Below are 61,372 nucleotides of genomic sequence, written 5' to 3' on the forward strand. Positions count from 1 at the left end.
GAACTGAAAAGCAAAAAATAACTGATTACACTTACATTCTATTTCCTACCCAAACATAGAAATGAAATTTATTTTACAATTCCAGTACAAAAATCAACTAAACTAAACACCGAATTATAAAATAAACACTGATTTAAATGACTATACGATGGATTATTTTAAATACCTAACTAATTATATACGATCTCTTAATTTTTAATAACCTTTTGAAGTCGGGGCCGCCTATAAACTACTACCTAACGTAACTGAGTAGGTTTAGTTTTAAAGACTGACTTCGCGTATAGTTAAATTAGTGTTTAATTCAGGATTCGGTGGGTTGTCAGTTACGTTATGTAATTCTTTATAGGAGGCCCCGCCTTCAAAAGGTTATCAAAAATTAAGAGATCGTATATAATTAGTCAGGTATTTAAAATAATCCATCGTATAGTAATTTAAATCAGTGTTTATTTTATAATTCGGTGTTTAGTTTAGTTGATTTTTGTACTGGAATTGTAAAATAAATTTAATTTCTATGTTTGGGTAGGAAATAGAATGTAAGTGTAATCAGTTATTTTTTGCTTTTCAGTTCCTGGGTATTTTTTGAAAGGGGTTTTTTTTTATTTAAGGGGTCTAAGGACCTTTAAACTTCAAAATTTTCGATTTTCCGGAAAAAATATATGTTATGCACAGTTTAATTCTGAACAATTTGATACCTTATTTATTTCTATACGCCAAAAACTTTTCGAGTTATTGTAAAAATGCCTAAACTTTCCCCATAGAGATTTATGTTAACAGTAGCTGTTTAAGCCTCTTTTTCTCAGGCGCCGGTTTCTTCGGTTTTCTCGTTTTGCGCGCATGATATCTCAGAAAGTTTGTTATATATGTCCGTACAACTTTTAATGTATGTTTATCTGGTTTATATTTATGACCTGAACCTAAATTTATTTATTTTTTAAAAATTATTTATTTATTTTTTTCAAATTTGGTAAGTTTATATCGAAAATTTCCAAAACGTTGGGTAAAAATATGTTTATTTTTAAATATAACCTTAAATTTTTTAGTTGAAATTTAGGTTCAGATCGTTAAGATATATCAGACAAACATGCATGAAAAGTTTTACGGAGATATATTAAAAACTTCCTGAAATATCATGCGCGCAAAACGAGAAAACCGAAGAAATCGGCACCTGAGAAAAAGAGGCTTAAACAGCTGCTGTTAACATAAATCTCTACGGGGAAAGTTTACGCATTTTTACAATAACTCGAAAAGTTTTTGGCGTATGGTAATAAATAAGGTATCAAATTGTTCAGAATAAAATTATGCATAACATATATTTTTTCCAGAAAATCGAAAATTCTGAAGATTAAAGGTCCTTAGACCCCTTAAAAGTAATTTATTAGGAGAGATTTCTTGAAAATCTGCCGAACGGTCTAGGCGAGATCGCCATCATGCGCATCACAGAGATCCAGACAGAGAAACTTTCCGCTTTATTATTAGTAGAGATTCTATAAGATATAATTGCTGAAACTCTCTGAAACAAGAAAGAGATTTTGTTCAGTATTTTTAAAAGTTTAATAATGCTTGATTTGAGGATTCATCATTCTTGCAAGAGTATCGATCATTCACACAGGCAGATTACATACAAACATACAGGGGTGCCACCTCCACAAGAGAAATGGCGCACCCTAAAAAAAACAAAAGAAAAACAAAGACTCCTAGAGCAAGAGCCCCATTTCCAAAAAAAAAAAGAAAGAAAGAAATACTCCTGAAACCGACCCCAAAAATTTCAATGGTGCAGTCCGTGCCATAACCCCTTCCCCCGCCCCACCCAACACCTCTAGGTTGGCACTCCTGCAAACGTATACAGTCTGGCTCTGATAAGTTGACTTCCTATCCGTGTAGGCACAAACGATTCCATTTGTTACTTAGAGCAGAGGTGAGAAAAGCCTGTTTCATTGCGAAAACGGTTTTTGGCGTTGTGCCATTATAAGAATTTTTCACCTTTCAACCCAAATACCTAAATGAGCTCGTCCAAGGTCAAGCATCCTATTACCAGAGCCACACAATAACATGTGCAGCAAAGCCTTTAAAATCCATCGAAAACACAGTTTACAGGCTGTTGACAAGCGATATACAGATGCAGATTTCATACATAATGTTCAGAAATCCTTCTTCTTCTTTTTTTAATGCTGACAAAATAAACCAAACTTTTGCTGAAGTATATTTTTATTTTTCAAAGTCATTGATTTTGCGATGAAAATGATTTGTGCATGATTTACCATTTAAATGATGACATCGATAATTCGTAATAGCACGAGTTACCATAATGCACCCTCTGACAACAAAGATCAGAAGAGATTGAATAAAGTCAGAACTACCGATCTGGCAACACTGGCGAAACGAAACTCTGCAGCTACGTAGGCGGCAGGTATTGACCATCTGCCCCCCGTCGTTTGTGTTGCCGTGTAAGACTTGATCTGTTGATATTACTTGGCAAAAAAAGCTTGACATGGCAAAAAAAGAAGCTGAAGCAAATTGAACACCCACCATACTCACCAGACTCAAATCCTCCGGACTTCTTCCTATTCTCACGACTCAAAATCGCTTTGAAAGGAAAAAGCTTTGACGATATTCGTGGCATTCGACGAAACGGTAGGAAGCTTTTGAAATCCATCCCAAAAGTCGACACCTTGCAAAGTTTCCAGGACATGTACAGCAGATCTTAGCAGTGAATAGTTATGGGAGGTGACTATTTCGAAGGACAGTAAGGTAACTTTCGTTAATGTTTTTATTTCATCTAAGTTAATATTGCAGGACTATTCACTTAACTTTATTGTCAGAGGTTGCATCAGTAATATACAGTAGAAGACCATTATAACGCATACCTTGGGACCAGAGTTTTTGCGTTATACAGATTTTGGCTTTATATAGGTCATTTCACAAGTTTTTAAACTAATATTCAAAATATATCTATATATTAGCACTTCAGAATAAGTTTTATCTGTAGTGAGTATTAAAGCACTAATTATTCAATGAGTCATTCACAAATAGACATGTTTCTTTATTACAAGAAAGTGAAATATCCTGCACTTCTGCTAGCTTCATGGTTTGCTTAACAGCTGCATTTTCAAGAACCATCTGGTATTTTCATTTTACTGTGAAAGCTAATTTTCATTTAAAAGCTTTGAATTAAGATGAAAAGATGAAAAACTGATTCAAAATTTAATTTTCCTAACAATTTTTATGTTTGCAAGGCAAAACAGAGTGATTTTTTAAACTTCAAAACTTATTGTTTACTTCTAAAAAGTTGTGCGGTTTATAGAGAATTGCGTTATACAGGTCGGCGTAATTAAGGTATTCTACTGTATTATAAAATGAAACAGCACGAAGCGTGCTTAGATCTGCAATTTACAAAACCTCATACTCGCACCACGGTAGTGCATGATGTGACTTTGATTACGTACGAATTTTCGTTGCACTATCAAAAGTCAGGACGCCACAACAAATCTGTGCAATAAATTCATCGTTCTGAAGTTCCCGCGGAATCGACGACAACCACACAGAGGGGCGCCCCGAACTTTAATTTCAGGGAGGAATTCTCAATTTCCCGAATAGAACTCCAAATTTTGCCGAATGGAACTCACAATTTTGCCGAATGGAACACACAATTTCGCGGAATGGAACTTACAATTTCACCGAATGGAACTCCACATTTTGCTAAATTTAATATGGAATTTCGCATGAGTGATGACAGATTTGCCGAAAGTATCTCCGAATTCGGCTGAATGATGATGATTTTGCCGAATCGTCCGACAAAGTTTGACGAAAAAGGAAATTTTTGGGAGGTCATAATGACCTCAGTTCAATCTGTTCTCTAATCAGAGTCGGACAGGCAATTGACGTTCTCTTTGCTGTCACCCAGGGGATCACTCTTGAGGACTTCTTGAAGGTTGTGTATGTAGCGGATGGCCATGCGTAGGATTTCTACTTTGGAAAGTCGTTTGTCTTTGTCCTTTGTGCCAATCGGAAGGTGACTTTTCAGTCTTTCGAAACCATCGTTCACGTTCCGAACCCGCTGACGCTCTCTCTCATTTCTGAAAGAAGTAAAAAAGTAAAAGTATATTTTTGAATAATTATACATAAATATATACAGGGTACATGAAATACACCGCCAGCTCAGTCAATTCTAGCCGAGGACTGCAGTTTCGAGCTTATTAGCACTCATCAGCCCGGCATAGGATTAACTGAGCTGGAGGTGGAAAACCTCTTAAAGAAGCCAAAAGTGCCAAACTGGTAGCTAATATAGAATTAGCACTGACTAGACAAGTGACCGAAACAATAGTTCGGTTCAACTCGAATATTGCAGGCAAGGCAGGTATATTCAGTAAGTAACCAAACTGGTAGCTAATATGGAATTAGCTACCAGTGCTAATTCTATATTAGCTACCAGTTTGTTTGGCACTTTTGGCTTCCTTAAGAGGTTTTCCACCTCCAGCTCAGTTAAGCCTATGCCGGGCTGATGAGTGCTAATAAGCACGAAACTGCAGTCCTCGGCTGGAATTGACTGAGCTGGCGGTGTATTTCATGTATTTCTGCCTTAGCCCTGGCTATAGGGCGGTAAATTACTGAATATACAGGGTGTTCCGTTTTAACCTGCAAGACCTCTATCTTCGCAACCGTTAGTCGTAGTGTGGGGCCGATTTTGACCTTCTGCCCCACATGCCTGGAAAGGGATATCTATCCCCTGAACCTTCATTCCGCTACAAACAGCCTCCCTCGCTTTTTTAAACGTCTTTTAGGTTAAGAAGAGTTGACCTTTTTGTCGCGGCGCGGCGGTACATTTTTCCCGTGCAGGAAATAAGTTCAGACCCCCGAGCAGTTGCATCTCATAAAATAGAGAGTTAGAAATAAACACATTTTGGCGGGAAAGTTTCCCTCCGCTTGTTTTGAGTAAGCGACACTTGGAATTTTCTGTGACACCCGCAGTGGGTCAAAAGGGGTTAGCTTTTCTTTCGGACATTTCAAACATTTTCCCCCTTTCCGAGTCATAGCTGTAGGATATAACTTCTGAAGTTCTGACATTTTCGAGCCCATAAAATAGAAGACTTGGGAATAACAAAATTCCATTCTGACACTTTGCGACACTCCGTACCCCATAAAGCATAGGGTTTTCCTGGAAGCTGGATCTCCAGATGTTGAACTATGATCCCCAGAGAATGTGCCCCAATCAGGGAACTTTATCCCCCAGTATAAAACAAGGAGTTAAGATTTTTCGAGAGGAGAAGAGATAGTTTTGGGAGAGAGAGGATAGAGTTTGGAGGATAGAAGAGCTTTCCCGAGCTCTGGGTGTTTCTCCGAGACGTCTTGTCCGGAGTCATGATAGAAACGAGTGCCTTTGGATTACTTCATTGATATGGGACTGAAATCTTGGTACGTACCATACTAGCTCCCACTTCCCACTACTTAATTTAAACCAGTAGATTAAAGTTTAATTCCTTTGGAGAGCAGAATCATGATGTATTTAATTATTGAAATCTTTAATGTTTTGAATATAAATATTTAACTCCTAACTAAATATCTAAGCTTAGTTTAGAACTGTATATGTACTATTTTATTTAATAAACTTTCAAAGTGCAAAAATGAATCCAACTATTATTCCTACAGTCCAAAAGTCCACCAAATCATAACACAACGCATTGTACGAAGTTCCACTAGGGCCTTTCGGCCCAGCAGTAAATGTTGTACGAAATCCACTATGGGGTTTCGGCCCAGCAGTAAATGATGCCGTGACCATTCCGAACGGTTATTGACGACGCGAAATTTATGTTAGTGAACGGCAACAGTAAATGATGTGCAAATTTGAATGTTTATTGATTACGCGATTTTTAATTTAGTCAAAGGCAACATTAAATGATACCGTGACTTTTTCTATTTTGCTAGAGAAATTACTTTGTTTGCATTCATTATAGTTGGATTCATCTTATCACTTTATACTTGTAATATTATATCACTTTTAAATAAGACTCAATTATTTTCTCGGATTTTAAATGGTGTCTATTTCTTTACGTAGTCATGTCTAAAAACAATTTAAGGCTCTTGAAATTTTTTTTGTTTGAATTTATACTTGCTGATTTTTTCGTGAAATGAAATTATTATTTATCGCTTTAATTTTTCTCTATTATGACGGATCGATGTTGAAAATGTATTTTATTTTTGTTCTTTTGAGAAAATTTATTGCGTTATTATTTGTTTATTGAAATATTTTGCCAAAGAAAAAAAATTGTAATCATGCAAAATACAAACTCCGAAAATCCTCCCGCTGGTGCTAATTCCCTCCCCATTATTTCAAAACTAGCCACCTTTCAGTCCCTTATCCCACAATTCGATAACTCTTCTGCTGTCACACCCCGATATTTTGTACAATTAGTTGATAGTCTTACCACCGCATCCAATTGTTCCGATGAAGAGAAATTGTTTGTTATAAAATCACGAATCCGAGGTGACGCATTAAACCACTTGATAAACTGCCCGGATCTATCTTCTGAGCTTAATTATGATAATTTCAAAACTAAATTCTTAGATTTTTTTGATATTAAATCCAGTTTAACATCACGACAACAGCTATTTTCATCGTGTAAAATGTACGAAAAGGAGCCAGCTAAGCACTTTGCTGCTAGGGTAGCAACCGCCACATTGAAATTTTTTGGCGACATCGCGTTAGAAAACGATGACGTTAAGAAAATTTATAATAACACAAAATTGTCCAAATTCATTGATGGCTTACGCCCAGAATTCAAACAATCAGTCTTAATGAAAAATCCCACGGAATTCCAGGAAGCGGTCGACTTCGTGGAATTACTACAGTTGAACAGAATTGAAAATGAACACGCAGTAAATAACACAAAAACTCAGACAACAACCTCGCCGACTAACAGCGATTTTGCTACCATCCTGTCCGAACATGCGCGTGCCACGCACGAAATGATCTCATCCTTAACTAAAGATATCCAGGATTTAAAAATCTCTTCAAACTTTCGTGAATATCGAAATCAATATCAACCCAGAACAAATAACTTTAGAACTCCACCTAATTATAGGCAAAATTTTTCAGGCAATTACAGATCAGAAAATACACACGGGCAAAATAATTCCCGAAACTTCAGACCTCCACCCACATACGAACAAAACTATGCGCGACATTGCGAAATTTGCAATAGGACGAATCATTACACAAGCGAATGTTATTTCCGAAATCGCACAAGAAATGACATCCCCGTCCTCCCCCCGCAGAATCAGTTCTCCAGCAGATCCCCTTACAACAACTCTTATCTCCCGCGCCAAAGTTTCCATCCTCACTTTCAGTCCCAGACCGAGAATAACAGAGATCAGCAGTGCGCTTTTCCTCCATTTCACCCCTCTACAAATCATCGTCCTTTAAACTAGAAGTGGGGCTCGCAGGAACAAGAGAAAAAAATGAAACGGTTAGCGATCCCCAAACCGAGAAATATAAGCCGTTTCCATGCGTCTTGAATACCCAGAAAATTGACCCAAGTATTTCAAATTTTTATTTACCCGTATTACTAATGAAATTTGCAGGCCTCGACACTGTTTGTCTTGCTGATAGTGGGGCTAGTGTCAGCCTCCTTGATGATTTCGTGTACAAGAAAATTAAAAATGATCCTTTAATTAAACCTGTTAGTAAGGACATTTTGATAAAAACCATTTCAGGCGAATCTTTAAAATTTGAGTGTTGTGTTTCCGTACCAATAACAATAGGTGATAAGCATTTTCGACACAATTTTTTTGTTACAAAAAATTTTCCGTCCCAATACAGGGCTATTTTGGGCTATGATTTTCTAAAATTACACAAATTTCACCTTAATTTTCACAATGACACGCTTGCATCCAATACTGTTTCAACGAGACTTTATGATGCTAATTCCACTTCATTTAATAATTTGCCTTCGTCCACAGCCACTCTCAGGAAAAAGCACACGCTGCAACCACATGAAACCAAAATTATTGATTTATCTGTCGATATCCCCGCTAAAGTAGGAGACGACATTTTGTTAACTCCAATTTTACGTAATCCGTTTTTAGAGTTACATTCAGCGGTTGCGAAAATTTCAAAGGATAAAACTGTTTCGGTTGTTATTTCAAACCTTTCTTCGGAGGAAATATCCCTCAACAAAAATACAAAAATGGCAAACATTAATTCGGACATTGAAATACGGGATATGAAAAAAATTAAACAACTAAGGAAGGATGAGTTTAAGGAATCGGATTTTAATCTATCGCATTTAGATAACGAAACAAAAACCAAACTTCTCCAACTGCTGTACAAATATGCAGATATTTTTAGTACCAGAATCTACACTATGGGCAGATCAAATATAGAAACTCCAAATCTACACGTAGACCCATGCAAATTACCTTCCACACGCCCTTATTCCGTACCTGAATCTCTTCGATCGGAATTAAAACGGCAATTGAATGAATTAGAAGAATGTGGGGTAATTGAACGTTCATCTTCTCATATAAGTTTCCCACTGATAATGATAAAGAAAAAAAATGAGAGTAATGACCCTGCAAAACAAAAATGGCGATTGGTTGTAGATTTTAGGGAACTGAACAAAAATTTGCGATACCAAAAACATAATTTACCTCTTATTCACACACTTTTGGAAAATTTGAAAGGTTCACAACTATACACATCACTCGATCTCTCAAACAGTTTTTGGCAAATACCTTTAAAACCCGAAGATAGGGACATGACTTCTTTTAGCACAATTTATGGCACATATCGTCATCGCTCTCTACCGCAAGGTATTAATGCCGCACCAGAAATTTTCCAAAGCTATTCCGACAAATTACTATCTCCAATTTCTGACCTCAATATTGCTAATTACATTGATGATTTTTGCTTAGGCGCCGATTCTGTTGATCAAATGCTTTTCAAATTAGATAAATTGTTCTCCCGACTTCGAGAATTCGGATTGACCCTTAATCCTCAAAAATGTCAGTGGATTTTACCTTCCATCAAATTTTTGGGACATCAACTGGACCAATATAGCATTTCCCCAACCGATGAAAATCTACGGAAAATACAAGATTTTCCTGTTCCAAACACTGTTCGCAAAGTACGCAGATGGATTGGATTAGTAAATTATTATCGGAAATTCATTCCACATTTTAGTGCTCTTACAGCTCCTTTAACTAATTTAATTCGAAAAGGATCCAAACTGAAATGGACTGAAGAAGCACAATCCGCCTTTGACAAATTAAAATTAAAATTGTCACAACCACCAATTTTGATTCACCCTGACTACAGCAAAACTTTCGTGCTTTCTACTGATGCGTCGGATAACTGCATATCTGCCATGCTAGGTCAGAGAGATAATAGTAACATCATCCACCCGATAGCATATTTTTCTCGTAAACTTACGCCTGCTCAACAGAAGTATCCCATTTTTGAAAAAGAATTCTTCGCTGTCAAAGAATCAGTTAAATCATTCAAGTACTACCTTTTCGGCCGTCCATTTATAATACGCTGCGACAATGAATCAGTTACAAAAGTCTCTAAATTAGAATCACCTGGTAACCGCGTTACACGTTGGCTTCTATATCTGTCAGAATTTATCTACCGCTTTGAACCCATTAAAGGAATAGACAATCAAGTAGCAGATATATTCTCCCGAGACTTTCATGTTAATAGTGTCTCCGTTGATTTCCCTACTAAAGAGCAAATTTCAATTGCTCAACGAGCTGATCAAGACCTTGCCCCCATTTTTGAAAAGCTAGAAAAAGGAGAGCTAGTAGATAAATATTTCATTCAAGACAAGACACTAATGCACATTAGACACATTCCACGGTCAGGTAATCAAACCCAAACCAACCAAATAGTAATTCCAGCAATATATAAGCCGCACGTTTTGTCCGTCGCCCATGGCCCCCATTTCGCACATAAAAAGACTTATGCTCGTCTACAGGATAAATTTTTTTGGAAAGGCATGAATACAGACTGCGAACATTTTGTACAAACTTGTAAAGAGTGTTTTCCATTTAAATCCCCAGCTCGCTACCCTCCCGTCCCTTTAGAAAGAGGTAAAACTTGTTCTCGCGTAATGGAATATGTCTCTTGTGATTTTTTAGGCCCGTTTGCAAGGACAAGGAAAGGCAATATTTATATTGTAACATTCTTAGACCACTTCACTAAATTTGTTAAATTATATGCCGTACCCGACCAACTTGCAACAACAACAGCGGAGAAATTTTTAGATTTCGCCTGTTTGTTCGGTTTTCCCCAATTTTTTCTCACCGATAAGGGCCCTAATTTCACCAGTGATCTTTTCAAAAATATCTGCTCCCGATTAGGAGTAACTAAACTGTTCACAACCGCGCAACACCCTGCCAGTAACGGAATGACAGAAGTCCTGAATAAAAATCTCAAAAAAACACTAAGCATTCTTTCCAGGGAAAATTCCCAATGGGACGACTATATAAACTATTATGAGCTTGCATACAATTCTAGCTATCACAGTGTCACAAAGGAGAAACCCAGTTTCCTGTTGTTAGGATACGATCTAGATTTTCCCAGCTTTGTCTTTGATACCCCAGGGAGACCCTCCTATGCATCTTACGAAGATTTTGTCGCTAATAAGACCCGAAACCTCCAACTAGCATTCTCTAAAGTTTCCCAAAATCTTACTTCCGCCGCTGAGACGCAGGAAAATTACAGACTGAAATTTGCAAAATCACGCGAATTTTATCCAGGGCAATTGGTGTACCTTTATTCAAAAGACCTTGATCGAAAACAAAGCACGCCTAAACGCCGAAACTACTCAGGGCCTTTTCGCATACAAATAAAACATAACGCCGTCAATTACACCATACTCGACCCGAACAACGTCAGATCAAAGCCCCAAAAAGTACATGTCGATAGACTTATACCTTACGTAGACCGAAGACCAGAATTGGAATATCTAAAACAGGTCATGCCGGAAGACCAACAAACAATGCCTAATGCAAATACAAATTTTGAAAAATCGCGTGCAATTTTTGAAGACGAAGAAAATAATGATGAAAATGTTCCGCTAGCTATTTTACTTCAACTTTGGAATCAAACGTCTTCAAAAGAAATTCCTTTACGATCCGAAAGTTCAGAAAGCGGCTCCTTTTCCGACAGCACAGAAATTTCTGACCTCCCCCACCCCCAAGCGAGAGTCGAATCGGAACCCCTCCAGCAAACGCATAGGTACTATCTGCGATCAGCTGTTCGGGAGAGCACTGACCCCGCGTAGCTAAGAAACGAAAGCTCCTATTACGCATCTTTTCTCTCGAAAAAAAAGGAATGAAAAAAAATCTAATTCAAATGAGAACGAAAAAAAAAAAGAAAAGAAAATTTGAGAGAAAAAAAATTCTGGGATTTTTTTTATAAAAGAGGTTAATAAGAGAATAAAACAAATTATGGGTAAATGAATGTATAGAAAAAAAAAAGGAAAATGAATGAAAAAAAAAAGAGAATAAAGAGTAGGAAAGTATGCAAATAAGGTGGAAAAAAGAGGTTCGAAAGGAATTTGAACAAAAAAAGTTAATAATGTGTAGGAAAAGTATAGGAATACAGAAAATCTGAGTGTAATAGGAACGAAAAGAAAAGGAATAAGAAACGATCTGAAAGTGTTAGGAATAAGATGAAGGAATGCTATAGGAATAAAGAATAGATAAAAGAGGTAATGAATTGAAGGAAAAAAAAGTTTATACAGTATGAGAAATGTAGGAATAAGGAAAGAATCAGAAAAATTATAGAAGTTAAGTGTAGGAAAAGTATTGAGATAAAGGAAGGAAGAGAAAGGGTTTATAAATAAATAAACTTTCAAAAAAAATAAAGAGAGAAAGAATCTTTAAAGAAAAAAAGAAAAGATTGACATGAAGGAGAGAATAAAAAAGAAAAGGAATAGGACAGTTAAAAAGTACAGGAAACTGTGAAGATAAATAATGAATAGGATTGTGAAAGGAGTAAAACGTAGAAAAAAATTAACGAGAAAAAAGGACAGAGGAATGCAGGCAAATAAGGGAACCTTAAAAAGAAAGGTATAGCCACAAAGAAAATGGGAAAATATGACGATCATTCTAGATGTCGTCCAATTTATTTTTCCCTTTGTGTTTTCCCCACCCTTCATTCTTTCCTTCCCCCCCGTTAAGTTTCTGAATTATTCGGCTGTGTTGTTAACCAAAAACTGATCACTTTTGGTATGTTGTTAATTGCCTCATATTTTCGGTAACGTTCTTTCATTGAAGTTTTGTTTACTTTTTTTTAAATATATTTATTCTGCGTATCACAAAGTTTTGTGGGGCTTAGCAGGAAAAATTTAAGGAAAGGAGAAAAAAAAATGAAATTTTTTTTTCTTTCCCTTATTAGTTAATTTTATGTTACTCCGACATTTCCCTTCCCTCCTATCACTTTGTAGTTTTCCTCTGAACTTGAACAGTCATAACTGTGCTATGAAAAAAAAAGGAAAAAAAAAAAAGATAAGGCTCTTAGAGGTATAGACACCACGTACAATTTTTTTTCCTACATTTGTTTCTTTACGTTTAAAATTTCTGTTCTCCAAATCTAGATATTATGCAGAATGATAAAAGAACCAAAAATATTATAGTCTAATATTTTGATATTTTATGAATTTATATGGAATTATAATTTAAAATTTTCTAGAAACTAGAAATTTTATTTAATTACTTTTATGTGTTTTGGGAGCTATTAGTATTTGTATGTATCAATGTTTTCTGTGTCCCTGAAGTATTTTATTTGGTTTTCCGTCGACGACGCCAAGCATTTCAGTCATTATGCTGTTTATAAGCTGGTGGCTATAGAAAGCCACTTATGAGACACAAATTGCGTACATGATTTGACGTCACTAAACCGCTACAGAGACTTTCCAACAAATTTTAATGGCTCCAACTTTCAAAGAAATCGTTGCAAGATTCCATTTGATATCTGTGCATCTACAAAGTCAGCGCCTCTACAACGAGCAACGCATTTCTCGTGAAACTGGAAAGAAAATCATGACAGCGAATCGCCATTCCCGCATCATGACGTCCATTTTACCAGCCTCAACTCATATGCGGGAGTAAACAGCAAAGCGGCAATCATATCAAGTCAAAGACCCCCCGGCTGCTGAGGACCCCTCGTTCTTCTAGGAATCCCGAGTTCTCCTCATCGCTGCCATCCCTCCAGGGTCCCTTCACTGGAGAAAGGGAAACCGAAACTAACTCGCTGAGTTCTTCGCGCTCGTGTGTTCTGCGTTTTATGACATCTACATGAGCCTGAACTGCTCAAACCCAATATCTTGTTTGGTGGTTTCTAAACGTGAACCAGGGCATATCAAGATGCGCGAATTTCGAGTCTCCAATATTTCCGTTTATGACTCTGTGCCGTTTACTACAATCCTCCGCGTGTGCCATTCCATAAAATATTATGCTCTTGTAAGTTCACTTATCAAGATGAAGGATATCAGAATCTACAACATATAGTGTTATTTAATTGTTCGTCAACATGGAGGAGAAACTGCGATTTTTCCACAATGCAAAAGAAAAAAAATGTTTTCCACGTATGCAACGTAACGTTGTGTGTGTTTCACAATACAAAGGAAAACAGTGCTGTTTACATAAACATAAAGAGAAAAGTGCTTTACGTGTCGGATATTCGAAGCAAAGTGCGTATTGTGTGTATACGTGAGAAATACGTTTTCTCACTTCACGAGATACAAAGTTCTCTCACGAACTAGTTCCTACAAATACGGTGTTATGTGTGCGTGCCTTTAATTAATATGGGAAAAAAACTATAACCTTTTACTAACCTTCAGAGACTATGTTCACTCCATACACTTTACAGGAAGTGTAAAACAAACTCTGTGGTGTGTGTGCCTATCAACATGAAAAAAAAAACTATTACATCTTTTTCTTCACTTACAAATTTTTTTCTGTACATGTACTCTTTCTGCAAAAAAAAAAAAAAAAAAAACTTTAAATTTTTTTTCTTGTGATATGTGAATATCAGTCGATTACGGACATCCAGAAGAAACCAACGTGATTAAGATCCCAAATGTATTCTATACATGTATTAATGCATATTTCAGATTACATGCAAGATTTTTTTTTAATTATGGCTAAATTTGATGAAAATTTGAATGTATGATACGTCGCTCTTGTTATGATTATTATTCCATTACAATTCACTGTATATTTTATTTTATTTTTTTTTACATTACTGTAGTTTGTGTATATATGTTACCAAAGAGAGAAAAAATACTTCACTCATTCTAACATTTTTTTTTCTTTTCTCTGGTTTACACTTTGAACTTGAAATTTTTTTGAAAAATTATATTTTATGCATATTTATTCAATTAATAAGTTTACCTTTACATCTGCTCTCCAGTTTTTCTTTTCCCGGAGGAGGGGCAGGATTGTGGGGCCGATTTTGACCTTCTGCCCCACATGCCTGGAAAGGGATATCTATCCCCTGAACCTTCATTCCGCTACAAACAGCCTCCCTCGCTTTTTTAAACGTCTTTTAGGTTAAGAAGAGTTGACCTTTTTGTCGCGGCGCGGCGGTACATTTTTCCCGTGCAGGAAATAAGTTCAGACCCCCGAGCAGTTGCATCTCATAAAATAGAGAGTTAGAAATAAACACATTTTGGCGGGAAAGTTTCCCTCCGCTTGTTTTGAGTAAGCGACACTTGGAATTTTCTGTGACACCCGCAGTGGGTCAAAAGGGGTTAGCTTTTCTTTCGGACATTTCAAACATTTTCCCCCTTTCCGAGTCATAGCTGTAGGATATAACTTCTGAAGTTCTGACATTTTCGAGCCCATAAAATAGAAGACTTGGGAATAACAAAATTCCATTCTGACACTTTGCGACACTCCGTACCCCATAAAGCATAGGGTTTTCCTGGAAGCTGGATCTCCAGATGTTGAACTATGATCCCCAGAGAATGTGCCCCAATCAGGGAACTTTATCCCCCAGTATAAAACAAGGAGTTAAGATTTTTCGAGAGGAGAAGAGATAGTTTTGGGAGAGAGAGGATAGAGTTTGGAGGATAGAAGAGCTTTCCCGAGCTCTGGGTGTTTCTCCGAGACGTCTTGTCCGGAGTCATGATAGAAACGAGTGCCTTTGGATTACTTCATTGATATGGGACTGAAATCTTGGTACGTACCATACTAGCTCCCACTTCCCACTACTTAATTTAAACCAGTAGATTAAAGTTTAATTCCTTTGGAGAGCAGAATCATGATGTATTTAATTATTGAAATCTTTAATGTTTTGAATATAAATATTTAACTCCTAACTAAATATCTAAGCTTAGTTTAGAACTGTATATGTACTATTTTATTTAATAAACTTTCAAAGTGCAAAAATGAATCCAACTATTATTCCTACAGTCCAAAAGTCCACCAAATCATAACACAACGCATTGTACGAACTCCACTACGGCCTTTCGGCCCAGCAGTAGATGCATACTTCCGATTGAAAAATTATTCAAAATCAGATGCCGAGTTAAAGTACTGAAAAGTTTGAAGCGAAAATAAAAATGAGTAAAAAAAAACAAAACAAAATTTAAATTTTTATACGGGCCCCAGGTCCCCTAACCTATGTTTAGGGAAATAATCTCCATTGAAAGATATTACTAACACAAAAAACTTGATATCTGTGCTACCAAAACTCAAGGATATATTCGAGTTCAAAGTTTTAAGGGACCATATGGAAGATGAGATAAGAACTTATCATCGTTTTAGAAGAAAATTCGGGTTGTCTAAGTAACGAAACAAAGTATTTACATTTTTCATTGCTATTCAAATAGATGCAAATGTTATGCCATGATACGCAAAAACATACTGCAAAACCTCAATCAATTGAGCCATTCCATTTCAGATCAGGCAGGGCCTGTACATGACCATCACCGATTTTTTTGAAAAAATTACAATAGTTACAACTAAGGGACATATGAAGTATCCCAAAAGGATTTTGCAAGAAAAATTTTTTTTTTCTTCAGTTACAGCCTACTAAAAATCTGCACAAAATTCGCCATTTTGGCAAAAAACCAGCAAACCACTCCATTTGATTTATTTCCCCCCAAAAAGCGTTACTGATGGGGAGTGTAAATTGGTGTAACTCACAAAACGCTGCGTTTCATATCTCTGTGATCATTGGCCGTACTAACGTCAAACCTTTTGTGTTGGAAATAATTTTCAATGGAGATTATTTTCCCAAATATAAGTTAGGGGACCTGGGGCCTGTATAAAAAGTTAAATTTTGAATTTTTTACCCATTTTTATTTTTGCTTCAAGCCAGAGTTGCCAGATTGGGGGAAATTTCCCCATTTTGGGGAAATGGGTTTTGAGGGGAATTCTTTGGGGGAAAATTTTTTTCTTGGGGAAAACCTGGGGGAGAAAACCTCGGGGAAAAAAAAATTCGTATTTAAATTCGCGTCTTGACATCTGGTAGTTACAATGTTTGTATCAAACAGCGTTGGTTGCAGCTTTGCTCAACTTTATGGAATTCGCATTCCGCATTATGTGGAATATTATGCTATAGATGCATTAATAGTTCTGCGTGAGTAACTAGTTGATACGTGAAACAGGCAAAAATAAGTGTGATGAAGAATGTTCTTGGATAAATATATACAAAAATCATGATTTAAATGTACATACAGAAGCAGAGTAGTAAATGCGAGTAGAAAAAAAAATTTGGTCATTTCTTACCTCTCGGTCAAGTGCTTGTATTTATGACTAGTGGCACCCCCACTGCTTTGCTCGTAGTAGAAAATTAAAAGGTATTTTGGTTCCCCTGTATATTTACAAATAATACACGATGAATTTCTCGCCAATTGGCTTGCTACGTTACGGTTCCATATTATGAAAACTTGGTAATTTAGTCGTCCATTTCATGATAATTTTGCTCGGGAAAATGTTCTTAAAATTGGAATAGAAAAAGAACAAAATCGAATTTTCGAAAAATCGCTTAAAGGTGCACACCCGAATGCTACAAACTGATTCTTTGCCAAATTTCATAAAAATCGGCCAAACGGTCTAGGTGCTATGCACGTCACAGAGATCCTGACAGAGAGAGAGAGATCCGGACAGAGAGACTTTCAGCTTTATTATTAGTAAAGATGAAAAAAGATAAAGTAAATAAGACAAAAAAAAAAAAAAGTGAAAATGGGAAGAAAAAAAAGTTGGTTGAATTTTATAAGAAAATTTGGCTATTTGGGGGGGGGGGGGAATTTTTTTAAGAGACAAAATTATCAGAGGATGTCGATTCATTTTATGAAAATATTAGTGGAAAAATAATTTTTGAATTTGGGGAATTTTGATAGAAAATATCGCTTTTTGGGGAAAAGTTGGAAGGGAATTGGGGAAATCTGGATTTGTCCATCTGGCAACACTGCTTCAAGCTTCCAATATCTTAACTCTGCATCTGATTTTGAACATTTTTGCAATTGGAAGTATACATCTAGGACTAACGGTTGCGAAAGTAGAGGTCTTTGCAGGTTAAAACGAAACATCCTGTATATACAGTTGACCCTCATTTTACGCGGATTTAATTATACGTGGTTTAAGATTTCTGTACTTCAGAGCCAGGTTAACGTAAGTCACACTGTTGCTACTTTACAGGAGACCGAAAAAACTTTCGTCTGGTGCACACAAAGGATGGGGCTCGCGTTCTTTTATGCTGGTAAATAATTATGAAATAATTTATTTTATAGAATTATGTTGTGATGATTCGATGCAGAAAAAGACTCTAAATATAAAGCCGTAATAACCTGAAAGTTGTCATTTTTGGACTTAACGTCAGTTTGGCTGTGAGGTACAGATTTGATATCTTTATTTTATTTTAAGCGGATGAGTTTTAATTTTACTCGGATGCGGCATTGTGGACGGTTAAAATTTCCCCCTTTTTCAAAACTCCAAATTTCTGACGTTGCAAATAGTACCCAATAAACTGCATTTTGGCTTGCTAACAAGCGAGCTTGGGTCACTGGAGCCATTTTCTGCGATCGATTCCAGAGCTCTTTCCAGAAGTAAAGTTATTAAACCCACATCACTCATAACTCACTGGAAAAGAGTTTTCAGAAGTGATAAAGGAAAACGAAACCAACGAGTATACCGACACCGATGACACACAATCATCCGACATTCAGCATGGTTGCGGTAAATATCTAAGTTTCAAAATATTTTATTAAAATATATTATAGTGTGGCTCTGATAAATTAAGCTGTGCTCTTGGCAACTTTTTGCCTCTTTTTAGGGTAGTAGGGAAGGCGAATTTGCGCTCATTTGAAGTTGGGTTAACTTACCAGAACCGCACTATACAAGTAAGGGGAGGGGATACCAACTTAAGTTCTTGTTCGTGCCCAGTTTCTGAAAAGTCTTATTCGAGCCCTGAATGTAGCTGCTAATTTATGACGGAAATTTTGTACTTGATTGAACTGGAATATATTCAGTAAATTACCGCCCATTAGCCAGGGCTACAGCAAAAATACACCGCCAGCTCTGTCATTTCCAGCCGAGGACTGCAGTTTCGTGCTTATTAGCACTCATCAGCCCGGCATAGGAAAGTGATTGAGCTGGAGATGGAAAACCTCTTAAGGAAGCCAAGAGTGCGAAACAAACTGGTAGCTAATATAGAATTAGCAGACCGGACGAGTGACCGAAGCAGTGGTTCGGTTCAACTCGAGTTCATCCAATGTTCGAGTTGAACCGAACCACTGCTTCGGTCACTCGTCTGGTCAGTTAATTCTATATTAGCTACCAGTTTGTTTCGCACTCTTGGCTTAAGAGGTTTTCCATCTCCAGCTCAATCACTTTCCTATGCCGGGCTGATGAGTGCTAATAAGCACGAAACTGCAGTCCTCGGCTGGAAATGACTGAGCTGGCGGTGTATTTCACGTATGAACTGGAATAATTTATAATATGGAATTTTTTTCACTTAGAGACTTACCTCCGACGGATGAACGAAGGTTCTAACCAGTATTCGTATGGGGAGAAGGGTGTCGGGAGGGGAATCTTGCACTGTGGTGCGAAGGGATCTTTGCCAGGCTTCATCCCCTCTGCCCCACTTTCTGAGTCTGCCTCTCCGCTGAGACCCGAAGTGGCTCCGGCCCTATCTTCATCGTCGTCGTCCTCTTCCTCGTCGTGGTCCTCCGCTTCAGGGCTCGTCAAGTTTCTAGAGCCAAAAGAAGATTAGTTCTGTTAGGTTTTTTGTCGGGGTCTCAGTGGCCGAGCGTTCTAAGTGACTGCTTGACATTGGCACACTTGAGGCGCTGGGTTCGACTCCCATCTTCGCTCCGGTTGTACTTTCCCCTCTTTGTGATGTAAATTCTTTCATGTGTTGTTTATATGTCCAATAAAAAAAATATTTCCAAACAGCTTGTGCTATTTGGGCGTTCAAAAAACAAAATGTTCTTATGCTGAGCTAAAACTGGCACATAAACGCCAAAATTAAAGAATCGAGAGTCCCCATACCCTGAGCGGCGCTAAAAGGTATATATCGAACCTATTTTGGTTATTATTCACATTCCATTTCCAGACATAATGCCCCAAAATCAATTAATTTCTATCGACGCAGAATGGACAGTATTCACCCGACGTCACTGCGGGTAAAAACCCCTCACTGCAGTGCATTGTGGGAACTGTAGCAGACGAAAATCCAGCACTACAGCGTATAATAACACTCGCTTTTGTGTGGCTTATAAACTCTTCTTTCTATTTAAAAATGGGAGGTTTTTTACGTTTTTAACTAAGAAACGTTGTAAAAGAATGATGAACGATTCATTTGATACGAAATACTCTCTTTATTATCGTATTTTCATGGGTTTAAGCAGGGCCCGATCAAGCCAAACTGGTGCCCAGGTCCTGAGTAGATGTTGGTGCCCCCCCCCTTCCCCACATGAGAAAATCCGCACAATTTTAAAGTCAATGTTTCTTACTAGAAACCTAAATACTGGAAACTACATTTGAAAGGAAATCTGGGATTTGAATACCAAACACTTGATAGTCACCAAACTAATCACAGTTAAAATTGCCTCTTATGGCGAAAAAGAGTTAAAAAACAATTTAAAACTGCAAAAAAAAAATCTTACTAATTCTGACATCAAGCTTTAAAAAAGCTTCTTTCTGGCTTTAACAGAGGCAAATGTGTCGATCAAATAATTGAAATCTATGTTTGATGTCACAGAATTTTCAATGGTCAATAAGGAAAACGCCTGTAAATTATTCTGAGAACGCAGCTTCTCAAATGATTTTTTATTCTTTTCAAAAATGAAAAGGAACGTTCACTGGAACAGCTGCTGATAGGCAAGGTAAGAAGAAGCTGCAGGGGTGAATCCACATTCGGAAATGTAATGTGTAATGTTTAGTGATCTTATCCTTTTAAAACATTCTCCAGGAGAAGGGTTACCTTTTGCAAAAATTTGAAAGTGTGTTAATTCTTCTGGAAAATGTTCATCTATGTCATTCGAGTAATTATTTTGAAATTCCATAGCTAAGGGACAACGACTTCTTTATGCAAAATGTTTTTAACTGGGTCATTCCGTGTCAAATCAACACAGTGATCAGACCTCACCCTCTCAGATTTTGATGAAATTTGGTACAGAGTTTGTCTTTATGTAGACATAATAAAATATAAAATTTTTTTTGAAAAATATGAAACGGTTTTGAAAATACAGCGCTGTAAAACAACCAAAAAGGGGTTGAAAAACGTGAAAGAACCAATTTTCAAAATGACCTAGAATCTTTTCTAATTAAGATAGAGAGTTGAAACAAGTTTCATTTGAAAGCATTTTTAATGACATTTTCAATGATATGCAACATGATTAGGTCTAAGAAAAAATATTTTAGTTAAATTTGAATTAAATTTTAAAATTTAAATTTCTCAAAATGCGCGTCTTCAATTTTTTTCAAAATTTTTTTAAAAAATGCTTATACACTACTCAAATGGCTGTAGAAGTTTCAAGATGGGCTTATAATGGGTTCATGTTTAAAAAAATCATTGAATAAACAACTGTTGGATCTACAACACAATTATAACATATAATATAATATGGTTTTAGTGTTAATAAAATATTTATGCATAAAAAATAAATAAATTATTATAAATGTTTATTCAGTGCTGACTAAAATGTCTAAATGAATTTGAAAGTGGGCTTATAAGTGGTTCATATTAAAATAAATCATTGAATAAAGCAGTGATAGCACAAAATAGGTATTAGATAACATGCTTTAAGCTCTAAGAAATAGAAGGAACAAATTAATAAAGCCTATTGTAATTATTTTTGTAGCAAATAATTTATTTTGTATTAATTTTAAATATAATTATTACCAGAGCATACCTTTACTTTAAAGTTTTTAATATTTCAATAACTTGTAGAGTTTCAATTTCTGGCAGTGTGTATGCTCTACCTGTTGGAGTCATTGAGTTTACTTTACATAATATTTGAGTGACTGATACCCATAGTGTATCTGGCTGTGTTGGAAAAGAAAAAGAAGATGAAGGTCCTGCTGGATGAAGGAAAGTTACTTTGACTTCATCAGTATCTTCATTTTTCTCAAGCACATATGCAAGCCACCAGTTATGTTCATATATTACACATACATAACCTTGTATTTCTGAAAGTTTGAGCCTATCTTCTGAAGAACTTACTCTCTCAATAACAAATTCTGCTGAATGAGAAAATGTTTTGACTTTGACTTTTGATGTACTAGACGCTACGGGAATAAATCCATGTAACTTCTGTGTTCCTTTAATGGTTATTGACTTATTGAAACAATTTACAAGGAATTTTTCAGTGTTCATGTATTCATTTGGAGTGACATAAACGAAATTGACGGATGGAACATTTTGTACAGCCCATTCATACAATTGTACTGGTGTTGTAATTTGATTATCATAAGGTCTCTGTAGGCTTGCCTTTGCTGCTAACCTCTTTACTGTACCACCAATACCATCACATGGTCCCTTACCATGTGCAGTGGCTGAAAAGTGTCACTCAGCTTCTATATTAAAATCCTCTTTGTGGAAACACAGGTTGGTAAAGTTCTTCTTGTTTTTGTACTGAGCTACTGAACCGTCTGAAAAGTAAAAAATCTTCCTAATCTTGTCATCAAATTTTCCTTTTAGAAAATCAATCAGCTTTTTCTGAAAGCAATACACTGCCACTGTATTATGTTCTAAACATTCAGTTATAACAACTAAACTAATGTGTTCAAGTTTTCCTGCACTAATATAATAAATTATGAATGGGTGAATTGTGGTTTGTTCACTTGCCCAGTGGTAACTTTGAGCTTCATCTTGTAGGACAAATTTATAGTTTTCAGAAAAGTCGCACTTTACTATAAATTCTGCATTTACTAATTTACTCTTAATTTCATTCAAAAATGAACTTTGCTGCTTTGCAATAAAATCATGCCGAGCAAGAGCAAAAAGCTTTTCACAAAATAAATCTGTGAAGTCTGTTCATGGGCGGATTTATGGGGGGGGCAGAGGGGGGCAATGCCCCCCCAGTTTTGGGAGGACTTTATGTAGTAACAACACATCTTCCAAAAACTAAAAATTATTTTTTTTTTCTTTTTTGAATATTTCAGAAGGGTATGGCTGGATTTACAAGGGGGGGCATAGGGGGCAATGCCCCCCAGTTTTGGGAGGACTTTATATAGTAACAACATATCTTCCAAAATCTTAAAACAAAAAAATCATGACTTTTTCTTTTTTGAATAGTTTAATGAAAATGAAGAGAAAAGCAAATGTCCTTTTCTGATGGGAGAAAAGAAAAGGAAAAAAAAAAAAAACGAACATAAAATACAAATAAAACAGCTGTCACTGGGGTGCTAAAAACGTGTCTAAATTCACTATTTTGGACTGAAAACCATTTGGGCAAGTATATGGTATATGAATGAAAATATAGGCTAAGCGAGCTTTACATTAAGCTGCAACACTTATAATAATTGACGATTATTTTGACAAATTAGAACCTAAAGCAAAGGAGGGAAAACTCCCCCCGCCCCCATTCTCGCTAACAGAACAATCTACTGGTTATGATTTGTGTCCACATTTCAAGTATATTTGTGCATAATATTTATGTTCTTGGTAGATTAATTGACCCTTTAAGAAATTCTAAAAAGCATAGTTTTTTTTCCTTCTTTCTCTCTTTTTTAAGAGAAAGAGAGAGAGAGAATAAATATTATCGCAAACTGAATACATTTCAGTTATCTGAGTGTTCTGATTAAATGAATCTTTTTACTTAGAGGGAGAGTACAATTTTACTTACTTTATAAATACTGTTTAAATAGTAAGGTTAGTCATAATCATCTAAGTCTAAGTGAGTCAGTCCTTGTCATTATTGAAATCTAATAATTGAGTCATCAAAAGTTTTGGAGAATTTTGCTGAAATTTTATAAAAGTTTACAAAAACCTAACAAAGATTGGTAAAATCGTAAAAATCCTTTAACCGTAAAAACTGACGAATTTTCGTAAAAATTACAAAAAATCAAGCAAAAATTTGCAGGTAAGAGTGAATTACAAACAGGGCCAAATTTGCCTATAAGATAAACAAGCTATTGCTTAGGGCCCCTGCTTTGAAGTGGACCCCTAACTCCCCAAAAAAAAATTCATGATTCGTTCCTTAAAAAATAGAAATTGCTTGAAAAAACTAATTTCATTTTTAAGTGCTTGAAAACCTTGAATGTTTCAAAACGTATGACTACAAACCTTAAATTTTAAAATGTCTAACAAATGGTAGAGGGGGAGAAATGCCAAAATATGTCAAAATCAGCTCCTTGCCACATCCTGTATTAAAAATGTAAATATCATGGTTCTCACGTTTGTAACATTATTTGAAATAAATTTTTGTGACTCATATGTTTCATATTTTGCTAGTTATTCAATCCCGAATGCAGTAATTTGGAAATTCTTTTGTATTGATTGCTTTTATCTTACTTCTTCTGCATATTGTCTATCTGTTTAGCACGAAAAAAAATACACAATACACTACTTCTATTTCTTTTCGTTTTCTGCCCCACTTGCAACTGAAGAAAAATGCTGTCATGAGAAATCTATGGTTACTTTTTCTCTTTTAAATTTAAAATAGCTATTTCTCAAAGTTAGAACAGGACTGTAAAAATTTACAATCAAGTACTAAAATATCAGAGACTGGAAAGTACAAATGAAGTGCATTAAATACTTTTATTTATTTTATTTATTCTAGAGTCCTTGAAAATAATTAGATAAGACTTTGAAAATCCTAAGCAAAATGGGCTCCAATTACTTCTACTGCATATTGTTAATCTTTTTAGCCAGGAAAAAAAAAATGATACACTACCTCTATTCCTTTTCGTTTTCTGCACTCTACTTATAATTAAAAAAAGGTTGTTATAGTGAGAAATCTATAGTTTATTTTTTCTTTAAAACTTAAAATGGCTGTTTCTTACAAAGTTTGAACTTAACTGTACAACTGCATAATCTACTTATCAATTTCTATGTCTATTAACCTCTATAAGGCTTCAAAATGCAGAATTTTATATCCATTTTACAAAATTTCCTGCGGAGGAAAAACCCCCGGCCCCCTAAATTTTAGATATTCTATTTTCCACTTAAAAGGGAGCGCTGTATCACTCTCTTGATACCGGCTCCCTCTCTTAAGGTCAATTCAAAAAGGATAGCATGAAAACACACATTAATCAAAACGACACACAAAAAAGTAAAGCATAGACTTATGCATCACAGGAAAAAGACAAAAACATGGGAGTGGGGGGGGGGGCAATAAAAATGTTGCTAAAAAAAAAAACTCCTGCCCCCCCAGGACCTCAGTGCTAAATCCGCCTATGAGTCTGTTGCAGATTTCTCTATAGTTTCCAGGTTGCAACGATCAACTGATATCCATTGACGAAAAGTTATTTTTTCTTTCATGTTTTCATCAAACGAATATTCCAGCATGTCTTTGATTTCTTTAGTTCCTGGACAAAAAGAGCATTTTCCCAAATAACATTCTATCGATGCAGGATTACTTATAATTTTAGCTATGCAATGTTTATAAGTCTTCAGCTTACCATCAGTTAACAAATCAAGTTTTGCATTCTCAATCATCAGCTTTACGTTTTGATGGGTAGTGCATACACAAACCGTGTGAGTTCCACTCTGGCCAGCAAGTACACAATTTTTCGGCCTTAGTTCAGCAAATTTGGAGAAACTTATCTTAAAGTTGGGATATTTATCTTCATAAGATCTATACGCCTCCATCAAATTACAGAGAATCAACCGTTTGGATATTTTTACTTTATCCCCATTTTCGGTGCGAATAGATATACAATCTTTCATTCCTGGTAATATTCTACTAATTTCATCACTTTCATAGAAAGCTCTTATATTATCTGCAATTTCAGGAGGAAGTCTTTTCCCTGGTTTTTGATTCGGGCTGGCCAGAATACCTTTATCTTGTAAGAATTTTTTTGATTTTCTTACCATGTAATTAGGAGCATTGAATTCCTGCATAATTTTTCGTATACTCCATGACTCAGGCAGGCAGGTAAGTATCATCAATTTGTTAACATTAGAAGAAGAATTTGTGAATTTAGTTTTCAAATTATTTAAAAGTGTTTCTTCAGCTGTTTCAGGCTCACTCTCAGAAGATGTTTCAACATTAGTAAACAGTTTGCATTTTAATGCAGTACTAATCTTTTTCATCTTATTTGCTGAATAACCATTGTTTTCTGATTTCCTTTTATCAATCGGAGACTCTCCCAATTCTTGTAAAGACACATTTAAGGTTTCAACAATTTCTGACTTAGGGGCAAAATTTGGATCACAACTTTCAGAACATCCACTGTCTTCAATATGCGGGTCTGAGTCTTCATTTTTCCTTAGAAGAGACAATTCTTTTCTGCAAGTATGGCAAATTTTAGCATTTTCTGGAACTCCACTCAAGTATTCTGTCATCCAGCCTGCAACTTCACGTAATTTCTTTTTGTCTCTAACGCAGTGATTATCCTTTTTAAATGGATTAAAACACTGTGCAGTCAAGTATCTTTGATCAGCCATATCTTAAATTTTACATAATATTTACATTTTACCCTATATTTACAAAAGCTTAATACTTAAACAACTTTTGTGGTTACTAAATATATTAAATTTGGTATGTACAAAATAATAAGAATTTAAAAATAATAAGAATTTTAAACTAAAATTTCCTTGTATTCACTATAATACTGCAGTCAACAAAAACTCAATATATTCCCTATCTCTTTAACACACTCCAATAAAACACACATCTGATTTGGGGCTGATCAGAATTGACACTGAGCTTAAAACAAGGAACTGTGGTGATATACAAAATCTATCCAGACATGCACATTATAATGAGACCTACATATGCCAGATGTAGCTTAATATAAACAAAGTTCTATTCCTTCTTGCTTGGTTATGCCTAATGAAACCTTATGGAGATCTGGTAACTAAATTTATTACTTTTTTCATCTTTCTTTCTCAACTATGTGAGGTCATCTTAATGACTACCAAATAGCACACACACTCCCCCCCCCCTTTTTTTTAAATCTAGCAAGTTAACCATTCAAATAATTGATAACTTGGTTTTAATCAGTTGTATATATATATTTTTAAATAATAAGCAAGCATGCCTCAAAATTAATTTCATTACATTTCATAAGGTTTATTTATATTTAAAAAAATTTAAAAGCATAAAAATTACTTAGAACAAAATATTTATTGTCTAAATTTCTTACATTAATTTATTTTAAAAAATGAAGTAATGATAGATTTAAAATTTGAGGTTATGCGACTGACAAACTTTTACCCACATTTACCAGTTCAAGTATGTTTCAACAGGCAGTCCTGCCATTTAGGGAAGGTTGGGGTGGGGTGATATTCCTGAAATAGGAAGATTAACCAACTTATATGAAAATGGATGTGGTTTTTGCTGTTTCTTGGTGTAATTTACATTGAGTAACAAAATGAAGAACCTGACAAGTAAATAAATAAAAAATACAATTAAATGGACTGAAAAAACTCTTAGAATCAGCTACTTGACATTTAACTAGCAAGTAAAACCGAATTAGTTTCATCCCTTTAATAAATATTTTCTGGTTCTAAAACCATGCTATATTATACGGTGTAATTGTGATGTAGATCCAGCAGCGGTTTATTCAAATATTTTTTTCAACATGAACCCATTGTAAGCCCATCTTGAAACTTCTACAGCCATTTGAGTAGTGTATAAGCATTTTTTAAAAAAAAAATTTAGAAAAATTGAGGACGCGCATTTTGAGAAATTTAAATTTTAAATTTTAATTCAAATTTAATTAAAATAAATTTTTTTCAAACCTATCCATGTTGTATATCATTGAAAAGGTCATTAAAAGTGCTGTCAGATGAAACTTAACACAACTCTTTATCTTAATTAGAAAAGATTCTAGGTCAGGAAAAAGTAAAATGAGCTTTAAAAAAAAAGGGAATTAAGTAAGTGAATTTAAGCTAGGCTATTTTGGTGCCCCTAAATTTGTGGTGCCCAGGTCCGCGGACCCGCCGGACCATGCGTTAATCAGGCCCTGGGTTTAAGCCTCTTTGGTTTCTTATCAGAAACATGGTGAAAACTCGAATTCTCTTTTTATTTTCCCTGTTTCTCGGCATTTTCCATGCATTCGTAAGTCTTTTTAAGCCCTTAACATGTTCATTATGCGCATGAAGTCCAGTAATCCTTAAATAAAACGAGTTTTTTTAGCACTACTGACACTACGTAATTGGTCAAAATACCCGCAGACGGACAGCTGATGGGACCGTTGCCAAACCGTGAATAAGGTCCATTGAACACTTGCACATTAAGTCTCAACAAGCTGTTGATTAAAAAACATCGTTGATGGGGGGGGGGGGGGGGGACTTGAGAATTTATTTGTTAACACTTAATCTATACTAATATTATGAAGAGAGAGATCGGATTTTTGTATGTTTTTATGTTCGAGGTAATGCCCGGAACCATCGCAACTATTTGAAAAATTCTTTCACTGAATGAAAGGTGCGTTCTTACTGAGTGACATAGGCTATAAATTATGCATATATGTATTTATAGGATTTCTTTAAACCAATAGTTTATCTTCGCTACCAGTTCTTGTTTCGAACTGTTTTATTCTTATAAACGTAAAAACAAACACCGATTGTACTGCATTTGGAGGAACAGAACGTCTGGAGGCTCTCTTCGAGCTGAATCTGTGGGATGGAAACACGTGAGAGAAAGAGAAATCTTTACATGACTGCAGAGGACAAGATATATGGCATTCTATTTACCTTGGACATCAGAGTCACGAAATGTTTATGCTTCACAATTTACTTAAACGAATTATAACTGAGATTCACTTGGGGCAATTTTTTTTTTTTTTTTTTTTTGGATCCAAGTAGTGTAGATAGAGGTATTAATCCGTGTTTCTAAAAGTTGTAGTTTTGCACGCATTTAGGGCTATACTTTTAGGTTTTTTATTCATACTAAAATCGAAATAAAACACATGTACTAAGGAATTAACTTAAGTACATTAAATTTCGAAAAACCTAAACTCAAAGAGTAATTGCACATAAATACCGAATATTCCAAATTAAGACTTAAATCAATGACGAACAAAGAACATTCGATAGGAAAGAAATTTAAAAAGAGGAAAAAATAAATAAAAATTATTTGGAGAAACATTTTTTATGATGACCGTATTTAAGCAATTAAAACGATGTAATAAGTAACGTAGCTCACAAATCTATTATCAGAAAATATCAGAAAGAAATTGCTAAAAAAAAAAAGTTGAGGCATTTAAAAAAGCAAAGTTTCCGAAGAAAATAAGTAAAATAGGTTTAAACTCATCAAGGGATCGAAAAATATTCACCTGTTAATAGAATACAATATTCATTCTACTAGCCAATCGGAATTTTGTCACTCAAGAATTCATTTAGGACATTTTCGTAGTCCAACATATTTCCTAAGTCTTTTGAGAGTTATAGGTCCTACCAGCCTATCAGTTAGCATGTATAGAGCTCCGTCTTATTGAGGAAACAAACCTTAAAAACTAACTTTATTTGATACATGTAATTTTCTAACCCCGACCTTGAACTTGAGAGAATTGTTTTTAGATCCTATTGCTTTATGGCAAACATTTAAAAAAGATCTCTGTGACGACATATTGCAATGAGAGCGTCAGTAGAAATACTTAGACTGTCGTTCAATGTCAAAAGATATAAACCAAAATCTATTTAAAAAAAACAAAAAACAAAAAAAAAAAAAAAAACTGCAAACTTTGTCAATGAAGTGGAAACTCAATACGGTACTTGAGTTTGCCAATGACGCAGAGAATCAACGAAAACAATTCTATAAAAACAAGATTAGAGTCCATGGAAACCGGGAACGCAAATAAATGTTTTTTAGCATACCCGATGGAACTGGAAAACTTAATAAATTCAACTGTAGTCAAAAATTGATCAACAGGCAGACTGGGCATTTGCGATGGTTTTATACGAAACTGCCGGGCCATTACTTAGTAGTTCAAAAACTGACTATTTCACATTTATAAACTACTTTGAATCTGTCATCAAGAGAAAGACTCCGTATGTTCCACAAGAGAAAACTGGCAATGGGGTCGTTTCCAAAATTTTTGAAGTATTTTTTTCTGAAAGAGCATGTTTAAAAACATAGGATCTGACCAATTTTTAAATAATTTATTTAAGTTTAAAGTTCTTAAAAATTACTTAAATCGGTGCGCTTTCATTGTTTATACTTCTGTCGTGTGACATCACAAATGATGAAATGCCATTCAATGTTGCTATTCACAGAACAAAATATTTAATTCGCATTTTTACTCACGTGTATTGGCAACGATATGGTTGATAGCAAGCGTAGAGCTCAATTTTAATTCGCTGCTTAAGATTATCTTTATGACCTTTACAACTTAATTCATTACTTAAGGGGGAAAAAAAAGATTTGTGTACGCCATCGCCATAGACATTAAAGGAGCTTATGACAACGTTTGGATACCAAAGCTGATACAAAAACTCATACAATTCAAAATAGACTACAAAATTATAAAATGGATTCAAAATTTTCTCCACAATAGAAAGATAATAATAAGCTGGAACAACAGGAATTCAGAAAAAGCCATAATTAACCCAGGAATGGCCCAAGGGTCAATTTTATCAGCATTTCTATTTAACTGTTTTATTTCCGACATCGGAAATTATATAAAGAAAGGAAGAATATTTTGCTACGCAGATGACATGACAATCCTTGTATCCGGGAAGAACAAAAAGGAAGCAGAGGAAAAGCTAAATCAAAACTTATTATCCCTGGAACAATGGAGAAAGGAAAGCAAAATAACTATCTCAACAGAAAAAACCGTCTTAATTGACTTCTCCCCTAAAAACGAGAAAAACTCCACAAAATTTAACTTACAGGGAACAAGCATCAAATGGACAACAAATCACAAAATCCTAGGAGCATATTTTCAAAACAACCTAAAGTGGAATGTTCATACAAATTACCTAAATGGAAAAATGAAGAAAATGCTGCATGTAATAAATTGGCTTGGGAGCATTCAATCTGGCGCTAGTTACGCTAATATTCTCAACGTCACAAAGCAAACAATTATAGCTAAAGCCAATTACGGAATTACAATCAGAGTCAAAGATACAAAAGCGAATCAAAAACAAATTGAGACAACAGAAAATAAAGCTTTACGGAAAGCACTAGGGGTTAATACCTTCGCTCCAAATAAATTAATCAGGATCATTACAGATACAGAAAACATAGAAACCCGGATCAAATGGAATTACATAAAATACATCAGCAAACAAAAATTTAAAAAGAATAAAAATTATATCACTTCAATCAAAAATTTCCAAAAAAACCAACCACACTTGTTTGAAATAGTCACTAACCTTGAAAAAATAGAAAGAGAAACCAGGGCGAACGAAAATTGCATATGTAAAGAATACATAAAATCGGAAACAGACATCAGCAACATCGAGTATATCCTGAAGAACAAAGAATTTCAAAAACCAAACCCAGACTACATCATCAGGCAGACCTTTGAAGAATTCAAAACACAACACCACAATTATAACATCTGGGCCACTGATGGTTCAAAATCAAATAATACAGCATTTTCTATCTATAACAAAAAGGAAGGATTAAAAAGGAAAATAAAAATCCCACCCATCTGTTCAGTTTACACGGCGGAACTAGGGGCTATCTGATACGCTGCAAAATTTCTTATTAAAAATGACTCCCCAAATATTATTTTATCCGATTCCCTAAGTGCCATTACAGCACTAAAAGAAGAAAACGAAAACGAAGACCTACTGGTATGCAACACAAGACACCACTTATCGGAACTCTCAAAAAAGAATAAAACCAAAATAGTATGGGTCCCTGGGCATAAGGGAATTCCAGACAACGAAGAAGCGGACAAACTAGCCAAAGAAGCAGAGTCATGCTCCCAAACACCTATGTCTCCTATCTGTACATGGAATGACACGCGAAATTATATAAAAAAAGAGAGGAATAAAGAGTTGCAAATCATATGGGAGAGATCAAAATATTTCTCCAAATACAAAAACATTGTAAACTCAATCAATGAAAAGTATAAGTGGATTAAGAACAGAAGCGAAGAAACAAAATTGAATAGAATCCTAACCGATTCCTTCTTAACTAAAGAAAAACTGTTTAAACTAAGAAAATCAAATACCCCCATCTGCGAGACCTGCCAAAAATTTGAAATTACCCAGCACGTAATATGGAATAGTAGTAAAAACATTGAACAAAGGAACTTTATTATAAAAACTATAAAGGCTAATAACTTATGTTCAAATGACATTTTTAGTCTGGATTTGTTTAAGGATCCAAGATACGGAAGGGCTATCCTCGCCCTCTTCTGATCCCGTCCTCTCTTTGCTCTACTTTTATACTGTCAGATTACTTCAGTTATTTGCATATTATACTCACATTAATGCAGTTGCTTCACCCATCAAAAATAAATAAACAAATAAATAAATATATATATAAATATATATAATTCTAAGCAATTTTTAATATATTTAAGACGGCTATAAAAAGATCTGCCTTAACACAACTGTTTTTAATTCAAAATAAGATACGAAAGGGAGGCAAAGCGCTCTGTACGCAGTCCTCAACAATATTTTCTTCCGGGAACTCCAGAAGTAGAAGAAGAAGAAGAAGAATTCGCTGCTTGATTATCATAACCTGGAAACGTAGTAGAAAGATGCGCCTAATTGCATCATTTATGACGTCATAAAGACCACGCCTTGTTTCAAAAATCAGACATTTTAAAAAATTAATTAAAAAAAAAAACTGATTGGAAAATGAAAGTATTTTCTGGGTCCATGTAATTTTTTTTTTTTTTGCTCATTCTATCCATTTCAATGACTATAAGTAGTACTTTTGACAGAAGGAAACCACCCCATTGGGAGAACTTCTTCAAGGGGGTGTCTCATAATGTAAGACAAATTTTCGAAGAGTCACCGTTTTTCTATAGAAGGCGTAGATAGAACCCTAAAAAGATAAAAAGGTTCAGATAAAACTTTGAGAGGTGTCGCCTTCGTATTTGACGGTGACTTTCATCAAACTCTTCTTGACGTGCCCTAACGCGTGCAGATATACAGTCGAGCCCGCTTATTAGAATATCGGTTAAAAGAATATCCCGCTTAATATAATACATTTTCAATGTACCAAATCAATGTAATGTGCGATTTTAATCCCGGTTAATGGAATATCCCGCTTGCAAGAATATTTTTTCGTGGCAAAATGGCTATTCCATTAAGCGAGTTCAAATGTACTTCAATCCTGATTAAAGTCGTCTCCTTTTAGGAGCCCTTTACAATATCTGTATCTTAAGAACTAATATAAAAAATTGTTAAAGAGATGGTGGTAAGCGTTACTAGATTATTTTGGTGCAAGCAAATAACGGGGAAATACCTGGAAAAAGATATCTTATCAAAATATATGAATTAGGAAATTCTCTCTAAATGATTTGATCCTCAATGTTTATCCTGAAACTAAGACTTTGTCAAAAAATTACACGTGGATGTGCGAGAGGGCAATTGTTTTTGCTAACAACGCCGTGCATCTCATCCACATAAATTCTTTAATTCCCTTCACTCCTCCGGATTTCTCTTCATGCTTTTAAAATTAAAGGCGATATCCCAATAATTTTATTGCGCAACTTTAATACGTCTAATCTATGCAATGGAATTGAACCCAATTAAAAGCACTAAGGAATAATGTGACTTAGAGTATCTGGCAATGGAATTGGACCCAATTAAAATCACTAAGGAACAATATGATTTAGAGTATTGTTTTTACAGCATCAGCACTAGATCAGTTGGCTCATATTTCTTGCATCCCCGTGGTCTCTGCATATTTCTTTTCCAATTTAAATGATTACAATTTCGAATGAAAATTTCTAATGCCATCACCATCATCAAATCTGAAGTTTAAACGTACAACTTTACGATATGTAGTGCATACGGGAAGATTATATTGTTCAGTGGGAATTATATGTTGGTCTCTCTTCATCAGGAAATGAGGCAAATCAATTTGTTTCAAATCTCATAAAAACGAAACAAAACACATTGCTTACTATTAAACTTCAAATTAAAAAGTTATAGCATAATATTTTTTAAAGATAGATAGTTTTTTTAACCCGAAAAAGGCCGGGACGGGCCTCTAGTGTAAAAATAAACAGCATTGGTGCTTCTTATGTTCAGGGCCTGATTACCGCACAGGCCTACTTGGCCTGGACCTGGGGCCCCCTCTTCCTAAGGGGCCCCAAATTACTTAAAGAATTATGCATAGCATTACAACTATACAAAAAATACACACATTTGTAAAATAATAGCCTTCAGGGGCCCTCCAAATTATTGCGAACCTCACTTTTAGTTAGTCTGGCCCTGCATATGTTCTCTTTTAAAAGTTGGATGTTACCTTGGCGGTGCAGCAGGTGGGTCTGAGAGAGGTCCTTCCAGCAAAAGGGGTGGCCCAAGTGTGGGTGGCACCACGTTTAGGGAGTAGTAATGTGGCACCAATTCGCAAGGCATCGCCAAGCCCAGACTCACGAGGTGTTCCATATCGTGTGGCATGACGTCAGGAGTCAGAGGCAGGGGAGTGAGCATCGTGTACTCTGGAAGCTTTCCGGACATCCCTAAGAAAACAGATATCATTGAAAGTATTATGCGGAAATAATCCGACGTAAAACATTCGAAAGTTCCAGCGGTTTGAAATTAAATATTTCACCCCTTCAGTCAGAATTATGAAATATTGGACCAAAAATGTTGATATTTGGTACACAGTGTACTATGGTAAAGGGTATCTTATAGACAAAATTTTGAGTTTGTAGGAGAAAAATTAAAAGAGTTATGGCACGTCTAATATTCCGGACTTATATTTTTAGAATCAATATTTCATATACAAAAACGATAAAATACCGAACAAACTTCATTATAAAATGTTCTACAAACAATTATAAAACATAATATAAGCGTTTGAAACGATTAATTAAAAATTATATATTTTCAAAAAAATCTGGAAAAAAAACCTCGCTTTTCAGATGAAAATCTATAGTTGGAAAAATGAGCCACTCTCTATCTCTCAATCCTTATATGTCAGGTTGTCAATCCCAAAACGAAAAATTATTTCACAGATTATAACAAGTAGAATGTAAAGAGTCAACTACGAAAAAAATCAACTAATTAAATCAATTGTTAAATGATTAGCAGCTGTTTAAAGTGTATGTCCGGTATACCGGACACCAGGTCTGAAGGAGTTAAATAATCAATTAAGATTAGGGTTACACAACTCAACACCAAAAATGCATCCGGTTTAAAAATAGCTATTTCCGAAGTATTTTGATTCGCTAAACATGAAAATCACCATAAAAAGTTCAGATTAGCTTTATTTGTCAAGATAAAGCGCCAACTAGAGTAGTGAAATCTCACTAATGTTCTTTTTTTACTTCCTTTTACAAAAAAGGAAGTATTGTATTCGCGAAAAAAATTTCACTCAAAATTCGGCCTTAATTTCCATTTTGCCCACCCCCGAATGAATGGTGAGTTTTTTTTTCAACCCGATCACACGCGGATAAGAGCCTAAGAACGTACAAACATTCGAAATATCCGTTTTGACATTCCCGGAGTTAATTAAACGACTTTTCTCGTGACGTCCATATGTACCATTGTATGTATGTGCGTATGTATGTCGCATAACTCAAGAACGGTATGTCCTAGAAAGTTGAAATTTGAAAAAAAAAAAAAAAAAATTGAAAGTTGAAATTAAATTTGGCGATTTTTTTTTTAAAATCTGGTTTTAATTTGACCACTGGTGGTGATATTTAGAGAGTAAACTATTGAATTACATTAAAATTGCCAATAATGGGAAAATGACATTAAAATTGGAGTAAAAGGAAGTTATGTGATGCACACATCAGCTCGTCCTGGCAGATAGAAGCACCCCCCCATGGGACTGACTGACTTCTAAACTTCTACCCTTGGTTGGGATAAAAAATCTCACTACAGAAATCGACTTCAAGAAATTTAAACTCTGTTAAGAGAAAAGCCTAAAATGAACCTCTAGTAGAGCCACCCATTTCTGCTACCACCCATTCTCATTCTGCTGGGAATAATGTCATTTGTCATTATGTCTGGGAATTTCAAATTCATCATCATTGTTGAAAGTAAATTTCAGACATGGATGAAAAGGCACCATTTTCAGGTAGTTCACATTGTAAGAAGATTCAAATGTGGCCCAAGGACACTAAAAATTGCCATTTTAGTTTTGCACGCCAGTCACATCATCAGTACCACAGTTTCAAGACATTAAAAACCAGAAACACTATGAAAACATAGGACAACATGATACCTACAACAATAATGAATAATACATTCCACGCGGCGTACAAAAAAAAAAAAAAAAGGGAAAGAAATTGTACATGCTTTTTTTTTTTTTCTTAGGTCCTACTAAAACCGAAAAAGTGTGATAAAATCTAACTTGTTCGTTTGATAGCATTGAAACCTCCTGATACATTGGAGAGGGTAGAGACCCACTTGTTGAACCCACCATCCGATCTCTCTCGACAATATGGGTCATTCCGGTGAAAATGGTACATTTCAGTTTTCAAAACTTTTTTTTTCAAAGTCATGTAATCCTACAAAAATTAATGTCAAATAATGGCAAAATGATTTTATTTATCTGAACTATAAAAATTAATTAGCTCAACTTGGTATTAATATCTAATTTTCTCAGTTCTTTTATCAGAAATGAAAGATTTTGTCCACTCTGTTACACATTTAAAAACAACAACAAATTCAAAATTTTCAATTATTTTTTGAATTTTTTTTGTTTAATATAAACAAATGGAACATATCTTTCATACAAATGATTAAAATGTCATGTTGAAAGGCACAATTAAGTTTTATTGCTAATTATCTTACTCAAAAATACAAAAATTTAAAAAATCATTTGCAAAAGTTAGATTATTACATGAAACAAACTTGAAAAAAGATTGAAGTTGGATTATTCTAGTTAGTAATTGTGTAGTTCTATGCAAATTAACCTTTAAATTAAATATTAAAAAAAATTACAATCAAATCAGTTAAACTATTCCTGTAACAGAGTGGACATACCTGTAACAGAGTGCACACTATTACTGAAGATAGAAGTAATCTCTATGTTTTTAAGCAGAGAAAATCGATACACAATGTTTCATTTTTTAAAATTTTGTATTTAATGCAATTTTTCTATAAATTTGTTAAACTAAACTTTTTGAAAAACATCAATTGCATATGAGACTTATTTACTATTTCCATAAATATTGTCCACTCCGTTACACAAGAAGTGTAACAGAGTTGTCAAGTAACATAGTGGACAAATAAGTAGTTAAAATTTTTTTTTCTAAACCTAAACATAAAGTAACAGTTAAAATAGTAATACAAAAGCAAAGAGTAACTCTAAAATCACTACTTTATATGTAATTTAGATTTCTTTTTTAAATTTTAATTAGTAAAATTAATGTAACGTAGTGGACATTTTGTTACTCAAATTTACTATCAGAGACAAAGAATGAATCTTACCTTGCTTGTGTTGACTGTTGAATCCACTAGGGTTAGCTAAACATGGAGGTTTTACCATTTGGTCATCTCAAAAATATTGCTAGTTTTTTTGTAAAAATATTTTTTTATTCTTTAATGACTGTAACAGAGTGGACATTTCAAAATTTGTAAACTGTAGGGACAATTATAAATTCCCTGCATTTTCATTAAAAAAATATTTTTCTACAAAAAATTTATTGTTTAAATTGTTACAATAAAGGTGTTGCAATATAAATGGAAATTTTTTTTGTTATTGCACCTAAGCAATTACTAAAATCACTTTCTAACTGTCACTGTTTTGAAGCTGGGACATCAAGATGTTGCCTCTTTGGCTAACATAATTTAAAAAAAAAAAAAATCCTAAATCAAAATATTAAAAACAAAAAATACCTCATGAATTGCATGAAGAATAAAGAAAAAAATATGATTAATTTATATTAACTATCAAATTTTCTGTTAAAAATTCAAAAGTGCCGGACATGAAATGTACCATTTTCGTCAGAATGACCCATATCCGGAATTTCCCGATCAATATCCGTAGGTACAACCGTCCGTAGGTACAGCAGCTTCCCCTAGTGCGGAAAAAGGCCATAGGTGGTGCAAAGTGCACATAAAAAATCTAATTTTTTTTTTTGAACAATATCTTGATGTGCCGCAATTGAGTTGAAGTTTTAACCAAATGCTGTTTTTTAATGTTTTTTGGAAAAATTAGTAAAAATTGTATTTTTCTTTTTTCTGATGAAGGGTAGCACGGAAAAGGTGCCATTAGTGACACTAAGTTCCCATAAAAAAATTGAGGTGTGGTATAATTACTTCCTTTGCTAGAAATGTCGTTTTTTACTTCCTTTTACAAAGAAGGAAGTATTGTATTCGCGAAAAAAATTTCGCTCAAAAATCGACCTTAGTTTTAATTTTACTCACCCACGAAGGAATACTGAGTTTTTTTTCGACTCGACCACACGTGGATAAGTGCCTAAGAACGTATAGACCCCCGAAATATCCATTTTGACAATCCCCGAGTTAATTACAACGAGTTTTCTCGTGACGTCCGTATGTACGTATGTACGTGCGGATGTGCGTCGCATAACTCAAGAACGGTATGTCCTAGAAAGTTGAAATTTAGTACTTAGACTTCTAGTGGGGTCTAGTTGTGCACCTCCTCTTTTGGTTGCATTCGGGTGTTCCTAAGGGGGTCTTTTACACCTTTTTGGGAGGAAATCATTGTTCATTTCGATGCAAACTCAAGTGGTGTTATAATTTAGCGTACACTTGGCAATATATCGCCAGTCTTTTGGGTTGCCAAGTTTTGTCGCCAACTTGGCGACAAATTTGACGATTTTTTTTAAAATTTGGTTTTAATTTGGCCACTGTTGGTGATATTTAGAGAGCTAACTATTGAATCACATTAAAATTGCCAATATTGGGGAAATAACATTTAATTGGTGTAAAAGGAAGTCATGATGCACACATCAGCTCGTTTTTTATAATTTTTGCATTGTGTTCACAATGTAAAGTCATTTGGTTTTAATTTTTTGTTTATTTATTCCTTAATATTCTGCTTATTATTTTTAAATGGTTGGTATTCGTAAAAAAACAACAAACACCATTCGAAATTTTTAAGTTTTTTTCATAATTGTAGCAGTAAATCGGTTCTAAATATTACTAAATTAGTTAATCTGTACCATTCGATAGTAAACTGCGTGATAAAATGCTTTTAAGAAAATCATCGGATCGAAAACAAGGTAAGAAAAGGTCAACCGGAAAAGTTAACAAAACGTGATCTGAGATTTACAGTTAAAAAAGTTATGAAAAATACACATTTGAGTGTTGTAAATGTTTCTGCAGAGTTTAATGCAAAGTTTTGTGTTTTAACTTACCTGAAATTGTTCGCTGAGTTCTCCGAGGAACTAGTTTAAATGGGAGCTCTTAATGCAAAAAATTTTTCGTTCGTGCGAAAAACAGAAAAGTTACGCATTCCAAAATCAATGATAAATAAGCTCGGAACGTTTTGGAATAACGTCTTATTTACAGATGGAAAAAAAAAATCAAAATTTTTGGTTCCAATGTTGTATAATTGTAAAGAGAAGAAAAAATGAGGAATTTAATGTTAAGAACTCAGTTGAATTAGTTAATCAAAACGGTGAAGGTGCTCTTGTGCGATTAAGCATATCAGCACCAGGACTTGTTAGTTCGGAATTTATTGATGAAAAAATTAATCATGCTGATAATTTAAATATTTCAAAAGTTAATTTTAAACTATTAACCAAAAATTTGGTTATCGGAAACAACTTTTTTTTTTTTTTTTTTTTTAAATCAAGAAAACGATACGAAGCACACGGTTTTCAACGTTTGGTTTGAAACGTTTGCGTCTAGTACCTCAATCGCTAAATTTGAACTTAATGTAACATATTTAGAGATATCTGGAGGCAAATTATGAAAATATGGCTTTGAAACGAAAAGAGAGTTAGAAACAGTAAGACTCGAAGTGTGCTGAATAATTGCTCAGAAATTGCACAAAAAAAAAAAAACATTGAAATCTATTCTTAGACGTTCAAACACTGTTGTGGATGTTGAATGATGTTCTACAAAAAATAACTTAAAAAGTTAGATTATTCAATAATATATAGAATTTTTTTAAAGTGTACGAAGACTTTTGTGACATAAAATTTCCGACACTTTTTGGTTTTTCATTAAAAAAATAATAAGTTTCATTATGTTACTTAAATTTTTCATGTAGTTTTCTTAAAAATAGATCATAAATCTTATACTTAAATACCTATTCCGAAACATTAATTTTAACCAATGGATAGGGGCCTATTTCATTGAAAGTCGTAGGTGTATACGAACACTTTGGGAGCCACTGTATTTACTTCGGATAGTTATGGCGAAAACAAAAATTTTACCGTTTGACAAAATTTATTGTTAAATATTTAAAAAAAAAAAAAAAACAGAAAATTGCCAAAACTTTGACGCATTTGCGGCAAAGGAAAGAATTATACCTCATGTTTCAAAATTTTTATGGGAATCTAGTGCCACCAATGGAATTTTTTCCGATACACCCATCATCTAAGATAGAAAACTACTATTTTTACTAATTTTGCAAAAAAAATATCAAAAAACAGCATTTAGTCGAAACTTCAACCCAATTGCGGCAAATCAAGAAATTGTAAAAAAAAAAAAAATTGTGTTCTTTGCTTCCTCATTGGCAACTTTTCCGCACTACCCATCATTGGAACAAAAAATAAAAAAATAAGTGTTTTTCGGCCCACCCCAGTAGATAAGGGGTGAATTAATGCGGGAACGCTGTTACGGTACAGTTTTTCGGGAAAAATAAATAAATCTTTTACCTCTTTCTAATAAAATTGGTAACAAATCACGATTCAGTTGGCGTTATGCTGCTGGAAAATTTATGAGTTCACCCCCTGTAGACGTATTACAGTGGATCCCGGTTAATTGAATCAGTGGTTAATTGAATCAGCTGCTTTAATAATTCTAATTGTCAAAAACAACAAAATCCAGCTTTATTGAATTTGCCGCTTTATGGAATCAAAACTTTTTAGAACAAACGTGATTCATATAAGTGGTGGCCACTGCATAATTTTTTACTATATGACAAAAAAAAAAAAAAAAAAAAAAAATTATTAATTTGAATTTTGTCATCTTGAATTCAAATTATGTGTGGGGGGATGTGTGTTTATGTGTAGGGGGTATGTGTGTGCGTGTGTAGGCATGTGTGTTTGTGTCTTTGTGCAGGCATGAGTGTGTGGATAGTTGTGTGTAGGTGTGGGGGGGGGGGGTATGTGTATGTGTGTGTAGGCATATGTGTGTATGTGAGTTTGTAGGTGTGTTTGTGTATGTGTGTAGGTGTATGTATGTGTTTGTGTGTGTAGGTATATATATATATATATATATATATATATATATATATATATATATATATATATATATATATATATATATATATGTGTGTGTGTGTGTGTCTGTATAGGTGCGTGTACGTATGCGTGTAAGTGTAGGATACTGACGAAACCTGGAGACGGTTTTCGCTAGAGGAGCAGCATCGATAGGAGCCGGTCGACGGTGATGCTGCATAGTCTGGCGGGGGGAAAATAAAATGATAGGACCTCAAAACAGTCAAATAAAAGCAATAAGCAATCGTGATTGCTGAAAATAAATAAATAAATAAATAAATAAAATTAATAAAATAAAATAAAATAAATAAATGAAAAATAAAAGAAATATAAACAAAGAAAGTGAGGAGAAAAAAGATATAATGCATGATGAAAGAAATTTGTTGAACTCTCTTAACATGATCACGTTTAATACGAAATCACGGGTAAAACGAACATTTTGATCATTAAGTTTTGTCTGCTAAGTAATTACATTAAAAATTTCACGCATAATACGTACATCGAACTGAAAGTCTCGGCTAAGACGAACAAATATTTCTGACCTCTTTACTCAAAATGTTCGTGGTTGAATACTGTCATTTTCTTTTTCAGAAATTATTCATCGTTTTGTCTGGTAGTAGAGGTTCCATTGTGTATCGAGAAAAAAAACGTTAAATATTTTGCATGGAAAATTAAGTTTACTCGGGGATAAAACTGTTCATCTTCCATTGTGGATTACAACCTATTCCGTGTGTGATTGTCGATTATCATCTTTCCTTTCCCACTGCTTTCAAAAACATTCATTTAATAAGAAATAAGTGATTTTTTTTTCTAAATATAGTAATAGTTAAATTACAGTGTTCACTAGCGCAGCCAGAAATACCTTTTGGAGAGTTTTTTTTTTTTTTTTTTTGATCAAAAATACCTTCTGAAGTTTTTTTTTTTTTTTTTTTTTTTTTTTTTGAGCAATCACTATTGCTTATTGTTCTCACTTGACTGTTTTGATGTGCTATGATTTTATTTTCCCGCCAGCACCCTCTGCAGCATCACCGTCGACGGGTTCCTCACGATGCTGCTCCTATAGCGAAAACCGTCTCCAAGTTGCATCCATATGCTACACACACGCGCATACATACACAACTTCACACACACAAATACATACACCTACACACACAAACACATACACACGCACAAATACATACACACATCAAACACATACATACACACACACGCATACATACAGACACCTACACATGCATACAGACACCTACACATACACACACACCTACACACAATTACCCACACACTCATCACTCATGCCTACACACAACTACCCACACCCTCATCACACTCATGCCTACACACAGACACAAACACATATGCCTACACACACATACACAGTCCCCACCACAAACAAACACTCATACACACAACTATCCACACACTCATACTTGCACACAGACGCAAACACACATGCCTACACACACATTCACATATCCCCCACACACACATAAACACACATGCCTACATTCACGCACACACACTCGTGATTGCGAAAAACATAATTTGAATTCAAGAGGCCAAAATTCAAACTAATTTTTTCTTTTTTTTTTCGATCAAAACAGCACTTTCATGTGCATAAACTACTGTATTAGAATTTTCATTTTTGTTAAAACCAATGGCTCTGAGGGGTGTTTTCACCCTCAACCCCCCTAGCGGCACCACTGCAGTGTGTGTAGTAATAGTACTATTTTTAAACATTTCTTCGTTTTTTCAGTATCACTCATTCACGGCTGTTATACATAACGGCTAACACAAACTAATTCGTGGATTTTTGACATTTCGTATTAAGCGAGTTTAGCGTTTTATGAAGGAAAAGAAAAACAAACGCCGTCGATAGGTGTAGTAGTACAGTCGAATCTCTATATATCGAACTTCCACATATCGAAACTTTCTATGTATCGAAATCCCAGCAAATTTCTACGTTCATTATATAGAAAAATTGTTTCTATATATCGAAAAAATCTCTATATGTCGAAATTTTTTTCGAGACATTCGTACATTTTTTTTCCACTTTAGACTGTTTGTCTTATGAAAAATGAAGGTTAGAGGAGAAAATTACGTTCACTAAAGGTTGCTACGGAACTCATAAGAAATCTGAGGTTGAAGGGTGTGTAGTTAAGTCGTTGTTCCGTTCTGAAGTTCTTAAATTCCTTCATGTTTATTTCAAATCTTACCTGTAACCAGTAACACTGTAAAATCAGTTTCAAATTATCCCTTTTGTTTGTTGATTATCATTTCTAGTCTTCTAAACTTCAGTAAAAATCATTCAAGTTAAGTAGATTGATTTTTTACTTTTCTCTCGATCACGTATAGTTAAAACGAAAATTTCCCAATGTTGCGATCAAGTTGAATTGCCGAAGAATATGAAGATGCATGGTTGGCGTAGAAATGTAATTTCTGTTAATATTTTAATCATCAATTTTCATTTAATCCGATACTCGTATAAATTATAAATTGGGTTTCATACACGAAAATTAGCTTTTATTTTAATGTTTTATGATACTTTTATGATAAAATAAGATCGTTTCCATACATCGAAATTTCTATATATCGAATTTTTTTCCAGCAATTTGCTACTTCGACATATGGAGGTCCGACTGTATTTCGTTATAAATGAAAATAACTTTATATGTTTCCTGGAAAAAAAATCTACCCCTTAAAAAAAGCATTGAAATTACCTTTAGGTCTAGTCTATCCTTCTTCAAAACCGAAGATTGTCTGCAAGCTGAAGGACTGGGACCAGCCTTGTGAATCACAGCAGCTCTGTGGAACCCTTTCGATCACATTCGAACATTCGAAAGACAGCAAGTTGAGGAACATGATTCGAACGCGATGGATTACGGTATACCCCAATTGTACTCATACATCCTGTGTCACCTGTCTTCTGTGCAAACAAGTGTAACAGAGATGCGAGTTCGAAAACGAACAAAAAGGAAAAAGATGCGGACATTTAAATTCGAACTGGACGAAATTGTAGGTTCAGGTGCTTTTTGCGTCACGTGAAGTGCAGTGGGCGGGGCAATTAAATCACGCCTCCTACGATATCGGGGATTGGGGATGGGTGCGTGCTTGCCGGGGAGGCCGCGAAAGTAGATTGAGCTGCTTTTCATTTAAGTCGCGGCGGCCATAAACTTCCATTAATTAATTTTTTTTTGCACAATTTCAAACAATCACCAAACTTTGCTACCTATTTTGAATACATTTCGGAAGAAAATTTTTAGCGTCATTTTATGGTCACCAAAAGTATTCCAGCGTTGGCATGACGCATATAACTTTGACGAAAATCAGTGACAGATTGTTTTTCAAAGTAGGGAGAGAGTGCATATTATCCAAGGTATTCCACAACGATTGCTGCAAATTTGGTTACATTTTAAATCGCACCAAGAAGCTACAATAATTGAAGTTTCCCAAAATAACTAACGCAAGTACAGGGGGATTACGGGTAGCTAAATTTTATTATAGCAGTTTGTACTTTATAGACATATATGTAGAGAAGGTTTTAGACGCTTCTCTTTCTTCAAAAAAGAAAAAAAGAAAAAAAAAAGAAAATTAATTTGAATTCTGAAATTTTGAATTCAAATTATGTTTTTCGCAATCAAGAAATGAGACAGGACCCTACCCATTGGAGTTATTGTTTCTAGAAACGGCTCCTGTCCCCCCCAAGCCTGCCTCTCCTCCTTCGCGGTTACGTGTGCATAGTTGTGTGTGTGCGTAGACCTGTGTGTATGCACGTAGGCGTGTGTGAGGGTATGTGTGTGAAGTCGTGTGTGTGTATGTGTGTGAACGTGCGTGTGTGTAGGACATGGACGCCTCCTACCAGGAGAAGCGGGTAGCTCAAAACCGGAGCAGCCGCGCCGCGTCGCCAGCAGAGGACGGTGGGCGGTGGTGCTGCATAGGCTTCTGGTCCAAGTTGAAAAAGGCACGGACACCAAAAATGGCCAAATGAGAACAATAAGCAATCGTGATTGCTCAATAAAAAATTAATTTGAATTTTGACCTTTTGAATTCAAATTATGTTTTTCGCCATCACGAGTGTGTGTGTAGGTAGGCGTGTGTGTTTATGTTTGTGTGGGGGGGGGGTATGTGTATTTGTGTGTAGGGGGTATGTGTATGTGTGTGTAGGCATGTGTGTTTATGTCTGTGTGCAGGTATGAGTGTGGGTAGTTGTGTGTATGAGTGTTCGTGTGTGTGTGGGGGAGTGTATGTGTGTGTAGGCATATGTGTTTGTGTCTGTATGCAGGCATGAGTGTGTGGGTAGTTGTGTGTGTGTATGTGTAGGTGTCTGTATGTATGCGTGTGTGTGTATGTGTGTGTAGGCGTATGTATGTGTGTGTAGGTGTATGTATGTGTGTATAATGTGTTTGTTTGTACGTGCGTGCATTAGGGTGTCCCGAAAAAATTTTTTTCCGTTTTTCTTAATGCAAGACCTCTCAAAATTTGCGAAATCGATCGTAAATTACAAAAATAATTTAAAAAATAGAATAAAACTATATCTTCAGGGCTCTACCGATCGTCAAAGTTTTGAAAAATTGTCATTTTTATGGCAACTGAAAAAGAAGTACTGTGAATAAAGTTATAAATTTACTGTGAAATAAAAGCTCGACAGCTGAAATAAAAAGATCGTGATTCGTAATATCAACACGAACAGAAAAAAAAAAAAAACATATGGTGATTACTACTGTAAATGCCTATATGGGAATAACCCCCATTTCCGCAGTAGAATCGTCCACGAAGCTTGGTGCCACGTCTCGATTTGCATGCAACAATATGTTACTGACGACTTCGACTTTGTTTGGTTTCAACTTGCTAATTCCTTTTACTTGTTTCGAGGGCTTTCTTGGTTTGACTCACGGGTGTTTTCTTCGTAGCCAAAGTAATTTTAATGCTATGAAAGTACAGTTGCAATTGTTAGTGTTATATGCCGATTCTGTTAGTTTTAATTAATGAGTTCGAGACCTAGTGAGACTACTTGTGCTATACTGGGACCCTACAAGGAACTTGATGATCGGCAGCTACCTACTGTAAAAGACGTCATAAAATTTATTTTATTTGTCAGGAGCGAACAGAAATGTATGCATAATGGAAAGGACCCTTCCAGTTCAGATATATATATACAATTGTTTCTGAAAAAAATCAACAGTATTTGGACAAAAGCTTCAATTCCAATCGTAACTAAGGAACGAGTAATTCAATTATTAAAATTCTATTTCGAAAAGTACGTCAATTTGAAACGATACCCCAGAAACAAACGAAGTGATAGTTTTGAAAATAAACTGAAGTGCTTTTTAGAGTCATCTGAGAAGCTCTTCGACGTTGCGGCTTGTAAGTGCCCTGTATTTGAGTCGTGTTCGTGTTTAAAACCTAAAAAAGTTCCCATCAATGAGAGAAGTTTCTTGATGGATCAAAGAAATGACAGGAAAATGGTGATAAGAGGTGTCGATAAGAAAGAAACAGCTAGATTAATGAAACAACAGCAGAGAAAACTTGAAAGGGCAGCAAAAAAGTCTTCTACTGAAAATAACGATTCTGTCTCAGCAAATTTTGATGACGATTCGATGCGTGAATTTTCTCCAGAAACGTATCCCATAACAGAGACGAATTCGGCCTCTACAGGGACACCATCAACTTCAATGACAAATAGGAATACACTGATCTTGCCAACAGTTGCTAAGGTCTGTGATAGATACGGTTTGTCGACGCGATCTGCTGCTGCTGCTGTTGCTTCTGCAGTTTTAGCTGATGTCGGCTTGGTTTCATAAGAAGATTTAACTCTAGTTGTTGATAAAAACAAAATCCACAGAGCTGTAGCTAAAGCTCGGAAAGAAGCTTCCAAAGATATTGGAAGTATTGTTATAAAAAGCATTTACTTTTATGGACGTAAAGACAAGACTCTGATAAATGAGAAAATAGGAGCTCGTTACCATCGCAAAGAAATTTTAGAAGAGCACATCTCAATTTTAGCAGAACCCGGGTCAATTTATTTAGGACACGCACTGCTTCTAATGCAATTCTAACTTCGATTACAGCTCTATTAGAAGGTCAATGCTTGAATTTAAAAGACGTGATTTGCGTGGGATGCGACGGAACTGCAATAAACACCGGTTGGAAGGGTGGCGTGATTCAATATTTAGAGGAGTATTTGGAAAGACCATTGCAATGGTGTGTGTGTATGCTTCATGCCAACGAATTACCCCTTCGTCATTTATTCTTGACCTTAGATGGTTGCACTTTGGGTCCTAAAGAATATTCCGGACCTATTGGAAAACAGTTAGCTGGTTGTGGAAATAAAATGACATTGTCTTTTTGCCCGGTGGATGGTAATTTGCCTAATATGCCGAAAAATGTGGTTGATGAACTAAGCACGAATCAAAAATATCTTTATGAGATTTGTCAAGCTGTATCAACTGGTTTCTGTAGTCCTGAGCTGGCAAATCGCCAACCTGGAAAAATGGCGCACTCGAGATGGCTTACTTCTGCTAATCGTATACTCAGACTTTATGTAAGTACTCTTAATCCAACAGAAAATTTGCGATTACTTGTTAACTACGTGGTTAAAGTGTACACTCCAGTTTGGTTCTTAATCAAGCAAAAGTCATCTTTTAAGGAAGCAGCCAAACATCTTTTTCAAATGATTGTGTACTCTCGATTTTTACCCGAAAACTTGAAATCTGCTGTGTATTCTGTTTTCGAAAGAAATGCTTTTTTTGCGCACCCAGAAAACCTGCTGGTCAGTATGTTGTTTGATGATAGGGAGCATATTCAGGAGTTAGCATTACGAAGAATAAAAAAAAGCTAGAGAGGCTGAAAGTAGCACTAAACGCAGAATATTTAAAACACCAAAAATTAACTTCTCTGCTAAAGATTATACGGAAATAATTGTCTGGCAAGAGTGTCAGGTTACAGCACCACCGGTTCTTTAACATGTTTCTAACGAGAACCTTCAAATTATGGCAAAAGATAATAGCTTGGAAATCGTTGACTTTCCTTGCCACTCACAATCTGTGGAAAGATGTGTTAAACTAATAACACAGGCTTCACAAAGTGTTACTAACGCTACTTCTAGAGATGGCTTCGTTAGAACCAGGTTGCAATCTCGCGCAGAAATGCCAAATTTTGGACACAAAAATAAGTTTAAATTCTAAACTTTTGTCATTATTTATAAACTGTAGTTTGTTTATTTTGTTTTCTTGTTTCATTAGTTTCTTAAATAAAATGCTTTCTAAACTTTATTTTTGTATTTTTAAAATCATATCGTTTAGGTCTGTCAAAAATGTAAAATATGCAAAACTTCAAAGAGCGGTAGAGCCCTCAAGATGACACGCAATTCCATTTTTTTTACCTTTTTCGTGATCTGTGAAAAATTTCGCAAATTTTGACACCTCTTGTGATAGTGTAGCTCAAAAATTTTTTTTTCTCATATATGGACGGGACACCCTAGCGTGCATGTATGCGTGTGTGTGTAGGATATGGAAGCAACCTGGAGACGGTTTTCGCTATATGAGCAGCATCGTGAGGCGGCCGGTCGACGATGATGCTGCAGAGTGCTGGCGGGAAAATAAAATGATTGCACATCAAAACAGTCAAGTGAGAACAATAAGCAATCGTGATTGCTCAAAAAAAAAAAAAAAAAAACATATAAATCTTTTAAACAATTGAAAAAGAATTACGTGTTTTGGATATTCTTCAAATTTGTATGCCGTGCTTTCGTGTCTTTATGATTTTTTCTGTTCTTCATATTTATTGCTAGTTTAGTTTTATGAGTAAGGATGGAATTCGATTTTTAATCACGTCGAAGCAGTGCTTTTTGCTTTCAGCCATGCAAAAAAAAAGTTACTGTTGTTTCTCATAATTACTAGAAAACCAGCAGTCAAATTATGACGGGTGATAGATGCTTCTCCATTTGAAAGAAGTCATTGCATGTTTGGTGATAGCTAGATAATTGAAATTGTAACCCTAACTCCGGTGGATAAACCCTAAACTCCAGTAGTAGCGTTCATTGCTGACCACTTTTTCGTTCCTTCATTCTCCTTAATGACACAGTCTTACCAGTAAAACAGTTAAGAGACCGGATCGAGTTCAGCCTTGTCACAATAAAGCCTTTCCCTGCATTTTGTAGTAAGTTTTCCCTGCATGTTAAACATTACCAACACACATTCTCGAATTATCATGCCGTGGCGCGAGTTTCATTGTTGAAACACGCGGGTTACTCGATCATCGGCTATTACTTATATGTGGATTTTCTTCATAATTGCATGTTGTATTTAAATTTTCATTGCACAGTCTAGAGTCTATTTGTCGATGAGTGTTAAGTAAGAGTTTAGAAAACTGTACGTTTTATGCCTAAATTGGGCTAAAATCTCCTGCCCAATCTAAGGCGTATGCGTGAACTAAAGATCTCATGTAAAAGCTATAAAATATTTTTAGGTTCAAACCACTCTATACACTGACAAGTTATGGCTGTTGCATTAGGGGAAAAAATAATTTTATTATCTTTTGAAAAATTCTATTTTTAGATTTTTTTTTTTTTTTTTCAAACTTTCAGCGTCTGCGCGAACTGAAGATGTCAACTTAGTTTTTATTATTATTATTATTATTATTATTCCCCAATTGAGGATACTAAACTACAACTTTGGAGAGGTAACGCGATTCCGAAATAAAAAAAAATCGATTTTTTCGAACCACCCTAATGTACAATATTAATTCTACTAGCCAAGTTCCTTTAGAACATCTTCGTGGTTCAACTTATTTCCAAAGTCTTTTGACAGTTAATGGACAGGTCCTGCTAACCTACCAAGCAGCATGTACAGAACTCAGGCTTTTAGAGAACGACAAACCTTGGAAACTAACCTTTTTGATGCATCTGACTTTCTGACTCCTCTCCTAAACTCAAAGAATTGTTTGTGACAATTTTAACGTTTATGTCAACTTTTAGATCCTATTGATTTCTGACGATCATTCTGAAAAAGATCTCTGTGATGATATATTTCAAAAAGGACGTCAGAAAAAAAAAAAAAAGCTATGATAGCGGGTCCATGTCAAACGATATAAACCGAAATCTAATTTAAATAAAAGGACACATTTGTCAGTGAAGCGAAAACTCAAGAGGTTAATTTGTTCGCCATCGCAGCAGAGAATTAACGAAAAAAATTCTATAAAAACAAGATTGGATACCTACTGAATGAGTAAGTTTGTAATTACGTTCGCAATTTGGTATCTGATCAGCGACTCTCCTATGACACAACAATTAATAGCATTGAAAACCATGAACGTTAGTCAATGCTTGTCGTCATACCCGATGAAAAAAAAAAAAAAAAAAAAAAAACTTAATAAATTCAACACTAGCCAAAAATCAATCAACAGATAGCCTGGTTTTTGCTATGGTTTTTTACGAAATTCTCGAGACTTTACTTATCGGTGAAAAACTGAGCATTCCACATTTAAACTACTTTAAATGTCTCCTCCAGAAAGACTCCGTATGTTTCATAAGAAAAAAAGAGCAATTAGGAGAATTTAAATTTCTTTTAGTGATTGTGTAAATTATGTTTATTGTGTACATTGCTATACTAATTTTAAATAAGAAGTTCCGTCTAGAACTATTCGAGCCTACTTTCCCGTATACCCAATCTACTTTCTAGTACCTGATCAATATTCTCAAAAATAGCTAAAATCGCAAATTGTTTCAAACATATTTTTGCTAATTTCTAGGAATAAAATATTCCTCACACATCTAAAAAAATTAGATGCGTAAATAAAAAAAATAATAATAAAAAAGAAAAGCACCTTTTAAACAAAGCAGCTAATACACTTTTTTCCCTTAAAAAAATTCTTTAACAGCTTTCAAAACGAAAAAATAATAATTAAAATTAATAAGCTTATTAAAATAAATACATCATATCAAAAAAAAAAAAAAAAAATCGCGTCTTTTTCCCTTGTTGCCAAAAATAATTTTTTAAATGAATTAATGCACTTACCAAAATAAATAAAAACAATAAAATGTCAAGTTAAGGGGGTCCGGGACACATTTTGAAATTTTTTTTATTATGTACTTTAGAGTTTTGAAATTTTTTGAACTGATTCATCATTTATTTAATAAGCAAAATCATAACATAAATATGAAAAAAAATTATTTTTTTATTTAAATTTAATTAGTTTTTTTCAAAAAAATGGGGTTGCTTTAAATTGCTATAACTCAAAATATTGTTGGTCAATTTTCAATTTTTTTTCAAAAAAGTATGCACAAATATCTAAGCTTTAATTTTTATTCGGCGATTTTAAAAATATTGATTCAATAAAAAATAAAAAATATTTGAAGAAAAATTTCGAAAAATTCAAAGATACTTTTTTTAAAAAAAATCATAATTTTTGCAGTAAACATTTTTTTTAAATTCGCCGAATAAAAATTAAAGTAAATTGCTTGAAAAAGATATGCTCCAAGTTTCATTACTTTATCTCTATCGGTTCCTGACTTATAAGAGTTTGAATGCAAGAAATCGGGAAAAATTGCATCATGGAGAAAAACGCGTTTAAAGTTTTAAAGTTATGTACACATTCGTTAGATGCATGCAACAAAAATAACTATAACTTTCGTTCTATTTAAGGTAGAAACAAGATTCAAACGTCCTCTTAAGCAGAAAAAAACGGAGCAATTTTTCAAATTATAAAAAAAAATTGCAAAATTTGAGGATTTTTGTGTCCCGGACCCCCTTAAAGAAATACTTTTCATTGTCGAAAAAAAAAAAAAATCGTCTGTGGATATCGTTATGTAGAAAAATAAATGACTTCGAGTTGATTCGCCGAAAACTGAATACCTAAATTAAAACTTTAGCGTGAAAATAAAAACAAATCATATCAAGAATAATTATTTCACAGTGAAAACCATAGCTGCGGAGTCGGAGCCAATCTCATTTCGGGATAAAGGAGTCGGAGACGAATATCCAAGAATCGGAGTCAGTCATTTGTCCTCCGTGTATAAATTTTTGCCAAAGCTACGAAGTCAGAGTCGAAGTCGAGGAGTTGGAGTCCGATTAATTGTCGGGCACAGGAGTCGGAGTCAGGTGCCTCTAAATTCTCGGAGTCGGAGTCTGGAGTTTGGCGTCAAGAGCTATTTCCAACAAAATTTGTTTGAAATAAATCCGCCTTCAAGTACGGAATCTACATTGACTTTTAGTTTCCCCGTAGGCGCTAATGTTAAGTTTTTTTTAACTGTTCAAAATTGAACAAAAAATAGTTCAAATCAAAAGGTGAAATTGGGAATGAGGTGTCTTCGCGGAGATCTTTCGAACAAAAAAAAAAAGTTTGTTCGAATCGGACTATTCTTTCAAAAGTTATTAGGGGGGGGGGGACAGACAGACAGACCGACAGACAGACAGACAGACAGACCGACAGACATTTTTCCCCATCTCAATACCCTACTTTCCAATTTTTAATTTTTCGAAATTTACTTAATTATTTTATTTATTGAGCAATCACGATTGCTTATTGTTCTCATTTGACCATTTTTGGCGTCCGTGCCTTTTTCAGCTTGGACCAGGGACACCAGCACCACTCGCCCATCGGCCTCTGCAGGCGCGGCTCCGAGCACATTTCTCCTGGAATCCATTTCTCCTGTTCGGGAGCGTCCATGTCCTACACATACGCGCGCGCACACACACACATACACACACAAGTCTTTACACACATACACACACGCCAACGTGCATACACACAGGTCTACACACACACAAGCCTACATATGTACGCAAGCGCTCCTACACATACACACACGCCTGCACACACACACAACTATACACACGTAACCGCTCTCAGGAGAAGGGGTAGGCTTGGGGGAACAGGAGCTGTTTCTACAATCAATAGCCCCCAATGAGTAGGGCCCTATCGCAACTCGTGATTGCGAAAAACATAATTTGAATTCAAAATTTCAGAATTCAAGTTAATTTTTTTTTTGATTTTTTTTTTGTTTTTCGCGACATTTTTAATATGCATTAAGCCTTCTTTCATGCTTTTTTCCTCTTTTTCTGACTTTTACTGGGAAAGTAGGCTAAAAATCAATTCATAATGCAATTTTGAAAAGGAAAGAAAGAAGAAAAAAATTGATTAAATGAATTTAACAGAAAAAGGTATCGTGGCTTTGATTTAAGACCGAACATTTTTTAAGTGTCACAAGGAATTTGCAAATGGTGCTAGTTTCACTAAATTTCTTTTTTATTGTACAGAATGGAGGCAACCCCAAAGCTTCCCAGGGGCGCTAGACGCTGTCGGAACGTCACTGCTTACCTATACTTCTTTGCCATTGGCGATACATTCAGACTTATTGCAACTTGAGGGACATAAAAAATGTAATCTGATATTTTCCCTCCTTGGTTTTGGCAAAACAGAACTACATTTTCAGAAACAAGAAAACTTTTATTAAACTTTTATATGTGATTAATATAACATACTCATACACTATTACAATTCAATCAAATTTCAATATCAACAACATAATTGACACAAAATATATGACTAGTTACATTAAGATCTAGATTTATATAAAACATCGAATTTTTCTCAACATTTGGCACTTTCTTTCTTGAGTTTTCAATGTAAATGATACGTTTAAATGAATCTCTCATTTTTCTTTCCCGTTAACTTAAGCATAAATTTCCTGTTTCTCACACGTAGTCAATCATAAACATTTCGCTGATGAACACTTTGGATAAGGCTTTTGTATAAATTATTGTTTTTCTTTATAAATGAATTGTACTTATCAAACAGAGACATTCGTTTATGATTAAAGCTTTTATTTTTCTAATTTTTCCACTCAATAACTAAGCACTTAAATTACAAGCTTCTTTGATTCCCATAGAAGATATGCACTTCCTTCCATTTTTGTAGCTGGACCGAGGAGAGATCGCGGATGAACTGGAAGCGGAAACGGAACGTTTCATTTTGTAGTAGGTATGATCGATAAGATCGCGCGAGCATTGTTCTTGCTGATCCTACCAATTATGAAATGAAATGTTCTGTTTCCGCTTCCAGTTCATCCGCTATCCCTCCGTAGCTCATCTATATTATGACAGCGAGGTAAAAACCGTCACCGCCTGAAATGGCAGCAATTAAAATAGTCTATTTATGACTAGCCTAATCAGAATTTTTATTTTCTGTGGGTGGGAGAAGAAGTTTATCACAGTTCTTACGTGTATCACTGAAATGCTAGGTTACAGTATGGCTTAAATCAAGGGTTCTATGGCTATAGTTCGCCTCTGTGCTCAATTTCAACCCCCCACCCTAAGTTTCTCTGCTGATATTTTTTCTGGTTGCTATTAAGAACACTATTTATTTGTCGAAGTTTCATGAGTCTAGTACGCTGCGTTGCTGTTTGGGATCACTTTTTCTGATGATTGAAAACTTGATTTATATCGTAATAATATTTAAAAACGCTCTTTTGGATTTGTAAAATGTGTTTATTTAGTTGTAATTGACATATTCGTTTGGGGAATGCTGTAAACGGAATGACCTGAGAGTTTTGCTACGTTTGGGTTCACTGTATGTAGCGCAGGAAGATTGAAAATATTGGCGAACATGATGTTCCTATTTTCGTCCCGTATCAAGATTGGAGTAAAAACGTTGATCCAGAGCATTCTATGTGCCAAAGATGTTTCTATCAAGATAAACAAAGAGAAATATAGTTACGTTGCCATCCAGGCACCTTGTGGTAAACACAAAATGCGCTCCTGGGCGAAAAAAAAAATCATTTTTGATGCTTATTTGGAGTCTTGAAAAATCAATCTTACATTTGTTAAAAATGTATTTTGTTAAAAATTGCATGATTTTTTATGTTTTCCTTTAATACGATTTATTAATCCGTATTTAATATTATTACAAGGTTTTTAACCTATTATTACCTCTTTTAGATGGTGTATTGGAGGGGAGACGAAACTGGGACAGCTATTTTTATTTCTGGTTAAAGTTCATTTTTTTAGAATATTTTTCTTGAGAAACAAATTGCGTTTAACGTATTTTAGTTTAAATTCCATCTGCAGGCTTAGTTGGTGGTGCTGTATGTGTATATATATATATATATATATATATATATATATATATATATATATATATATATATATATATATATATATATATATATATATATATATATATATATATATATATATATATATATATATATATATATATATATATTTGTTAAGCTGTTCCAAAAACTTCAGTTTCAATTTTATGTTCGTTTATTATATGTAGTTTTCTTGCGAGAAAGAACGGAATAATTGCATTTTATTTCTTGATGTACTGTTTCTCGTACAGAAATTGGTTTTGAAACTACTGTTTATCGCAAACCTTTTGCTGTTTCTTTACTTCCTCATAGACTATCGTCTCATCCTCCAAATCAAAAATATTCTGCTTTCAATTCTTTTGTTTATCGCGCAATTAATATCTGTTCTTCATCGGAACTTCTTAAAGTGGAACTTAATTATCTTAAAGCTGTGGAAATTGATAGAGACTATCCGCCAACTTTGATTGATTCCATTTATAAAAAACTTTCAAATAAATCCCAAACTAATGTTCTTAACCGAACCTTCATCAGAAAGAATATGGTTGTTTTGCCATTCTTTCCATCTGTAAGCTATCAGGTTGCTCAGATTCTAAAACGTTTCCAATTCCAGGTGGTGTTCTACCCTATTAATAAACTTTCATTCTCTTCTCTTAAAAATCCTATTCACCCGCTTAATTGTTGTGGAATTTATAGAATTAACTGTAGTTGCAAACTTGCCTATATTGGACAGACTCGACGTTCTTTAAAAATTAGCTTGAAAGAGCATCAAAATTATGTGAAAAAACAACAATTAAATAAATCTAGTATTGCTCAACATTGTTGGGATTCGAATCACTCTTTTGATTTTAACTCTTATCAGATTATCCAAAAATGCTCCAATTCATCAGATCTTGACTTTTGGGAATCTTTTCATATTTTGAGGAACAGTTCTAACTTGGTTAATGATCTTAAAGCAGTTCCATATTTTTCCAACATTTGGCTCCCGTATCTTTAATACTGTCCTTTCCCCATCCTTTTTTCTTTTTTTTAAATCTTCCTTTGTTTATTTTTACCTTTTTTGTCTTGGTTGACATCCCCCCCCCCCCCTTTTTCTTCTATTTATCCTTATTTTTTCCTTTTTCCGAATATTTTTGTTTCTGTTTATTTTATTTCGTGGTGTTTTTTTCTCCCATGCTTTTCCTTTCTTGCGGTTCACGTTTACTGTCATTTTCTTTTTGTTTAAGCTTCGGCTTAATCTTTGTCCAATTGAATTCTTTCTTTCTGGGTTTACTGTACCTAAGAGAGAGCTCTTGGCCTTTGCTTGCATTCCTATTGATTCCTGATCGGTTTATAATTTTCTCATTGGTGTTTGGCTAATCCGCTATTTTTATCTTTTAAGCTGCATGCTTATCTGCTCTTGGCTTTTGTCGGATGTCTTTTCATCCATAAGCTCATTACTTTTTGTATTAAAAAAGGCGTTCCCTGTAACGCCGAAACACGTGTCTGCTGTAATTGGCAATTTTCTTTTTTTTTGACCTTGTTTTTTCTCACTTTACTGTTCATCACAAAGGTATTTATTTATCTTACAGGACTAATGTGTTTTTCCTTTAATTTAAACAAAATGGTTTCCAATTCTTTTCTGAAAATTTCTTTAGCTTCTCATGACTGGTAAAAGAGTGCAATATATACACGCTGAGTGCCCGCATTACTGCTTCATATTTTAGTATCACTGTCTTAATGCTCACTTGCTACTGCATTCTGTGCACTACGTTAATAGGAAAAACGACTTTTCACTGTTTAAGGATCGTATATCGCGGTGAATTCTTGGAAGTGAAGTGAATCTGTTAGGCACTGAAATCATTCAAAGAAATCTGACAAAAGTGCTCTTATAAGCGATTAATGTATTATGACCTGACCATATATCCGATAATACATGACATAGAAATCCTATTCAGTGAGCCGGGATTTAAAAAAGTGACCTTATATGCGGGGTGACCGTATAAGCGGGTGACCCTTTATCGAGGTATAACTGTATATATATATATATATATATAGGGATTAATTGACCGTAACGTATGCTAATTAGAGATAAAAAAGCTTATGGGGGACGAAATTTGGCGACTTCACCCTAAGCTAAACATTTGTTTTTTGTTTTGATTAAACGTACAACTCCTGCATAGAACGTACAATAATCTAATAAACAACCCAGTGTACTTTGGAGCGTCAGTCCGACCCCGCTACAAATGATAAAGTATTTGCGAGAAACGATACTATGGGGCTATTCCACGAAAAAGTCTACCCTTTGTCCCACACGCGACGGTTCCTATATTTCATAAAAAAGTAATAATTTTAAGAGGTAACGACGAAATTTTTTGCGAGAGAAATCACACATAAGTTTGTAATTTGTTGAGCAAAAAATAATTGTTCGTTAATATTTTAAAGTATTTTTTGATGAAACATATAAGACGTCGCGTGAGAGATAAAGTAACCGTTTTCCGTGGAATGGCCCTATGTGGTTTTGTTACAAAGCATTTTTACTTCCTTTTACAAAAAAGGAAGTATTGTATTCGCGAAAAAATTTTCACTCAAAATTCGACATTAATTTCAATTTTACTCACCCCCGAATGAATGTTGAGGTTTTTTTTCGACCCGACCACACGTGCATATATACCTAAGAACATATAGACACCCGAAATATCCATTTTGACGATTCCCGAGTTAATTACAACGAGTTTTCTCGTGACGTCTGTACGTATGTATGTGCGTATGTATATCGCATAACTCAAAAACTGTATGTCCTAGAAAGTTGAAATTTGGTACGTAGACTTCTAGTGGGTTCTAGTTGTGCACCTCCCCTTTTGGTTACATTCGGGTGTTTCTAAAGGGGTTTTTTGCACCTTTTTGGGGGGAAATCATTGTTACTTTCGATGCAAACACAAGTGGTGCTATAGTTTGGCGGACACTTGGTGATATATCACCAGTCTTTTGGTCGCCAACTTGGCGACAAATTTTTCGATTTCTTTTTCTTTTTAAATCTGGTTTCAATTTGGCCACGTTTGGGGATATTTAGAGAGTTAACTATTGAATCACATTAAAATTGCCAATAATGGGGAACTAACATTAAATCGCTGTAAAAGGAAGTCATGTGATGCACACATCAGCTCGTTTTTTTTTTTTTTTTTTTTTTTTTGCTGTTATAAAAGATAAGGCTGCTTATTTAAGAATGCGTTTTGTTCATTACCCGAATTATGCGGATTTTCGATCATCCGGATCGCCTTTGGTCCCAGTTAAACGAGGATAAACGAGATTGTACTCTAATTTTTGCTAATAATAAAGCTGAAAATTTGTGTCTCTGGATGTCTGTCTCTCTCCCGGTATGTCTGTTACGCGCATAGCGCCTAGAGAGTTCGGCCGATTTTCATGAAATTTGGCACGAGATGAGTTCATATAGCGTAGAAATGAGCACCTCGAAGCGATTTTTTGAAAATTCGATTTCGTCATTTTTCTATTCCAATTTTAAGAACATTTTACCGAGCAAATTATCATAACGTGGACGAGTAAAGTACCAACTTATCGTAACGTGGAACCGTAACATGGGCAAGCAAATGAACACAGCAAATTGGCGATAAATTCATCATCCTTTTTTGTAAATACACCGGCGAACCAAATGACCTTTTTTATTTTCCACTACGGGCAAAGCCGTGCGGGTACCACTAGTACTAAATACGACTCAGAAAACAAATGTTTGACTCAGGTAAACGCAGATAATTTCTGGAGGTAAGACTTTTGTGACGAAGGTTGGTCAAATTGGTGCCATTCTACAAGAAATGTCTCGAGTACAACAGTAACTGCGCAGAAAAATAATATTCGAAATAAATGTTTTAATTTTAACTTTAGTTTTCCTTTCGAGACCAACTGCACCTTAAAAATAAAGAAATATCCCTCATATCCATAGTAACTATATTACCGGATTAAAAGGCACAATGAAAATAGATGATAATATGCATACTCGATCAGAAAGCACATACTGTGGAATCAACACATAATGTGGGCAGGGGTCTTTTGGCAGTATTATTATGCTACATACTTGGGTGTTTTGATGTTTTTAATTCGAAATTTATACTGCTCTCTGAGTTAAATTCATGTGCATTGAATGGAAAATAAATATATTATATTTCATGAACCACTATTTCGGGCACGCATAAATAATTTCGCATATAATTTCAACTTTAAGACTCAAAACCTATGCCTACTTAGTTCATGACGTGAGATTCGACTTAACTCAACGTATAGCCGCTATATAGATAGGCCGACGCATCAGCTTAAGTTTAGTCATATCGGATCAGATTTTTCATTGTCCATTAGTTGTGCTAGGGTTACCACAACTAAGCTTTAAGTTTCGCCAAATTAGCCGAAAATAATACTTTATTTAATAAACAATTCACGTGCCGCTAATAATCGCTCGCAGTAAACAATCACCAAATGCGATGACTCGCCAGAAAAGACAACCATTCAAACTCGCGCTCTGATCCAAAATGGCTGATCTTAAGCTGATGCGCCGGTTCGTATATATAGGGGCCTTAACTCAACGTAAGGCCCCTATATATAGCGGCTCTAACTCAACGTAGAGCCACTATATAGATAGGCCGACGCATCAGCTTAAGTTCAGCCATTTTGGATCGGATTTTTCATAGTTGCATTGCTAGGGTTGCACAGCAAACTTTCGGATTTCGCAAAAATTTGCCAAAAATAATATTTTATTTAACAAACAATTCACGTGCCGCTAACAATTGCTCACAGTGAACAATCACAAAATGCGATAACTCGCCAGAAAAGACAACCACCCAAGCACGCGCTCCGATTTAAAATGGCTAAGCTGATGCGTACATAGGGGCTTGTATACATAGGGGCTTTAACTCAACGTGATTCAGGACATCTGGAAGCTCCTACTGTATGCCTGCTACATTGTTAATCGTGATCAGTACCAAAATACTCACGCTTATCCTTGCATGAAGCGTTTAGTATCAAAACCAGATTAAAACAAAATTGTCTTTTGTTTTGGTTTGAAAAACATTCGGCGCGTACGATTTCATATTTGCTTTCTTTTGTAAATAGGCAGTAGTCTCTAACTATTGAAATATAAAATATTTTGGATTGGGTGGCTTGGAAGCAAATCGGTTGAATTCACTTTTATGCCATGTCCTAGTTTGTAAACCACCACCGTATCCGTGTGGTTCTACGGTAGCGATATGGTAAAAGCATGGATTCAGATGATTTTGGAGTAAAACGGGTTTTTGCAACGGATTTCGACCTAATTTAGAGGGATTCATTCCAAACTGCTACGTGAAATAATCATAATGATGTGTGGTGTCGATAAAACAGTCAGTTCTCGAATTATAGTACGTTATAATCGTTGAGTTCCTTTTCCTTCAAATGGCTCCGATCGCAGTTATAATTGCGAAAATCATAATTTGAATTGAAGACGTCAAAATTCAAATAAATGCCAGGTTCCGGTGGATGTCTAAAGAGGATTGTGTCGAGTCAAGCGGGTTGGGTATGAATTACGTCGATGGACACCACCGGCCAGGAGAGGGACCGTGAACCAGAGGAGTTTCCACTATAAACATGGGAAAACTCAAAGGAACGTCAACTACGGTGAAAACAAAAAGCAATCGTGTTTTCATATGAAAAGAAAAAAAAAGGTAATAATAATTTGAATTCTTAAGTTTTGAATTCAAATTATGTGTTTCGCAACTACAAGTTGCGACAGCATCCTACTCCTTGGGGTTATTGATTCTAGAAACAGCTCCTGTCCCCCAAGCCTGCTCCTCCTCCTGGGTGGTTACGTGTGTATAGTTGTGTGTGTGTGTGTGTGTGTGTGTGTGTGTGTGTAGGCTTGTGTGTATGCACGTAGGCGTGTGTGTATGTGTGAAAAGACGCTTGCGTGTGTGTACGACATGGACATCACCGCCCAGAAGCGAGTTCCGGGGGACAGTGTTCAGGACCGAAGGATGCAGAGGCTCCTGGTCCAAGCTGAAAAAGGAACCGGACATCAAAGACGGTCAAGTGAGAACAATAAGCAATCGTGATTGCTCAAAAAAAAAAAAAAAAAATAATAATTAATTTGAATTTTGACATCTTGAATTCATATTATGTTTTTCGCAATCACGAGTGTGTGTATCTAGGCGTGTGTGTTTGTGTATGGGGGGGGGGGTATGTGTGTTGTGT

The 61,372-nt window shown here is 35.0% G+C and overlaps 1 protein-coding gene across 1 annotated transcript; it reads right to left on the bottom strand.

Moving 5' to 3' along the window:
• Positions 1-1,802: 1,802 nt before the first annotated feature.
• Positions 1,803-43,964, bottom strand: LOC129227684 (achaete-scute homolog 1-like). Its single transcript, XM_054862280.1, has 4 exons — positions 43,797-43,964; positions 34,008-34,224; positions 18,977-19,201; positions 1,803-4,073 (listed from the first exon to the last, which is right to left on the bottom strand). Exons 2-4 carry the CDS (start codon positions 34,220-34,222, stop codon positions 3,854-3,856), a joined length of 660 nt encoding a protein of 219 aa, XP_054718255.1. The 5' UTR covers positions 34,223-34,224; positions 43,797-43,964; the 3' UTR covers positions 1,803-3,853.
• Positions 43,965-61,372: the final 17,408 nt, after the last annotated feature.

Source organism: Uloborus diversus, chromosome 1, assembly GCF_026930045.1.
Source record: "Uloborus diversus isolate 005 chromosome 1, Udiv.v.3.1, whole genome shotgun sequence".
Lineage (NCBI taxonomy): Eukaryota > Metazoa > Arthropoda > Arachnida > Araneae > Uloboridae > Uloborus > Uloborus diversus.

What these genes read in the sequence shown, in the direction of transcription:
- LOC129227684 (XM_054862280.1), bottom strand. Translation starts at nt 34,222, where the DNA reads ATGTCCGGAAAGCTTCCAGAGTACACGATGCTCACTCCCCTGCCTCTG. An exon ending in CCACCTGCTGCACCGCCAAG is followed by an intron (nt 19,202 to 34,007) that starts GTAACATCCAAC and finishes TTTTGGCTCTAG; the next exon opens with AAACTTGACGAGCCCTGAAG. An exon ending in CCTTCGTTCATCCGTCGGAG is followed by an intron (nt 4,074 to 18,976) that starts GTAAGTCTCTAA and finishes TACTTCTTTCAG; the next exon opens with AAATGAGAGAGAGCGTCAGC.